At 36.9% G+C, this 72,089-nt stretch overlaps 4 protein-coding genes across 5 annotated transcripts in view; 1 reads left to right on the forward strand and 3 right to left on the reverse strand.

Moving 5' to 3' along the window:
* Positions 1–4,303: 4,303 nt before the first annotated feature.
* Smu1 (Smu1 spliceosomal factor) lies at positions 4,304–7,539 on the reverse strand. Its single transcript, XM_089695327.1, has 8 exons — positions 7,357–7,539; positions 7,196–7,262; positions 6,850–7,108; positions 5,952–6,152; positions 5,597–5,717; positions 5,207–5,411; positions 4,557–5,129; positions 4,304–4,485 (listed from the first exon to the last, which is right to left on the reverse strand). Exons 1-8 carry the CDS (start codon positions 7,380–7,382, stop codon positions 4,387–4,389), a joined length of 1,551 nt encoding a protein of 516 aa, XP_089551453.1. The 5' UTR covers positions 7,383–7,539; the 3' UTR covers positions 4,304–4,386.
* A 1,963-nt stretch (positions 7,540–9,502) lies between these two features.
* Positions 9,503–15,875, reverse strand: LOC149488166 (cyclin-dependent kinase 2-like). The gene is made up of 4 exons (XM_089695328.1): positions 15,409–15,875; positions 14,901–15,096; positions 11,136–11,408; positions 9,503–9,985 (listed from the first exon to the last, which is right to left on the reverse strand). The coding sequence occupies exons 1-4, from the start codon at positions 15,522–15,524 to the stop codon at positions 9,584–9,586; spliced, it is 987 nt and encodes a 328-aa protein (XP_089551454.1). The 5' UTR covers positions 15,525–15,875; the 3' UTR covers positions 9,503–9,583.
* Positions 15,876–26,543: 10,668 nt separating this feature from the next.
* LOC149488167 (ATP synthase mitochondrial F1 complex assembly factor 1) lies at positions 26,544–37,594 on the reverse strand. Of its 2 annotated transcripts, XM_089695330.1 has the most exons (5): positions 37,161–37,594; positions 36,698–37,019; positions 36,322–36,417; positions 34,854–35,037; positions 26,544–26,752 (listed from the first exon to the last, which is right to left on the reverse strand). In XM_089695330.1, the coding sequence occupies exons 1-4, from the start codon at positions 37,409–37,411 to the stop codon at positions 34,870–34,872; spliced, it is 837 nt and encodes a 278-aa protein (XP_089551456.1). In that variant the 5' UTR covers positions 37,412–37,594; the 3' UTR covers positions 26,544–26,752; positions 34,854–34,869. The 2 variants fall into 2 exon arrangements, with proteins under 2 accessions (XP_089551456.1, XP_089551455.1); XM_089695329.1 differs by lacking the exon at positions 26,544–26,752 and having other exon boundaries at positions 34,002–35,037; positions 37,161–37,593.
* A 4,574-nt stretch (positions 37,595–42,168) lies between these two features.
* Positions 42,169–72,089, forward strand: part of Myo95E (Myosin 95E) — a 32,780-nt gene continuing 2,859 nt past the window's right edge. The window contains exons 1-17 of the mRNA XM_089695364.1: positions 42,169–42,498; positions 42,780–42,971; positions 44,259–44,374; positions 44,979–45,049; positions 45,386–45,576; positions 46,848–46,911; positions 46,988–47,001; positions 49,251–49,335; positions 51,048–51,205; positions 51,291–51,438; positions 55,109–55,225; positions 56,387–56,721; positions 60,706–61,055; positions 64,351–64,527; positions 64,597–64,837; positions 65,797–66,573; positions 67,827–67,910. Coding sequence (XP_089551490.1) covers positions 42,855–42,971; positions 44,259–44,374; positions 44,979–45,049; positions 45,386–45,576; positions 46,848–46,911; positions 46,988–47,001; positions 49,251–49,335; positions 51,048–51,205; positions 51,291–51,438; positions 55,109–55,225; positions 56,387–56,721; positions 60,706–61,055; positions 64,351–64,527; positions 64,597–64,837; positions 65,797–66,573; positions 67,827–67,910 — 3,045 coding nt within the window. The 5' untranslated portion in view covers positions 42,169–42,498; positions 42,780–42,854. The remainder of the gene's footprint in view (positions 42,499–42,779; positions 42,972–44,258; positions 44,375–44,978; positions 45,050–45,385; positions 45,577–46,847; positions 46,912–46,987; positions 47,002–49,250; positions 49,336–51,047; positions 51,206–51,290; positions 51,439–55,108; positions 55,226–56,386; positions 56,722–60,705; positions 61,056–64,350; positions 64,528–64,596; positions 64,838–65,796; positions 66,574–67,826; positions 67,911–72,089) is intronic.

Consider the following 72,089-nt stretch of genomic DNA (forward strand, 5'->3'; position numbering starts at 1 on the left):
AATGTTTTTAATTAATGTAAGTTTTTAAATGTAATATTTAATTTTAGAATTTTACTATTAATTTGGAAATGTTATTGTAAATTGTTAAATTGTATTTTTATTTTAAATTGCATTCATTTAGGCCTAATGTATTAATAAATAATAGTGAGCTAATTAATTGATTAAAAGCAAAACAAACATCTCTGGACAATATTCCAGAGGAAAGCACACAACACCCTGTGATGGCGGGTGCTTTTACTAAAAAAAAAAAAAAAAAAAAAAAAAAAAAAAAAAAAAAAAAAAAAAAAACCTAACCTAACCTAACCTAACCTAACCTAACCTAACCTAACCTAACCTAACCTAACCTAACCTAACCATCACATCGTCGGGTGCGCGGGTGTGCGGAGTCCTTGGACACCGAACCACCGGCGGGCCCGGATGACCCTCCTTTCATCATGGAGGAGTTGAAGAGAGCCGTAAGGTCCTTCAACCCCAAGAAGGCCCCCGGGGCGGATGGCCTCACGGCCGACATCTGTCAGCACGCTGTGGATTGTAACCCGGGATGGTTCCTTGCCTTGCTCAACAGATGCCTCTCTGCCGCCTACTTCCCCGCACAGTGGAAGTGGGCGACCGTGGTTATACTGCGAAAGCCGGGCAGGGAATCATATCGGGTACCGAAAGCCTATCGACCGATCGGCCTCTTACCTGTTCTCGGCAAAATCTTCGAAAAGATGCTGGTCGGCCGACTCAGGTTTTACCTGTTGCCCAAAATAAGCCCCCACCAGTATGGCTTTATGCCACAGAGGAGCACCGAGGACGCCCTCTATAGACTAGTGAACCACATCAGAAATATGAGGGAGGAGAAGAAGATTTCTGTTGTGGTATCGCTGGACATAGAGGGAGCCTTCGACAGCGCCTGGTGGCCAGCCATAAAGGTGCGGTTGGCTGAAGTTGGGTGCCCGGGGAACGTGAGGCGGGTGATCAGCAGCTACCTGAGTGAAAGGGGAGTGAAAGTTAGATATGCGGGCGTGGAAGTGAGTAGGAGGACCAGCAAGGGGTGCGTGCAGGGATCCATAGGTGGACCAATCCTGTGGAACCTCCTGCTGGACCCTCTGCTATGGATGCTAGAGGAGATGAAAGTATTCTGTCAGGCTTTCGCCGACGACATTGTGTTGGTCTTTGAGGGTGACACGGCCCTTGAAATTGAAATGAAAGCGAACCGTGTCCTAAATGTAATAAATGAATGGGGAAAGGAAAACAAGCTAAAATTTGCACCTAATAAAACTTGTGCTCTCCTTTCAACGAGGAGGTTAAAATTTGACGTGCCACGGCTCGCTATGGGGAATGTGGAAATTAAATACTTTTCTCAAATAAAGATATTAGGCCTAACGATTGACAGCGGCCTCACTTTCAACGCCCACGTCGGGACGGTATGCCAAAAGGCAATCGCTCGATATGAACTCTTGGCTAGGGCAGCCAGAGTTGGTTGGGGACTTAGCCCAGATATTATTAGGACTATTTATGTAGCTGTTATCGAACTGACTATTATGTATGCATCGGCAGCGTGGGCACCCACCGTGGAAAAGATGGGGGTCCAAAAAAGGCTGAACACCGTACAACGGGGCTTCGCCCAAAAGATCTGCCGAGCATATCGGACCGTCTCCCTGAACTCAGCTATGCTGTTGGCTGGGATACTCCCCCTTGACCTCAGAATTCTCGAAGTCTCGAGACTTTATGGGATCAAGAAGGGGGTGTCGCACCCAGCGTTGGGAGACAGGGAGGTGGAAAGAATGGCTCCGGCGATTGAGGACCCACATCCGGCAGAGCAGGAAGGGCTGGGCTTCGGGCTGGTGGACGAGGACTCGTATTCCGACGTGGCTAATAGCCACGTACATAGGATCTACACGGACGGCAGCAAGATTGAGGGTCGAGTCGGAGCCGCCCTTTCCGTATGGGAGGGGGAGGCCGAGACGAAGGCCGTCAAGCTTGCTTTGCCGCCGTATTGCACCGTCTACCAGGCCGAACTCCTAGCGCTCCAAAGAGCAGTAATTAGAGCCTGCAAGAGTGGAGTGTCGAAGGTCGGCATCTTCAGCGACTCCAGATCGGCCCTCCAGGCAGTCACACTCGGTTCCCCCCACCCCCTTGCTGTGCAAACAAGGGCGGCCCTCCGAAAAGCTGCTTCGCAGAGGCGGGAGGTCGCTCTGTTTTGGATCAAGGCGCACGCAGGGCTAAGGGGGAACGAAAGAGTGGACCAGTTAGCCAAGGAGGCCGCTCTGGGGTCGAAGAAGAAACCCGACTACGATCTGTGTCCTGTTTCATTCGTCAAGCGTATCCTGAGACAGGATACGATCGGGGAATGGGACAGGAGATATGATGTGGGGGAGACGGCTGGAGGCACGAAGCTCTTTTTCCCAAGCGCTGCTGCTGCATACAAAATAGTACGGAAAATAGACATCACACACCACACCACACAAGCACTGACTGGACACGGTGGATTCGCCTTCTACTTGAACAGATTCAAGCTGAAGGAGAATCCATCGTGCCTGTGTCAGCCCGGAGTCGACGAGACGGTTTCTCACCTGTTGCTCGAGTGTCCGATTTTTGCAAGAGATAGATATGTTATTGAGCAAAAATTGGGCATCGCGATGACGGGTGAGAATCTGCCCGCGGCCCTGGGGGACAAAATGAGGAATGAATTTCTGGAATATTGTAAGTACATTGTTGGGGTGGTAAACAAAAGAAACTGTGATAAGCTGTGATGTTAGGGTTAAGTTTTATTGTTGTGCCGTACTGTTTCAATTGTATTTTATTGTAATATCTTAATTAATGTAAGTTTTAAATGTACTTTTAATTGTATTAATTTATTTTATTTTATTTTTTATTATTCTCATTGCAATGTTTTTAATTAATGTAAGTTTTTAAATGTAATATTTAATTTTAGTATTTTATTATTAATTTGGAAATGTTATTGTAAATTGTTAAATTGTATTTTCTATTTTAAATTGTATTCATTTAGGCCTAATGTATTAATAAATAATAGTGTGGTAATTATTTGATTAAAAGCAAAATAAACATCTCTGGACAATATTCCAGAGGAAAGCACACAACACCCTGTGATGGCGGGTGCTTTTATAAAAAAAAAAAAAAAAAAAAAAAAAAAACCTAACCTAACCTAACCTAACCTAACCTAACCTAACCTAACCTATTATTATGTTGGAAATTTATTGTAAATTGTTAATTTGTATTTTTACCTTTAATTATACTAATTTAGGCCTAAATTGTTAATAAAGAATTGTTTGGTATTTATTTGATTAAAGAAAAATAAACATCTCTGGACAATATTCCAGAGAAAAGCACACAACACCCTGTGATGGCGGGTGCTTTTAAAAAAAAAAAAAAAAAAAAAAACCTAACCTAACGTTTGCTACTTCAGTTCAGATTTAAAGATATATTAGGTAAGGTTCAGATTTAAAGATATATTAGGTAATGTGACGAATTTAAGTTATTTCATTCCGACTTTTTCTCGGAATAATATATTGCCGGTAACATAATAATATTATGTATAATAATAATTCTTAAACAAGTATTTTATACATATTTTCTTAAAAAGCTTCGATATTGTATACAATAATACAATAATTCCTTAGAATAATTCATATTCAAATTGTTGTAAAATAGTCACACTTTTGTAAGTTGGTTGAATACACTAAAATACTTATAAGGATCGTACCTACTTATAAAAGCAACAAAATGAATTTTTAAAGTGTAGGTAGTAATCTTCTGGAATCAATTTCAATAAAAATATAAAAAAATAATAATATCAAGTATTTGTGACAGCGTCCTTAACTGTCGATTTCATCGCCAGCTTTACAGACTTGTGTGTGTGAAGTGTCGGGTGTTAAGGCTGGTTTACACTTTGATTAGTGTGAGTGCAGGTGATTAGTGCGAATGCCTACTAATCACTTGCACTAAACAGTCGCTGTCCACACCTAGGCACTAAGCACCTGCACTCGCACTTATCAATTATCAAAGTGTAAACCAGCCATTACTGTTAAGTTTCGTGTTTAAAGAGTCGTGTTTATAATATCGGGTGTTAAGTGTCGTGTGTGAAGTGTCGTATGTGTGTCGTGTTTGAAGGGTTTTGTTACCAACGGGATTATATTATTTATACAGTGTGTAGAAACTGTTTATACGATTGGTTTTTCGAAAATGAATTAATAGTGAATAAAAATTCAGTCGTAAATCGTATTCCATACCGAACACATAACGTAAAGTTCAAAACTCAGGCCACGTGCTCATTAAACCATTAAGGAAAACAAAATAATTATTTTCAATATTTTATATTTTTATCTTATCTCATAATGACTTTCATAGGAGCTAGCTTAAAAATACATTTCACGGAGCCGACTACGGTTTCCAAAGCTTGAGCAGACCGTCCTCGCTGTACGTCGCCAGCAGGTTCTGGTGAGGGTGGTGCGTCATGCCGATCACCGCCTTCTCGTGGACCTGCGGACAGAAACGTGACGGGGTGAGTGTGGGGCGTGCGGGGGGCGGGGCGGGCGGCGGGCGCTACTCACGTTGATGGTGCGCTCGAGCTTGCCGCTGGCGGCGCAGAAGGCGTACAGCACGAGGTCCTCGCCCACGCAGTACACGAGGCGGCCGCGCGCGCCCAGCGCCGCGCACACGAGCGCGCCGCCCTCCTCCTCGCGCCGCCCGCTCGACAGCGAGCGCACGATCTGCCCCTGCATGTTCATGATCACCACGGTGTTGGTGCGGTTGCACACCACGAAGTGCTCCGGGTTCTTGGGCATCAGCAGCAGCGAGTTAACGGGCGGCTCGCCCGAGCCGAGCGGCTTGAGCGTCGCCGTGCACTCGGCCGAGCGCACCGCCCACACCTTCACGGTGCCGTCCGACGAGGCGCTCAGCACGGCGTGCCCGTCCGGCGTGAACGTCGCCTCGTTCACGAACGACGCGTGCCCGCGGAACTCCTTCAGAACCTTCCCCGACTTGAGCCCGTGGATGCGCACGGTGCGGTCGAACGAGGCCGACAGCAGCTGCGAGCTGTCGCGCGTGAACTGCAGGCACGTGACGCCCTTGGCGTGCGCGCGCTCCAGCTTGCGCTGCACCTGCCCCGTCGACACCTTCCACACCTGCAACACGCGGCCGGTCAGTGGGGGGCGGGGGGCCGGGGGCGGGGGGCGGGGGGATGTGGGGGACTCGGCCGCACCTTGATCTTGCCGTCGTTGGAGCCGGCGGCGAGCGTGTCGGAGTCACGCGCGAAGGCCAGACTGAGCACGGCCTCCTCCATGCTCATGTACTCGTCGTGCGCCTGGTAGCGCAGGTCCTTGCGTATCTTGCCCGTGGTAAAATTCCACACCTCCACGAGCCCGTCCACCGAACCCGTCACGAGGTACTGTCCGTCGGGGGAGAACCTAATAAGTATGAAATTTTTTTTTTATATATTTATATCGATCCCGAAGCGGGAACCAAACCCCAATATAATCCCCCCACTATAATTATTTAATAAAGAAAGCCAGAATTCAAAGTAAATCTGAACAAAATGTGAGTAACTGAAGTTAGCATAAATTTTATAATTTAATTTAATTGGAATACTAACCTTGCACATTCAACATGTGATTTTTGACCAAACTTAATTATTTTGGATACATGCGTCGGGCATTTGTCATCTTCTTCATCTCTGATGGCCGCTTTGCCTCTGAACAAATCGATCGTCGTACCTATTAAAATATTGTACATATTTATATCATGTAGTACATATTCATATAGAATCACATTCAAACAGTACATGTTCAAACGAGCGAGCGCGGAGCGAGCATTCTGGGTAGCAAGTTAGGATAATTAATATGAATGAAGATTACAATTAAATTTTTTATAACTAATCACTGGATGGACACATTTCACATATAAGTATATTAGTAATATGCGACAAAGTAAAACGGTGAGCAGGGTACCCGGCGGCAGCAGGCCCTGGTGCTGCTGCCACTTGAGCGCCTGGCCGAGCAGCGCCAGCAGGCGCGAGGACGGCACGACGGACACCTCGCCCGCCAGCGCGGCCGCCAGCGCGGCGCGGCGCCACTCCTTGCCGCCGCCGCCGCCGCGCGCGCCGCCGTACGCCTCGCGCGGGTCGAAGTACGACCGCGACAGCATGTTCTCTGCGGGGGACCCACGCGTTAGTGACGCGCCACGCGAGTCGCGACTGACTCGCGTGCATATACATATTACGTTTTAAATGATTTTGATGAAATTAAAACTTCATATAGCAACATACATTGAAGCTTTTTAATCTTACAGTTAAGTTAAAACGTAAAATATGTTTTTGTAGTCTTCTGACACGTGTGCTGGGCACACACACTCTCTTATATTTTCATACTGTTTTTCAAGATTACAAATATATTTTCCCACAAAATACAGCCTGAGGATGTGACTATTTTAGGTGAAACAAATGGTAAGACACTTCAGCTTCTTGCAATCTAGCCTTCCCGCGGCTTCACCCTCAAGGAAGAAATTCCCTATATAATTAAACCCTTCCTCGAGAACCACATTCTCCATTAGTGACCACATAATCAAATTGATGCAGATGAGTTTTTGAGTTTATTGTGAACAGATAGACAGAGGCTTTGGAGGGCTTGGTTTTTTTATTAATGTAGTGAAATCAGAGATATGATCATATTCCTTCTTCTAAACACAAATCTAGTGCTCTCATGGTGGGACTTAAGGAGTGAAGCTTACAGTGGTGGAGGGCTAACCATCCAGATGGCATGGAAGGAACTGGTTTATGTAAGTATGTTTATCATATATTTCATGTAAGTATCAAACCATAGTAGTAACTAAATAATGAGCTGAACCAACCAAGGTGCATGTATCTATCTGTCTCCTGCTGCTTCATGAGTAGACAGGGTTGTGTTTGACGCAGCAGAGTTCGCGCGGCACCCAGCTCACGCAGCTCTATGAGCTCTAGAACCACTTGTTCATACAGATCCATCAACTTCTTGTCCGGCAATTTCAATGATGCTGTAGCCTTTAGTACTGTATCCCAGTGACCGTTGTTAATATCTGCACAGAAACCATCCACACTATCCACAGTGTTCAATGATACACCGGTTTCTTCCTAAAAGGTTGAAACATATAAAATACAATTTGGAAACTATAATATTACAATTTATATGTATGCAAACTTAGCACAAAAAGATCAAACCTGAAGTGTTTGTAGTGTTTTCGTCAAATTAGATTCCTTAAGATATTGTTGAATAAGACGTATAACGCTGGAAAAAATAATTTTATTATTTATATATTTAATAAATTAATAATGGAGTAAATCTTTGTAATCTTAAATTTAAAATATAATTGTTCACATACTCTGCTGATTCTATTTCAATAGACATAATGAAGTTGTATGAAATATAAAAAACAAATTATTGGCTTATTTCAGAAATTACACTTTGCAATTGATTTAGGTTAAAATTAATAAAAGTTAAGTTTATTTGATGCAATCTTTCAACTCAGCTTGTAAATAAATTCAGATAACCCTGACAGTTGACATCTGACACATACATATTATAGAAAGACATGACATTGACAACTCTGGTCTCTGATAGAACCATACAGAATACAGATACATACAGTAAGGAAACTTCATACCATGCTTCATACACTTAGTTCATACAAAACGTCCGAAATGGCTTACGCACACAAAATAAGAATGATCAGTTGATAGGAAACAGTCAATTATTATAATGATTCTGATATTATGTATCTTTATTTAATTGTTTACTTACGAATGAAATGAAATTCCATCGGCGTTTGTTTCCGTGCGGCTGTTATAGCCTAATACGCTGCAACCACCCATAATTATAAACACTCAGTACACGTAGTTCATTCAGCACACTTTTATAATTAACTTCCAAATGTATTTATCACCAAAAAGAACAGTAGACACAAGAAAACTAATTAAATATCAGATCTGCTAATTGGTTAAGGATTAATGCTGTATTGGTTAAAATCCTACGAAAATTATTATTAGCCACTAGCGGTCCGCCCCGGCTTCGCCCGTGGTACATGTTTACGTTTTCTCTACATAAAAACCATCCTCGTACTTCAAGGAATATAATAAAAAAAGAATTATCGAAATCGGTTCAGCCGTTCTCGAGTTATGCGCTTACCAACACATTTTGCGATTCATTTTTATATATAAGACTAGCAGTCCGCCCCGGCTTCGCCCGTAGTACATATTTACGTTTTCTCTACAAGGAATACAATAAACTATATATAAAATATAATAAACTAGCTTTCCGCCTGCGGCTTCGCCCGCGTTTTCAAAGAAAAACCCGCATAGTTCCCGTTCCCGTGGGATTTCCGGGATAAAACCTAGCCTATGTTACTCGTGGATAATGTAGCTTTCGAATGGTGAAAGAATTTTTAAAATCGGTCCAGTAGTTTATGAGCCTATTCATTACAATCAAACAAACAAACAAACAAACAAACAAATAAAGTTTTCCTCTTTATAATATTAGTGTAGAAAAAGAATTAACGAAATCGGTTCAGCCGTTCTCAAGTTATGCGCTTACCAACACATTTTGGGATTCATTTTTATATATAAGATAAGATTATTTGGCGTAAAAAATGACAAAAAAAGTTATTGTGGGTTATCCATAAGAGACAGACAAATACCATCACGGACTTTTCTGTAGACCTTTTCAATGTGTGCAATTATACTTAGTACATTATTTTGATAAAACTAGTAGGGTTCAGCCTGCATTTGCAATGTAAGCGGAAAAAATGCAATTATTTACGACATCACATTAGAAACCTCAAAAATAACAGTACTTCTCCACTATTTAATGGATGTTATTATACATATAAACCTTCCTCTTGAATCACTCTATCTATTAAAAAAAACGCATAAAAATCCGTTGCGTAGTTTCAAAGATTTAAGCATACAAAGGGACATAGGGACAGAGAAAGCGACTTTGTTTTATACTATATTACACCCTGTATAGTGATAGCTGTGGTGATAGTGATAGTGATAGTTGTATACGTAGTATATTATTATTAGTCTGTGGTGATAGTGAATAGTGATAGTGATTTGCAATTTTACGCAAATACTGTACAAATTTTGTACTCGTCGGGGAACACAAATAAATCAGTAAAATAAGGAACGGGAACTATGGCGGTTTTTTCTTTGAAAACGCGGGCGGAGCCGCGGGCTGAAAGCTAGTTTAGTATAGTAAGATATTAGGATGTTTATTTCAGGCTCAAAGACTGAAAATGCTCGCATAGGTATATATAAAATGCTCATAGCCAACATGATATTAATTTATCATTGCCACAAAGACCACAATGCGTTGGTAGCATAGCGTTTTCATCAGTCAGTAGTCACAACACAAATTTCGACACGTGGATATTAAACTGTGGCAACGGCTTTTTTTCGATAGTGCATAAAAATATTTTGCATTATATAAGTTTTCGGCGAGTGACTTAATAATTACAGAATAAAACTAAGACGAAGTTAAATCGGCTTTAATATCCAGGATATACTTAATCAGAAAATAATAAATATCTATAATTAATTACAATTTGTCTAATGTTAAAATAGGGCAGAGATCGATTCGGCGGGCGTCGGGGTGAGCGGCTCGTGCGGCTCGTGCGGCTCGGGCGGCGCGCGGGCGGCCAGCGCGGGCAGGTCGGGCGGCGTGCGGCGCGCGGCCGCCAGGTACGGGTGCTGCAGCGCCGCGCGCGCCGCCAGCCGCTCGCTGGGCTCGTAGCACAGCATGGCCTCGAACAGCTCGCCGGCCAGCGGCTCGGCGCGCGCGGCGGCGGGCAGCAGCTGGCGCGCCTCGCGCCGCGGCCAGCGCGGGAAGGCGGCGCGGAAGTCGGGCAGCAGCCGCGCGCCCGGCCACACCTCGTCGCCGGGCGTGCCCAGCGCGCGGAACACGCGGAACAGCTGGTCGATCTCACTGTCCCCGGGGAAGAGAGTCCTACCGCTGGCCTGTACGAGTTGCCAATGTGAAGCTGATTAATTTCGCTCCGACAGCAAAACTTCATATTTCTCAATTTAATCTCAATCAAATATTGATTCTATTGATTTAATAATAAAATAATTAAACCATTCCAATAGGCATGACGAAAGATTTTGAAATCCTCTTCCATAATGTGTGTATACGTTTACTATACAAGAAAAACCCTATATTTCGGTAATATACTTAAATAACGAAGATAAAAGCCATTTTCCAAAAAATATTTACTAACTGTGCCAAAACAGCTCGCAGGTGTCATGGCGTAGGCGTGACGTCACATTTTGCTAAATACGTAATTATTTGTACGCATTGCGAAGAAAATTAAAAAAAATATTTATTTAATATGTGTTATAGAAACGAATTTCAAAGTTTATAAGTGGTGTGCAGTATTGCAGTGTGAATCCACATAAAAATAATGCTCAAAAATGTGTTAGTAATTATTTTAAGCGAGAAAATAATAAGAAATGATTGTATAAAGTTGGCGCGGAGAACCCCGAACCATGTATTCGTGAATTCGCAATTATATTTCTGTTCTGAGTCGATAAATCATACGTGAAACAATAGAAAATAAATAAAAATGCGTATTCTCAACATATTCATAACAACAAAAAACATCTGACGTGAGTTGTTTACTTAAGCATGACGTCACGCGTGTTTTAGTCAAAATGGCCAACTGCAGTATTTCAATGTTTTATTTTATTGATAATCTCATTAATCTTAATGTTTTTAAGATTTCTAAGTCACTATATGTAATTTATCTATTATACATTTTCCCTTAAAAACACTAATATGATCATTTACGGATACTGTCGTCATGCCTATTCAGATATGAAAAGTCTCTAAAGAGAAATCTGCAGTAGCAGATTCTACTATTATCTATACTAAAATTATAAAGCTGAAGAGTTTGTATGAACGTGCTAATCTCAGGAACTACTGGTCCGATTAAAAAAATTCTTTTGGTGTTAGCCCATTTATCGAGGAAGGCTACATATCACCTCACTAAGACCAACAAGAGCGGAGCAATGCGGATGACACTGTGAGGCACAGCTAGTTTGATAATAAAATTTAAGTTATTTCTAATAAATTTTAAAAGTATGTTATGTAGATGAATAAAGTGCTCACCATTTCAGCATAAATACAAGCGAGACTCCAAATATCGACAGCAGTGGAGTAAAACTTGGCACCGAGCAGGATCTCGGGCGCGCGGTACCACAGCGTGACGACCTCGTGCGTGTAGGCGCGCACGGGGATGCCGAAGGCGCGCGCCAGCCCGAAGTCGGCCAGCTTGATGCGGCCCTCTGCATCCACCAGCAGGTTTTGCGGCTTCAGGTCGCGGTGCAATACGCGCTTTGAGTGGCAGTAAGCGATGCCCTCAAGCAGCTGCCGCAGATAGCTCTGGTGGACAATAATAAGAGAGAAAGACTTTAACCCTTAACACGGCAAGCCCTGAAATAATGTACCCAGATATGACCTGAATTGATTTAAGTGATAGTTATTAATTAAAAAATACTATAGTAGAGAAAAAAAATGTTGTGTGGTTTTATGAAACCACGGTAAAAGTGAAACTGTTCGAACGGTTCCGAACACTGCTTTGTGTAGCGCATGTCGAGTGACGGTCGGCTGCCGAGTAGGTATACCTACTCGGCAGCCGCGATACACGCGACATGCGCTACACAGACCAAAAAGTTTGAGACGATGTAATAAAAGTTTCACTTTAAAATAAAACAAATTTTCTGTAAGTAGGTTTTTCAGGATGTCCGTTAAAACGGCCTTTGCCAAGAACCCCGTCTTCATTGCTGTCTCAAAAAACAGACAACGCTGTCATACAGCTCATACAATGATAATGAAATAAAAAAAAATTCACTTAATATAACGCAATTGAAAACAATTTCAAGTAGCATTTTATTGTTTTATTGTAACACAGTATTTTCACTATCTATTATAACAAAAAATTCTTCAATTTTAACTAAATACCTAACAAATGATAAGTGAGCCCTCTTGAGCTCAATCACACTATTTAGTTGTGTGGAATGTTAAATAACATTTATTATTTCGTGTCAAGCAACCTTTGGTTTCATTTAATACAAATAATAATGGTTTTTCAAAAATGTGAAGTGATATTTGGCCGATGATTAGGACATTTAGACGAAATGCATGTGGAGATCGAGGAACTCCCGGTTCTATTGTAGACCCAACAGATTTAACTGATCTTAGATTATATTCGTCATTTTGAACTTAATTAAAAATAATTCTACATATAATTAAGAACTCTTAAGCAAGAAAATCCCATAAAAGTGATATTTTATTTAAGTACGAATCATGGCAACGTCCGTTTCTTGGGACATGCCAATGGGTTCTTAGTTACCTGTATCTACGGCACTGTCCCAAAAAACGGACCAGCTATATTTCGAATATTTTGTAATAGAATTATTTGAATATTTCATAATCTTTAGAGCAAAAACAACAGTTTATCTCACCTGAAAGTTAAATCAATAGAAATCAAACACGGAAACTATTTCATTAAAGCTATTATTGACCAGAAACATAAACCATCACTAATTCCAGGAATCCCTAAATTCAACAGTCACCTAGCACACGAATCAAATGTTCTCTATAATTGGCATGTAGGAGAAAAATAAAGGATTGTTATCGTACTTTCTCCAACGTAGTCAATTTTCTAGATTTTTTGGAACGTTCAAGATTTACACGGCAATAAGTACATGTACTAAAAAAGTGACAGAAAAGCTTTAAGGGTTAACATGTACAAATTTACACTTAAAATTTTAAAATTGGAGACAATGTAGGGTCATTGCGCCTGTTCGCGTCCACATGCCTATTCGCGTCCATTTTGCGGATATCTTTTAGAAAATTCACGAAAATAAGTATACTTTAAGTAAAATTGTAATAAGAAAAATTTCCGATAATACCTCAATGTATAAGAGACATGCACACATATTCAAAATATGCCTGAGCACCGCCTATCCGATTTAAAAAAATATTTAATTTTGGCTATTAAACGAGAGAGCTAAAACGCGCGGGATTTTGAGAAAAAAATAGTGCGCAGCGTCGCGTTTGACGGTAAGTATCTTATTGTTAAATGTGAATTTTTGAATATGTAACTGTTTCTTTACTTTGCTAATAAAACATGGAATAGTATGGATTATAAATCAGCTAATTTATTTTACAATTAATAGCTAAAATAAGGTGGACGCGAATTACTACACCGAATTTGTACAACTTCCATTTTGCGTCCACGGTGGGCGCAAACTATACCTTTAGTGCATAACAATAGAACATATTGCGTCCACATTGTTTTTCATTACGTAGCAATGAATTGTTTGTTAAAATATGTAATTTAAAATAGATTGTAAATTTTTGACTAAGACTACAAGTTGATAATTAAAATTTTCATTCAAATTAGCAAATTTTTATGCTATTTTTTCATTTTAAAATGGGTATTCTAAGAATGAGACTAGTATCTTTGAGAATGAGAGTCAATAAGTCTGTGTTTAAGAAAATAATATGTATAAACAAAAAAGAAATTTAATTCATTAGAAACTAAAAAAAAGGTTAGGTAGGTAATCTTAATAGAACTTATTATTTACATATTTACATAACATAACTTTGTTTTTTGTTAATTTTTAGTTCTATTATTGATGAGAAGATAAATATAAATAAGTTTTTCCAGTTTTCTTACAGTGAATTATATTGATAATAATGTTGATGTTGATTTTAGGGTTCCGAACCTCAAAAGGAAAAACCGGAATCCTTGTAGGATCACTTTGATATCCGTCCGTCTGTACTATGTCCGTCTGCTGGTCTGTCTTTCTGTCAAGACCCTTTTTCTCAGTAACGCGTGGAGGTATAAAGCTGAAATTTATATTGAATACTCAAGTCTACGGTCCCTTGAAGCAGTGAAAAAATCAAACTTATAAGCCAAAGCAATCAAAAGATACAGCCGTTTATGCTGCAAATTTTCGCAAATTTCTACATTCGCAAGGGAATCAAAACCTACAGGGTACTTTACGTGAACACAGACACTTGAAGTTTGGTACGAAGCAACGTCTTATAGCACAAATAAGGAAAACATTGAAAAAATAATCATTTACAGTTAAAACATATGAAAAAAAACAGGTTAATACGGAACCCTCGGTGTGCGAGTCCCACTCGCATTTGGCCAGTTTTTATTAAATAACTATATTCGTAAATAAATAATTTATTAAAATCTAATTTTTATTTGCATTTATCTGATAAAATATCACCCAATACACTCTTAATTCCTTTTCTAAGCTGGTGGACGCGAACTGGTCCACGGGTGGACGCAAACTGGAATTTTTGGACGCGAACTGGGTAAAACGCCTAATTCTGCTATTTGTCTAGATAAATAAAAACAACATGATATTTCCAACACAATTGAAAGTAAATCTTAAAATAGACTATGTAATGAACACGTTACATAAATTTTGAGTTGAAATTTGTTCTGGAACATTTTTATTTTCTCCTTCAAACTTTCCAACTGCACTAAGTGGACGCGAACAGGCGCAATTACCCTACTTCGTGAACTGTAAGTTCTTTCAATATCAGTTTAGTTTTTTTTATGTGTAATATTTACACAATAATCGCCTGTGCACCCTTAGGCCTTAATGATTACACCCTGTAGGTACTAGTCTATCTATTTTTGTTTCACATACATATTAATATTTTTACATAGAAATTGTAACAAATTTTATATAATCAGTTAACCCATTGACCACCGTAAGGCCCGATCGGGGCGCGACACAATAGATTTTCTATTGTGTCTGTGATTCCGAGGACTGATGGATTAAGTACCTTGTTCTTATAATATACATATTTGAAATTAATATTTAAATTGAATTTCAAGAATACCTTCACAAGATCCAGTCTAAGGGGTCCTTTTGTCAGGTCCATTAACTTTTTGAGGTCCATATGCATAAATTCGAAAACAAGAAATAGTTTAGCATCTGCAAGGATAACATCCAAGAGCTGCACTACCGATGGATGCCTTAGGTCTCGAAGAACTGATATTTCGCGCAGAGCGGTAGAGGGAACCCCTTCCGGTTCACTGAAATAATATATACATTACACGTCTACAACGGTATTTTAAAAGGAATAAGTAATAAAATTATGCAGAATAATAATAATTACTATGAAAACCTGAAACTATTTCATCTAGTTTAGATAATGCTAAAACACCAATGTTTCGTCGGGCGCAATAAACCTAGGAATTTTAACAAAAAAAAAACAAAACCACAAAATCTTATAAACACATATATTCTCATTTATACCAAGAAATCCAATAAAATTCAAATTCAAATTGAATTTAAATTATTATTAATAAAAAAGGTTAGCTGTCACATTTCGCGCCAAAACATACTTTTCAAGTTTTATTTTTTTGAGTGCAATTTCCTTTCCCGATTTTCTATCCTCTGCCTTGTAAACCACTCCATATGTGCCTTCACCAATCTTTTCAACATTCATAAAATTTTCCATTTATTATTTATTTCTAAACTAGTATTACTTAAAAATATTCAGCTACAAATTTGGCAGCCATTGACAATTGACATATTAAGTTTAACCCTCTGTTTATCCACAACACAAGTGAATAGCTGTGACAGCTAAGCTGTCGTGAATAGTGAATTAGTCTCAGAGCATAGGTTTATTTTATTGCTCTGAGGTGCCACTATATTATATTGCGTACACTGCGTGTAGACAGAGATTTGAGTTTTCGCTGTCTACGATTGCGTACCTATAATTATTTAATTCCAAATTTTTTATTTGTTCTAATTTTTTAAATTGTGTTTTTTAAGCAATTTTCCTTTATCTGTGCAATAAGACCTAGATCAGTGACCGTTCAGTGACCTTTATTTAACACAGATTAAGTGATTTTAATCCATGATTTTAACAAGACTGTTCACGGGAAGTACCCTGTAGATTTCGATTCCCTTGCAAGTACTTGCGAGTTTTAGAATATATGCGGTTTTACCAACGATATAGTAGGGCAAAGATGCGTTGTGAAAGAGCAAATTGTATACCCGATACATCGGCTATCGGGATCCGATACCGATATCGGATCGGATAATGTGAAAACGCTCTAAATTGTATCCGATATCGGATCGGATAATGTGAAAACGCTCTTACCGGGGCGTGCCGGGGCATAGGATATATATTTTTTTAATGTAATTATGCTTTTCGCAATAAATCTGTTTTACAAGACATTGCTTTTTACCAAATTTCAATATTCTATGTACACGGAAAGTACCCTGTAGGATTTGATTGCCCTGTGAATGTCGAAATTTGCGAAAATTTTCAGCATAAATGGCTGTATTGTAAATTTCATTTTTTTCATAAATATTCATAACTTTCATAACTTTTAAATTCAGATTCTTATTCTACTCGATCTGGTATAAGTCAAGGATCAAATCTTGGTCCTTTGCTGTTTTTATTACTGATAAACGATTTACCGGATGTAATTGAAAAGTCGGATATCTTACTCTTTGCCGATGATGTTAAAATATTTAAGGTCATTAAATCGGATGAAGATTACTGCCGCTTGCAAACAGACGTAGATGCAGTTTATATGTGGAGTGTGGAGAACAAACTACACTTTAATATTGACAAGTGTGAATTTATGACATTTAGTCGTTCAGCCTATATACGGAACTATGTTTATAGTTTGGGACAGGATCGAATATCACGTGTGAATAAAGTACGCGACTTAGGTATCACATTCGTGCCTCATCTTTCGTTTCATGAGCATATTCACAATGTTTCTAACGCTGCATACAAACGTTTAGGATTCTTACTGCGCAACTCTGTCGGACTTTCAGATAGCGCTATTAGAGTTCTCTACTCGGCACTTGTTAGGAGTATTCTAGAGACTAATTCCATTGTCTGGAGTCCCTACGAGAAAAAATATGTCCTTATGTTGGAGCAGGTCCAAAAGAAGTTCTTAAGGTACTTGTATGCGAGAAATTTTAATTATTACCCATATCTGTATCCCACAAAATTCTTGCTGGGTAGTTTGGGTTATAACTCGCTGGAACTTCGTAGAAGTCTATCAACTGTTAAATTTGCTCTTAACGTTTTATACAATAAAATAGATTCTAATGATTTAGTAGAAATGCTCTTACGGCTTAATGTGCCTGACAATTATACACGGGCTCGTAGCCACCGACTGTTAGCTGCTTGGCGCACACGCACGCTTCAACGCCAGCAGTCTCCGGTGCCTCGCATGCTTTCACTGCTGAACTCAATCCTCAATTCTGCACCAGTATATGATTTGTTTGTGTCAGGGATGGGAATGATAGGTGAAGAATGTAAGAGGTACCTAGAACTAAGAACATAGTGATAAGTTTAGAATTAAGTTTAATATATGTATGGTTTGGCGTATGCCGTAAATAAATAAATAAATAAATAAATAAATAAATAAATAACAAAAAAACAAAAGTTTCCGTCAACTGAAATTTCAGATAGTGGAGCCAATTTATAGCCAATTTATTTATTAATGGTCAACTGACAGCTGGAAGACCAACCGTCGGACAATCTGTAGCAATGTTGGAATGGTTGCCATGTCGGTTCCAATATGGTTGGCACCAACCTCAGACATGTATCAAGATAGACTAAGCGAGTGTATGTACTTCCCGTGTCCAAACTAAGTTTATGAAACTTACTTGACGCTGGCCTACATTCAGTCCGCGCTTGCAGTTCGCCAAGGAAAGACGTGAAGCTGAATAAAGTAAAATGCCGAATTGCGCCGTTATAAACTGTAGAAACTCCACAGCTGTGAGTGGCCGAATTAGCAGAGATGTTTCCTTCCACCGGTAAGTAATTTTCTAATCAGAATATGCACTATTTATTTTAAAATCAAATAAAGAATATCTGTGGAAAACGATCGTGACAAACACGGATACCAAATCATACGAAATGATTCGGAATACATTGCGGCTTTTACTTGGCACGGTAAAGATCGCGTCGTATGATAACAAGCAATCAATAGCGTCTTCTCATTTTTCTGTTCTCATTTTTCTGTCCAATTTTGTGGTTAGTGATGTTCATTTGATGCAACAGGTCTCGATTCTAATCGATTTTATAATCGAACAGAAAAATGATAATTTGAAGGAGCAATTTTTCAGAAAAAAAGGCATAGATTTTTTTTTGTCATTTAATACGACTTGACCTAGAACTTTTAAGTATTTTAATACAAAGGTACTAAAAATAAATATAATGACATGGACGCCATTAGTTAAAGTATCATCTTGGGAGTTTTTTAAGAAAACTCCTTATTGCTTAGACTATGTTTGTTTTTTCAGTTTTCCAAGTAACCCAAACATAAAAGAAAAATGGATCGATGCAACGGGACATAAAGATTGATTGATTGACAGTTTCATTACTTTCTTTCGATGGCCTCTCTAGTACGTAGTACATGGTAACTCAATGGGCATATGTAAGAAAAAGCTAAAACACATTAGTTTACTTGTTAGAATATTAAAAAGTTTATAACTTTATTTTATCATTCCTCTGTCTATGGTAATTATCATTTTTCTGTCTTGAATCGATTTAGTAATCGATTACGATTCATTTATTTAACTACCTCTTAGACATAGATCTAGTTTGATCTGATTTCTTTCGATTTACTTCGATGGGATAGGACGATACTAGAATCGCCGCGCGTGTGGCGTCCTAATCGATTTAGCGTAAAATGAAATTACCATCACTAAAAAGCGCTCGTGACGTCATAACGCGTCAAGGTCAGTACAAAAAATATGACACGCTTGGTTTTCATACAGATCGCGGTACTTGCGTTGTCTACTTAATATACATGTCTGTGGCACCAACCGAATCGGAGCGTTATTATCACAGAACAGTAAAGTAGATAGAAGTGTGATGTGGGCGTGGCCCACGTGTCAATGATAAGTTTAGCTCACCTAACTTGCTCTCAGTTGTGCGCAGAAAAATATTCGAGTCGGTTGTCAGCTGTCAAACCTTTTTTCCATATTTATTCATTAATTAGGACGTGTTGTTCGGTTTATAGAGTGCAAAAATGATAGCAGACGAAATAATATCAGCAATGAAGGCATTTCATACCGTCGGTAAGTCTTATTTTAATTTATTTTAATTATATTTTATGTTATAACTTCGCTTGTCGTAATTTGTCAAAATTGTATACAAATATCTAGTCAAAATGAACCTTAATCCATAAGAAATTAGTACTATTATAGATTGAACAGCAAACAAGACTTTCTGGAATATTATTGCAATAAACAAACGAATTTCGCTTTAGTGATGCTTGTGGTGCATATCGACAGTATCGATACTTTAGAAAAGACAAACAATAATGTTTGTTTAGTATTTATAAAAATATTAAATTTTATTTTATTTTTCCTTAGCTTTCATTTGTCTAATTTATTTATAGATTTCCCAAAGAGGCTAATTTAAAAGAGAAATGGATAAATGCAACGTGACGAGTTAACTGGATGCCGAACAGCACTAAGCGGTCTAACAAAGGCCACCGATACATCAAACCTACAGCAGTTCCAAGATTTAAAATAATGCATATTTTCTGTTTGTATTTTGTAAATATAGATTTATACTATTCTATTCCGTTTTTTATTTAATAATAATAATATAAAAAGACGTACTTAGTAGTAATAAACATACTCCAAAATGTGACGCATTATACTATACTCATATAAAAGAAAGAAAAAAAATACACAAAAAATATTTATTTGTGAATTATCGATAACAAGGCTGACATCCCTCAGAGCATAGCATCAGATAAATATCAAGTTAATGTCATTAATGTTGAGTGACACAAATTTCAACCTTATCTCTATGTGTTGCGTTTCAAATTTATATCTATCGAAAACTAACGCCCTCTGTTGTGGAGTAGCTGAATGTTTTCGAATTTGGAATTTCTGTGCAATGAGAAACAAAACAGCTAATATACCTAGGGATGTTATACTAAAATAAACCGTAACATGGTGCGTTAGGGTACATATTGAAATGCTGAATTTATAACCTAAGTCAGTTTTTACTCAAATTAAGCTGTCCAATCAAAGGCATAGTTTACTTGTAGTGTACTGTATAACTATCGGTTTAAATGTGTGGGTTTGGCGACACTGGTTTTCATACTATAGTCTGTCCACTATAATAGCATCTACAGACGCTCCGATTTGGTTGGTGCCAACCATATTGGAACCGACATGGCAACCATTCCAACATTGCTACAGATTGTCCGACGGTTGGCCTTCCAGCTGTCAGTTGACCATCATCACTACATAGTATAAAACAAAGTCGCTTTCTCTGTCCCTATGTCCCTATGTCCCTTTGTACGCTTAAATCTTTGAAACTACGCAACGGATTTTGATGCGGTTTTTTGACGTGACAACGTCTTAAATTAGGTTGCGGCTGGGAGTCACTTATGAAAAAGTGTAACGCTCGGTAACGTTACGATGAGTCACCGAACGATAGAGAGGCCCGCTGAATGCCTTGCGTCTCTCTCCCACTCAACTATGATCGTTGTCACGTAAAATCTTCGCCCGTAAAACCGACTTTACAGGCAACCATTTTTTTAATAGATAGAGTGATTCAAGAGGAAAGTTTATATGTATAATAAAATCCATTAAATAGTGGAGAAGTACTGTTATTTTTGAGGTTTCTAATGTGATGTCGTAAATAATTACATTTTTTCCGCTTACATTGCAAACGCAGGCTGAACCCTACGAGTTTTATCAAAATAATGTACTAAGTATTGTAAACATTGAAAAGGTCTACAGAAAAGTCCGCGATGGTATATATCTATCTCTTATGGATAACCCACAATAATTTTAACGGTCGGTAGGAAGTTGGTTTGGTCGCAGTTGTATCGCCGGCGCATCCGACCACGTCAAACCAATATTAATAATAATTATGTCGGACCGACCGCTCTCTTCACTTTCCGATTTGGTCGTGGTCGGATGGTTGGCACCAACCGAATCGGAGCGTCTGTAGATGCTTTAAGAATTGCTTTTTGACAGCTCGACGGGTGATACCAGAAGTGATGTTCAAAAGATTATCGATTGTGATACCATTTCAATTATAAATTAAAAATATTATCATAAATCGAATCAGGTACGTAAATAATAATTACAACGTAAACGTACTAATAAGATATGTAATAATAAGACCACATATCTATGCATTGTATGTTAAAACTAAACTAAACTAATATTTTATTATTTATTGGTTTCTATCTTACAATTTGGTTGTCTTTACGTTTAAATTATATAACATAATAGAAGAGTTATTCTGCATCGGATATATTTTACAGAGTATTTCTATCGATTATTATAATCTATCGACCCATAATTGAATAATTCTGTGTAGACATCACTAAGTGGGCGGGACCTGTCCATGAAGAACGATAATTATTTGTATGACATTTTAACATAGACAATACAATCCTTCATAGGCGTTTAGCTGTCAAAAAGCAAATAATATAATGGACAGAGTATAATTAGACATTACAGCACTTCTATATGTTTTTACTGTTCTGTGGTTATTATGCTATAAAAGGCAACATTTGACGTCTATTAATTTTATCTTCGAAGAAGAGAGGTAACTTGCCTAAAAACATCGATAAAGTGAACGATACGGACTTGGAACATAATAATTAATAATATGTCGATCGGACTTGAAACATAGTGCAATTGAAGTAATCATTGCATTCGATTCTAGATTACAGATTTCGATTTTTCAGTAACGTCTCTAGTATTTAAAAAGAAAAACAGTTAACTGACCATTGAGATATACATATGGAGACGACACCGCCTACATCACATATGTTCCGCTCAACATAAGCCGCAGGCAACTCAGTCGCTTTAGTGCGAAGCGGTCGCGTTCATGTTTTGTTTGTTTTAAAGCAAAAAACCAAGAAACTCATCGAGTGTGTTGCGATATTGCACTTATAATTCAAGTAATGCGGCAAAGTGCAAAGAAATAACTTTTCATCGGTAATTAATTAGATAATCATTGTTAAAACTTGGTTCGAGCAAAATTTTTGGCGGGCGCCATTTTGCGTCATTTGTCATAGACTAAAAATTTAAGAAACGGCATTGGGTATGAAAGATGTTTATATATAGCATAGTTACTGTATTGTTTATTACAGGAGTTTCCAATACGGCTATTCGTCAAGTCCAAGCTGTCCAAGTCAATTTTATAATGTGTGTATCTGTTAATACTTATTATTTCATTTTATAAAAAATTATAAGCAGTTTTGATCTACATTAATATCATTATATCGATATTTTCACATGGCATACTGGTAATGAATATACAAATATAGGCATGTGTAAATAATAATATGTATTACCTGTATAAAAGTAATATGTATAATTGTATATTATACATGTAAGTATGTACCTACATAATATTAAGTGGACTGTCCACTTATGTAATGTGACTAATGATATTGAGGACAAAATAAAAAATAAGCAGTATCAAGATCGTTCAGTCCATTTTTCCTAGGGTTGCACACTCAAAATTTTGATTTGCCTATTTGCCATCAGATTCTGGTTTACCTATAATATTAGATGACGTAAATTTTTATAGTGGAAAAAAATAATTTTACACTTTTAAATATTGTACTGTGGATATTATTTGAAAAAAAGTTAAATCATGAAAGATGAAAATAAATTACCTATGTATCAATTTTATTTTTGTTACATTGATTGGTTTTGATTGAAAAGTTTTTAAATGATAAGTTTATTATGTAATAATTTTAAAGTGAAACTTTTATTACATCGTCTCAAACTTTTTGGTCTGTGTAGCGCATGTCGCGTGTATCGCGGCTGCCGAGTAGGTATATCTACTCGGCAGCCGACCGTCACGCGACATGCGCTACACAAAGCAGTGTTCGGAACCGTTCGAACAGTTTCACTTTTACCGTGGTTTCATAAAATCACACAACATTTTTTATTTATTAGATTAATTATTTTTTTTGTTACATTGATTGTTCTTAAATTGATAAGTAATAAGCAAAATATTTACAAAGTTTCGCCTCTATATCGGTGAGTCGATGACATCGCTTAATCTGACTCACAAGCCGCCCCGCTTGCAGCACCACAGATCTAGTATCTGTGTGCAGCACAGATTTTGTTCGTGGTGTCTCCCGTGTCTCCTGACTCCTCTATACGTAGTAATAATAGCTCAATGTAACTGACACATTATTTTAGCGACGTCAGTTTTTTAAATCAGAAATTGTATACTAAACAACGTCTCTCCTTACATAATACATACGGTGGCCTGGAAGAGATCGCTACCTAGCGATAATTATTTTCCTATTAGTTGTACTTTATGTGTCTCTATATCTTTTGTGTGTGCAATAAATAATTAAATAATAAATAAATATTATGTTTAGAAGGGTTTATTAGTAAAATCCATTATTAAAATTACTCGTATCGGTCATTATTATTACAAACTAGTGGTCCGCCCCGGCTTCGCCCGTGGCGATTTAGTATCCTATGTCCTTCTCCTGGCTCTAAACTACCTCCCTGCCAATTATCAGCTAAATCGGTTCAGCCGTTCTTGAGTTATAAGTGGAGTAACTAACACGACTTTCTTTTATATTTAGGGTCGATTTTTCAATGCTTGGATAAAACTTATCCGTCCAATAAAGTATTACACGATAATATTAAAATGTTACGTAAACTGTCAAATACGGGCAATTAAGAATGTGTACGGTAGAATACCTACGTTTTTAAAATGGTAGTTTTATACATTATTCGACGAATAAGTTTTATCCAAGCACTAAAAAGATATGTAATTGTAATTGAAAAAAGTTAAACAAATGTGAAGTTCTAACAAAAAGAAATAACATATTATTCTATGCCGTTGTTACTTGTTACTAAGTTACGTTTTTGAATTTTGTTGAACTGTCAAATGTTGCCTATTAAAATGGCTCTACTATAGGTTCCATATATGACAATAGCTAAAAAAAAATTTACACCTCTCACCTCGACATCCGATAACGATTTAGGAATGTTTCAGTCACTAATACATGCTAATACCTAACTTATTTCTCTATTATAAGTTAATTAAATAAAATAAAACAAGGAGGTATGGTATGTTGTTTCAACAGTTCTTATATATTAAAGATCCCATATTTCATGAGGACAAAACTAAATTCATAATTTTTTACTCCTTTCTCCATAAATGGTATGCACATATTATATAAATTTATATAAGACAAAACAATGCAGTACCTATCTATGCTAATGATTAAACCAAAGTAATATTTTCTAATTGAGTGATGAGGTCCATATGCTTGAATGAGTGTGGAGATTTAGTAAAGGAGTGTAACAGTTGCAGCTTTTCCTCATCTCTTCCATTATAGTACATCTGGAACTGATTTGCTAGACACTGAGCTTCTTTACCATTTAGCACATTCTGAGGACAGAAAGTAAATAATAAGACAATTACAACAGATGTCGTTATTATCAATGACAAGAAAAAATCTTTTAAAAAATCTTGGTTTTTATTTTCATTTTATTAATAGCTTTCAGCCCGCAGCTAACCCGCGTTTCTTAAGGATGCGTATAAAGCAAAATTACCAATCTTCGAAAACGTAAAAGTGTGAAAATTAGAGCTAACTTGGTGATTTTTTTTTGTCGAGTAAATTTTAATATTTTATGTTTTTGATTAAACAGAATCGTTGAACATATCATCTAGTTTGATATATATTTTATTTTTTAGATTTGGTCTTGAATATTACACGTATCATCTAATAGAAGATTGGTAATTTTGCTTTATACGCACCCTTAAGACGTACCCGCATGAAAATTAACATTTTGTAACATTTTGTTTTGCATTATTATTCCTAACCAAGATGTGAGTGTGAGTAAATGCATTGTAAACGTAGAAATCTAAATAACAAGACACTAGAACTGCTATTACTAATTACTACACCGAATTTGTACAACTTCCATTTTGCGTCCACGGTGGGCGCAAACTATACCTTTAGTGCATAACAATAGAACATATTGCGTCCACATTGTTTTTCATTACGTAGCAATGAATTGTTTGTTAAAATATGTAATTTAAAATAGATTGTAAATTTTTGACTAAGACTACAAGTTGATAATTAAAATTTTCATTCAAATTAGCAAATTTTTATGCTATTTTTTCATTTTAAAATGGGTATTCTAAGAATGAGACTAGTATCTTTGAGAATGAGAGTCAATAAGTCTGTGTTTAAGAAAATAATATGTATAAACAAAAAAGAAATTTAATTCATTAGAAACTAAAAAAAAGGTTAGGTAGGTAATCTTAATAGAACTTATTATTTACATATTTACATAACATAACTTTGTTTTTTGTTAATTTTTAGTTCTATTATTGATGAGAAGATAAATATAAATAAGTTTTTCCAGTTTTCTTACAGTGAATTATATTGATAATAATGTTGATGTTGATTTTAGGGTTCCGAACCTCAAAAGGAAAAACCGGAATCCTTGTAGGATCACTTTGATATCCGTCCGTCTGTACTATGTCCGTCTGCTGGTCTGTCTTTCTGTCAAGACCCTTTTTCTCAGTAACGCGTGGAGGTATAAAGCTGAAATTTATATTGAATACTCAAGTCTACGGTCCCTTGAAGCAGTGAAAAAATCAAACTTATAAGCCAAAGCAATCAAAAGATACAGCCGTTTATGCTGCAAATTTTCGCAAATTTCTACATTCGCAAGGGAATCAAAACCTACAGGGTACTTTACGTGAACACAGACACTTGAAGTTTGGTACGAAGCAACGTCTTATAGCACAAATAAGGAAAACATTGAAAAAATAATCATTTACAGTTAAAACATATGAAAAAAAACAGGTTAATACGGAACCCTCGGTGTGCGAGTCCCACTCGCATTTGGCCAGTTTTTATTAAATAACTATATTCGTAAATAAATAATTTATTAAAATCTAATTTTTATTTGCATTTATCTGATAAAATATCACCCAATACACTCTTAATTCCTTTTCTAAGCTGGTGGACGCGAACTGGTCCACGGGTGGACGCAAACTGGAATTTTTGGACGCGAACTGGGTAAAACGCCTAATTCTGCTATTTGTCTAGATAAATAAAAACAACATGATATTTCCAACACAATTGAAAGTAAATCTTAAAATAGACTATGTAATGAACACGTTACATAAATTTTGAGTTGAAATTTGTTCTGGAACATTTTTATTTTCTCCTTCAAACTTTCCAACTGCACTAAGTGGACGCGAACAGGCGCAATTACCCTACTTCGTGAACTGTAAGTTCTTTCAATATCAGTTTAGTTTTTTTTATGTGTAATATTTACACAATAATCGCCTGTGCACCCTTAGGCCTTAATGATTACACCCTGTAGGTACTAGTCTATCTATTTTTGTTTCACATACATATTAATATTTTTACATAGAAATTGTAACAAATTTTATATAATCAGTTAAGTACCTTGTTCTTATAATATACATATTTGAAATTAATATTTAAATTGAATTTCAAGAATACCTTCACAAGATCCAGTCTAAGGGGTCCTTTTGTCAGGTCCATTAACTTTTTGAGGTCCATATGCATAAATTCGAAAACAAGAAATAGTTTAGCATCTGCAAGGATAACATCCAAGAGCTGCACTACCGATGGATGCCTTAGGTCTCGAAGAACTGATATTTCGCGCAGAGCGGTAGAGGGAACCCCTTCCGGTTCACTGAAATAATATATACATTACACGTCTACAACGGTATTTTAAAAGGAATAAGTAATAAAATTATGCAGAATAATAATAATTACTATGAAAACCTGAAACTATTTCATCTAGTTTAGATAATGCTAAAACACCAATGTTTCGTCGGGCGCAATAAACCTAGGAATTTTAACAAAAAAAAAACAAAACCACAAAATCTTATAAACACATATATTCTCATTTATACCAAGAAATCCAATAAAATTCAAATTCAAATTGAATTTAAATTATTATTAATAAAAAAGGTTAGCTGTCACATTTCGCGCCAAAACATACTTTTCAAGTTTTATTTTTTTGAGTGCAATTTCCTTTCCCGATTTTCTATCCTCTGCCTTGTAAACCACTCCATATGTGCCTTCACCAATCTTTTCAACATTCATAAAATTTTCCATTTATTATTTATTTCTAAACTAGTATTACTTAAAAATATTCAGCTACAAATTTGGCAGCCATTGACAATTGACATATTAAGTTTAACCCTCTGTTTATCCACAACACAAGTGAATAGCTGTGACAGCTAAGCTGTCGTGAATAGTGAATTAGTCTCAGAGCATAGGTTTATTTTATTGCTCTGAGGTGCCACTATATTATATTGCGTACACTGCGTGTAGACAGAGATTTGAGTTTTCGCTGTCTACGATTGCGTACCTATAATTATTTAATTCCAAATTTTTTATTTGTTCTAATTTTTTAAATTGTGTTTTTTAAGCAATTTTCCTTTATCTGTGCAATAAGACCTAGATCAGTGACCGTTCAGTGACCTTTATTTAACACAGATTAAGTGATTTTAATCCATGATTTTAACAAGACTGTTCACGGGAAGTACCCTGTAGATTTCGATTCCCTTGCAAGTACTTGCGAGTTTTAGAATATATGCGGTTTTACCAACGATATAGTAGGGCAAAGATGCGTTGTGAAAGAGCAAATTGTATACCCGATACATCGGCTATCGGGATCCGATACCGATATCGGATCGGATAATGTGAAAACGCTCTAAATTGTATCCGATATCGGATCGGATAATGTGAAAACGCTCTTACCGGGGCGTGCCGGGGCATAGGATATATATTTTTTTAATGTAATTATGCTTTTCGCAATAAATCTGTTTTACAAGACATTGCTTTTTACCAAATTTCAATATTCTATGTACACGGAAAGTACCCTGTAGGATTTGATTGCCCTGTGAATGTCGAAATTTGCGAAAATTTTCAGCATAAATGGCTGTATTGTAAATTTCATTTTTTTCATAAATATTCATAACAAAAAAACAAAAGTTTCCGTCAACTGAAATTTCAGATAGTGGAGCCAATTTATAGCCAATTTATTTATTAATGGTCAACTGACAGCTGGAAGACCAACCGTCGGACAATCTGTAGCAATGTTGGAATGGTTGCCATGTCGGTTCCAATATGGTTGGCACCAACCTCAGACATGTATCAAGATAGACTAAGCGAGTGTATGTACTTCCCGTGTCCAAACTAAGTTTATGAAACTTACTTGACGCTGGCCTACATTCAGTCCGCGCTTGCAGTTCGCCAAGGAAAGACGTGAAGCTGAATAAAGTAAAATGCCGAATTGCGCCGTTATAAACTGTAGAAACTCCACAGCTGTGAGTGGCCGAATTAGCAGAGATGTTTCCTTCCACCGGTAAGTAATTTTCTAATCAGAATATGCACTATTTATTTTAAAATCAAATAAAGAATATCTGTGGAAAACGATCGTGACAAACACGGATACCAAATCATACGAAATGATTCGGAATACATTGCGGCTTTTACTTGGCACGGTAAAGATCGCGTCGTATGATAACAAGCAATCAATAGCGTCTTCTCATTTTTCTGTTCTCATTTTTCTGTCCAATTTTGTGGTTAGTGATGTTCATTTGATGCAACAGGTCTCGATTCTAATCGATTTTATAATCGAACAGAAAAATGATAATTTGAAGGAGCAATTTTTCAGAAAAAAAGGCATAGATTTTTTTTTGTCATTTAATACGACTTGACCTAGAACTTTTAAGTATTTTAATACAAAGGTACTAAAAATAAATATAATGACATGGACGCCATTAGTTAAAGTATCATCTTGGGAGTTTTTTAAGAAAACTCCTTATTGCTTAGACTATGTTTGTTTTTTCAGTTTTCCAAGTAACCCAAACATAAAAGAAAAATGGATCGATGCAACGGGACATAAAGATTGATTGATTGACAGTTTCATTACTTTCTTTCGATGGCCTCTCTAGTACGTAGTACATGGTAACTCAATGGGCATATGTAAGAAAAAGCTAAAACACATTAGTTTACTTGTTAGAATATTAAAAAGTTTATAACTTTATTTTATCATTCCTCTGTCTATGGTAATTATCATTTTTCTGTCTTGAATCGATTTAGTAATCGATTACGATTCATTTATTTAACTACCTCTTAGACATAGATCTAGTTTGATCTGATTTCTTTCGATTTACTTCGATGGGATAGGACGATACTAGAATCGCCGCGCGTGTGGCGTCCTAATCGATTTAGCGTAAAATGAAATTACCATCACTAAAAAGCGCTCGTGACGTCATAACGCGTCAAGGTCAGTACAAAAAATATGACACGCTTGGTTTTCATACAGATCGCGGTACTTGCGTTGTCTACTTAATATACATGTCTGTGGCACCAACCGAATCGGAGCGTTATTATCACAGAACAGTAAAGTAGATAGAAGTGTGATGTGGGCGTGGCCCACGTGTCAATGATAAGTTTAGCTCACCTAACTTGCTCTCAGTTGTGCGCAGAAAAATATTCGAGTCGGTTGTCAGCTGTCAAACCTTTTTTCCATATTTATTCATTAATTAGGACGTGTTGTTCGGTTTATAGAGTGCAAAAATGATAGCAGACGAAATAATATCAGCAATGAAGGCATTTCATACCGTCGGTAAGTCTTATTTTAATTTATTTTAATTATATTTTATGTTATAACTTCGCTTGTCGTAATTTGTCAAAATTGTATACAAATATCTAGTCAAAATGAACCTTAATCCATAAGAAATTAGTACTATTATAGATTGAACAGCAAACAAGACTTTCTGGAATATTATTGCAATAAACAAACGAATTTCGCTTTAGTGATGCTTGTGGTGCATATCGACAGTATCGATACTTTAGAAAAGACAAACAATAATGTTTGTTTAGTATTTATAAAAATATTAAATTTTATTTTATTTTTCCTTAGCTTTCATTTGTCTAATTTATTTATAGATTTCCCAAAGAGGCTAATTTAAAAGAGAAATGGATAAATGCAACGTGACGAGTTAACTGGATGCCGAACAGCACTAAGCGGTCTAACAAAGGCCACCGATACATCAAACCTACAGCAGTTCCAAGATTTAAAATAATGCATATTTTCTGTTTGTATTTTGTAAATATAGATTTATACTATTCTATTCCGTTTTTTATTTAATAATAATAATATAAAAAGACGTACTTAGTAGTAATAAACATACTCCAAAATGTGACGCATTATACTATACTCATATAAAAGAAAGAAAAAAAATACACAAAAAATATTTATTTGTGAATTATCGATAACAAGGCTGACATCCCTCAGAGCATAGCATCAGATAAATATCAAGTTAATGTCATTAATGTTGAGTGACACAAATTTCAACCTTATCTCTATGTGTTGCGTTTCAAATTTATATCTATCGAAAACTAACGCCCTCTGTTGTGGAGTAGCTGAATGTTTTCGAATTTGGAATTTCTGTGCAATGAGAAACAAAACAGCTAATATACCTAGGGATGTTATACTAAAATAAACCGTAACATGGTGCGTTAGGGTACATATTGAAATGCTGAATTTATAACCTAAGTCAGTTTTTACTCAAATTAAGCTGTCCAATCAAAGGCATAGTTTACTTGTAGTGTACTGTATAACTATCGGTTTAAATGTGTGGGTTTGGCGACACTGGTTTTCATACTATAGTCTGTCCACTATAATAGCATCTACAGACGCTCCGATTTGGTTGGTGCCAACCATATTGGAACCGACATGGCAACCATTCCAACATTGCTACAGATTGTCCGACGGTTGGCCTTCCAGCTGTCAGTTGACCATCATCACTACATAGTATAAAACAAAGTCGCTTTCTCTGTCCCTATGTCCCTATGTCCCTTTGTACGCTTAAATCTTTGAAACTACGCAACGGATTTTGATGCGGTTTTTTGACGTGACAACGTCTTAAATTAGGTTGCGGCTGGGAGTCACTTATGAAAAAGTGTAACGCTCGGTAACGTTACGATGAGTCACCGAACGATAGAGAGGCCCGCTGAATGCCTTGCGTCTCTCTCCCACTCAACTATGATCGTTGTCACGTAAAATCTTCGCCCGTAAAACCGACTTTACAGGCAACCATTTTTTTAATAGATAGAGTGATTCAAGAGGAAAGTTTATATGTATAATAAAATCCATTAAATAGTGGAGAAGTACTGTTATTTTTGAGGTTTCTAATGTGATGTCGTAAATAATTACATTTTTTCCGCTTACATTGCAAACGCAGGCTGAACCCTACGAGTTTTATCAAAATAATGTACTAAGTATTGTAAACATTGAAAAGGTCTACAGAAAAGTCCGCGATGGTATATATCTATCTCTTATGGATAACCCACAATAATTTTAACGGTCGGTAGGAAGTTGGTTTGGTCGCAGTTGTATCGCCGGCGCATCCGACCACGTCAAACCAATATTAATAATAATTATGTCGGACCGACCGCTCTCTTCACTTTCCGATTTGGTCGTGGTCGGATGGTTGGCACCAACCGAATCGGAGCGTCTGTAGATGCTTTAAGAATTGCTTTTTGACAGCTCGACGGGTGATACCAGAAGTGATGTTCAAAAGATTATCGATTGTGATACCATTTCAATTATAAATTAAAAATATTATCATAAATCGAATCAGGTACGTAAATAATAATTACAACGTAAACGTACTAATAAGATATGTAATAATAAGACCACATATCTATGCATTGTATGTTAAAACTAAACTAAACTAATATTTTATTATTTATTGGTTTCTATCTTACAATTTGGTTGTCTTTACGTTTAAATTATATAACATAATAGAAGAGTTATTCTGCATCGGATATATTTTACAGAGTATTTCTATCGATTATTATAATCTATCGACCCATAATTGAATAATTCTGTGTAGACATCACTAAGTGGGCGGGACCTGTCCATGAAGAACGATAATTATTTGTATGACATTTTAACATAGACAATACAATCCTTCATAGGCGTTTAGCTGTCAAAAAGCAAATAATATAATGGACAGAGTATAATTAGACATTACAGCACTTCTATATGTTTTTACTGTTCTGTGGTTATTATGCTATAAAAGGCAACATTTGACGTCTATTAATTTTATCTTCGAAGAAGAGAGGTAACTTGCCTAAAAACATCGATAAAGTGAACGATACGGACTTGGAACATAATAATTAATAATATGTCGATCGGACTTGAAACATAGTGCAATTGAAGTAATCATTGCATTCGATTCTAGATTACAGATTTCGATTTTTCAGTAACGTCTCTAGTATTTAAAAAGAAAAACAGTTAACTGACCATTGAGATATACATATGGAGACGACACCGCCTACATCACATATGTTCCGCTCAACATAAGCCGCAGGCAACTCAGTCGCTTTAGTGCGAAGCGGTCGCGTTCATGTTTTGTTTGTTTTAAAGCAAAAAACCAAGAAACTCATCGAGTGTGTTGCGATATTGCACTTATAATTCAAGTAATGCGGCAAAGTGCAAAGAAATAACTTTTCATCGGTAATTAATTAGATAATCATTGTTAAAACTTGGTTCGAGCAAAATTTTTGGCGGGCGCCATTTTGCGTCATTTGTCATAGACTAAAAATTTAAGAAACGGCATTGGGTATGAAAGATGTTTATATATAGCATAGTTACTGTATTGTTTATTACAGGAGTTTCCAATACGGCTATTCGTCAAGTCCAAGCTGTCCAAGTCAATTTTATAATGTGTGTATCTGTTAATACTTATTATTTCATTTTATAAAAAATTATAAGCAGTTTTGATCTACATTAATATCATTATATCGATATTTTCACATGGCATACTGGTAATGAATATACAAATATAGGCATGTGTAAATAATAATATGTATTACCTGTATAAAAGTAATATGTATAATTGTATATTATACATGTAAGTATGTACCTACATAATATTAAGTGGACTGTCCACTTATGTAATGTGACTAATGATATTGAGGACAAAATAAAAAATAAGCAGTATCAAGATCGTTCAGTCCATTTTTCCTAGGGTTGCACACTCAAAATTTTGATTTGCCTATTTGCCATCAGATTCTGGTTTACCTATAATATTAGATGACGTAAATTTTTATAGTGGAAAAAAATAATTTTACACTTTTAAATATTGTACTGTGGATATTATTTGAAAAAAAGTTAAATCATGAAAGATGAAAATAAATTACCTATGTATCAATTTTATTTTTGTTACATTGATTGGTTTTGATTGAAAAGTTTTTAAATGATAAGTTTATTATGTAATAATTTTAAAGTGAAACTTTTATTACATCGTCTCAAACTTTTTGGTCTGTGTAGCGCATGTCGCGTGTATCGCGGCTGCCGAGTAGGTATATCTACTCGGCAGCCGACCGTCACGCGACATGCGCTACACAAAGCAGTGTTCGGAACCGTTCGAACAGTTTCACTTTTACCGTGGTTTCATAAAATCACACAACATTTTTTATTTATTAGATTAATTATTTTTTTTGTTACATTGATTGTTCTTAAATTGATAAGTAATAAGCAAAATATTTACAAAGTTTCGCCTCTATATCGGTGAGTCGATGACATCGCTTAATCTGACTCACAAGCCGCCCCGCTTGCAGCACCACAGATCTAGTATCTGTGTGCAGCACAGATTTTGTTCGTGGTGTCTCCCGTGTCTCCTGACTCCTCTATACGTAGTAATAATAGCTCAATGTAACTGACACATTATTTTAGCGACGTCAGTTTTTTAAATCAGAAATTGTATACTAAACAACGTCTCTCCTTACATAATACATACGGTGGCCTGGAAGAGATCGCTACCTAGCGATAATTATTTTCCTATTAGTTGTACTTTATGTGTCTCTATATCTTTTGTGTGTGCAATAAATAATTAAATAATAAATAAATATTATGTTTAGAAGGGTTTATTAGTAAAATCCATTATTAAAATTACTCGTATCGGTCATTATTATTACAAACTAGTGGTCCGCCCCGGCTTCGCCCGTGGCGATTTAGTATCCTATGTCCTTCTCCTGGCTCTAAACTACCTCCCTGCCAATTATCAGCTAAATCGGTTCAGCCGTTCTTGAGTTATAAGTGGAGTAACTAACACGACTTTCTTTTATATTTAGGGTCGATTTTTCAATGCTTGGATAAAACTTATCCGTCCAATAAAGTATTACACGATAATATTAAAATGTTACGTAAACTGTCAAATACGGGCAATTAAGAATGTGTACGGTAGAATACCTACGTTTTTAAAATGGTAGTTTTATACATTATTCGACGAATAAGTTTTATCCAAGCACTAAAAAGATATGTAATTGTAATTGAAAAAAGTTAAACAAATGTGAAGTTCTAACAAAAAGAAATAACATATTATTCTATGCCGTTGTTACTTGTTACTAAGTTACGTTTTTGAATTTTGTTGAACTGTCAAATGTTGCCTATTAAAATGGCTCTACTATAGGTTCCATATGACAATAGCTAAAAAAAAATTTACACCTCTCACCTCGACATCCGATAACGATTTAGGAATGTTTCAGTCACTAATACATGCTAATACCTAACTTATTTCTCTATTATAAGTTAATTAAATAAAATAAAACAAGGAGGTATGGTATGTTGTTTCAACAGTTCTTATATATTAAAGATCCCATATTTCATGAGGACAAAACTAAATTCATAATTTTTTACTCCTTTCTCCATAAATGGTATGCACATATTATATAAATTTATATAAGACAAAACAATGCAGTACCTATCTATGCTAATGATTAAACCAAAGTAATATTTTCTAATTGAGTGATGAGGTCCATATGCTTGAATGAGTGTGGAGATTTAGTAAAGGAGTGTAACAGTTGCAGCTTTTCCTCATCTCTTCCATTATAGTACATCTGGAACTGATTTGCTAGACACTGAGCTTCTTTACCATTTAGCACATTCTGAGGACAGAAAGTAAATAATAAGACAATTACAACAGATGTCGTTATTATCAATGACAAGAAAAAATCTTTTAAAAAATCTTGGTTTTTATTTTCATTTTATTAATAGCTTTCAGCCCGCAGCTAACCCGCGTTTCTTAAGGATGCGTATAAAGCAAAATTACCAATCTTCGAAAACGTAAAAGTGTGAAAATTAGAGCTAACTTGGTGATTTTTTTTTGTCGAGTAAATTTTAATATTTTATGTTTTTGATTAAACAGAATCGTTGAACATATCATCTAGTTTGATATATATTTTATTTTTTAGATTTGGTCTTGAATATTACACGTATCATCTAATAGAAGATTGGTAATTTTGCTTTATACGCACCCTTAAGACGTACCCGCATGAAAATTAACATTTTGTAACATTTTGTTTTGCATTATTATTCCTAACCAAGATGTGAGTGTGAGTAAATGCATTGTAAACGTAGAAATCTAAATAACAAGACACTAGAACTGCTATAATGTCATAATTAGTATAGAAACCACGGTCGCCAAAACACACACATTTAAACCGATAGTTAAACAGTATACACAAGTAAACTATGCCTTTTATTGGATAGCTTCATTTCAGTGAAAACTAACTTAAAAAATTAATTCAGCATTTTAATATGTACCCAAACACACGATTTTGTTTATTTTAGATAACATCCCTAGGTACACAAGATGTTTAGTTTCAGAAAAATACAAATACGAAAAAATTCGGCTTTTCTACAAGAGGGCGTTAATTTTCAATAGATGTATCTTTGAACCAAAACACATAGAAATAAGGTTGAAATTTGTGTTAAACGTGATAATAATAACGGTCGACTGTGTCATTCATTGTTATTTTATTTCTATGGTGACATTCATATTACTTGTAATTTTTAAATTTCTATAAAAAAATATTAACCGATGAAATGTTATTACTATATTAGTATAATTAGAATTTGTGGAAGAATTTCTGCAATGGGAAAAGCTAAAACACACCATGTTTACTCACACGTCTCTAGAGCAATGAACACACTGGTGGCTTGAGAGTCACCTGAGTGGTGACACGGTCACATGTGCTTGTGACTTCTACTGTCTTGTTATTTAGATTTCTATGGTTGTAAATGAAACATTTAGGTACAAAACTTTTATATGAAACATTATTCCTCCATAACATGGGTAAGATTTAATGTGAAATAGCAATATTCTTTGACATGCAGCAAAATGAGTATGGGTCAGCTGGTAGAATGAAAATGTATATAATATATTTTACCTTATCATATTCGCCCCGCATCAAAACAATACCCTTATCTTCCAGCTCTATGTAGTGAAACATAGTCAGGCATTCTGGAGCATTCTCTTTATGTACCTGTAAGTTGAAGATAAAATATTAAACTACAATTATATTTTAGACTAGCTGTGGTTTCTCCCGCATTTCTGAAGTTAGCCAGAACAAACATACAAACAAAAATTATAAAAATTACTATCTTGGTATATGTACAGTGTATATATCCCATATGCATTAAGTAATAATTGGTTTTATATATAATTATTATATTTTATATCAAAATTTAAAACAGACACACCAATTTTATGATTGGTATAGAATATATAGATTAATACTATGATCAAGATATCACAAAACTAACCTGAAATGCTAAGAGGGGAGTGAAATGAACTGCGTGTCCATAGCTCTGACACATGATAAATTCGTAACCTTGTTCTCTTGGCAAGGGAAAGAGGAAAGTTGGGTTTTCAGTCATTCTCTCTTTGATTTCCCGATACAATGGTGAAGGAATTGTAGCAGATATAACTTCTTTATTTTTATGATACTCTTCCCAAATTAGTTTAATTTCAGAGGCATCTTTATCTTGAACAAGATTGATTTTGAAAATTTCATCCAGCTTTTTATCTTCTACTGCCAATTTATCATTAACATCTTTTTTGGGATTTAAAACTGATGAATACTGTCTGAAAAGTAAAATTGATCAATTTGAGTTGACATCACATAATATTATAGTGATTTGTACAATAATAATGCATGTTCTTATGCATTATTATTGTATGCTTAGCTTCATAATTAATGAATATATTATTATATTGAATATGTACCTAGTGTCCACTGAAGCAAATTTCTTTTTTTTCTCTTGCTCTCGACTTTTTTCTTGCTCTTCAAGTCTCTTCAAAAACTCTTCAGGAGAAGTTTTCTGCAAAGATGCAATGCGCTCAGCATACTTTTCAAAGTAAGGGTTATTTTGTAAATTTTCCATAGCCTTTTCACACTTGCTAGCCGTCGTCATTATATTTTTTGTACTCGCGATTTTATAAATATAATTTGGCAACCGCTTCAGACAGATTGCCATTACAGCGCTTGAAGGTTTTTTGAAAAAGTTACTATTTAAGAATGTTAGGCAAATTACACCAAATCAAAAATTATTATATAAACATTATAAATGATCGTCATTCATCATCCGCTGAGAAGTGAGAGCAGAGCACGGTTTTTCTCCCTCGAGTCTCGACCCTCGTGACAATTGACAAGTTGTCATCTGAGTACTGACTAGTGACGTTTGACAATGACATAAGTCTCAACCGGCTCGCCAAACTGGCCCCCGCAAAAAAAAAATTAGTTTAAAATTTTTAAGCTATTCATCATCATCATCATCATTACCAGCCTTTGTTCGTCCACTGCTGGATGAAGGCCTCTTAACCTTTTGCATAGCTTCTATCGCGGGCCTTGAGGGCGGCGACCGAATGTAAAAATTCCCAAAAATTCCGTAACGAAAAAACCTAACGCCACCCCACTCCAACCGGCACAGTGGTCAGCGATACTATGCAATTTAGCTTTACCGCAGCAGTTCTCGAGTGCCACACGTATTTTATTATGCCATATCGTTAGTTCATGGTTCTTAATTGTTTGCTATAAATAATTGTTTGATCCATGGACGTATAAAAAAAGACGGACGGTATATCGCCTAAACATTGAGTTCCGTTCCAGCCTTTTAAGACGTCCACTGCAGGACATAGGCCTCCCCCAAAGATTTCCATAACGACCGATCACCAGCGGCCTGACTCCAGCGGCTCCCCGCCACTTTGATCGTCGTCTGTCCACCTCGTTGAAGGCCGTCCCACACTGCGACGTCCTGTACGTGGTTAAACATTGAGTGAAGCCTAGTAATGGCGGCGAAATATCCATGTGTGTGTGCCATGTTGCCATGGCAACAGCTGTCCTGATGACAATGGCGGCTGTATTTTTTTCTATAAATTTTGCCGTAATAATTTTGTCATTAAAACATAAAAGAAATAACTTGCTTCCCTGTGGAATGTAATCCCTTGTGTTTTGTTATTTAAAATTATACTGTTGCGACACCATTTAACCACGCAAGACGGCATTTTAAATATTTTTTGTGAAACAGTGACGCAGTTAATCATTCGGTAGTTCACGACGTAATGGCGGCCGACTAGCTTACTTTGGTGAGAGTGTGTGCGTGTTTATTGTCTTTACACGATCGCTAGCTTACTATGGTGGCTTCACGTTGTTTGTTCGTAATACGGCGTCCCTCTTTTTTTATACGTCCATGGTTTGATCGTTTTATTATTACAAAAAAAAAGGTCGTGTTCCATCGTTACAATATTGTATTCACTGAAAAGTGTTTCATATTGGTTGAGATGGTTGCTTATCACCTCAATAGATGGCTTGCGGTGTGTCCCTTAGACGGTTACCTATCTTAAAGTATAAACAGACGTTCGAATTTGGTACGGACCGCACCGTGACCTTGGTGCGCTCTGGACTATACTCGATCATGTGTACAGTGGTCCGCCGGACATAATTATTATTATTGACGGTACGGTCGGTTCGATGGTTTTTTCTTCCGAACATGGTGCGGACCGTACCAAATTTGCGCGTGTGGATGGGCGATCGCACCGGACAGCGTTTTAGTCATAGACTATATACTTATTACAGCTTTAGTCACAGTTCTACCGCCAAACCAAACGGACGTCGGTCGATCGTTATCAATGGCGATGGCGTCGGATGACGTGGCTATTACTGAAAAAAGATTAATAATATAAATTTTAGAACTCTACAAAGATTTATGATATGACTGCATATGTCTGAATGAATCCCTGTCTTTTAAATATAATTTTGCCCATTCTTTTCTCTTCGTTTTCTTCTTTTCAATTGTTGTAACTTGTACTTGTACTTGTACCAAAAGAAGCCTTGAACTGAGGTCTACATGTGAAAAAAATACAACATTCTAACCACGAATTTATTACGAGAAATAGATTTTCAAAGAATTCGGTTTGACTTATAATGAGATTACTATGATCAATGCTCGAAATATTCACAAAAAAGGAGATTAATTTGTATTAATTTGATATTATTGAATTGTCTTATAAATCTAAGATATTTTTTTTGTTCAGTTAATTTATTACATATAAGGATTAAGTACCTACCTATTGACAACGGACCACTTTGGTCACGACACCTGGTGTTCAAAAAAAGAACTAGTTTTAGTGTGCACTTAAGTACACAAGTATATTACCGAATCTATTAAAAACAATTTTTTTTTTAAATTAATAAAAATTCTTTAAAATTTCGTACTAAAAATAAAAGTAGAGTTTATTGTGCGGTGAACGGTTGTGGTAGTAAATCTCATACGAATTTAGAAGTTAGTTTTCATGCTATACCTGAACCTGGTAGCAGTTTTGTTTAAGTTGAAAATTTTTTCGGAAAAAAAGAAAAAGTAGATCGATGTAAAGCCTGGCAGCGTGCTTTAAAATTGAAAAATATAAATCCGCATATGAGAGTGTGTTCATTACATTTTCAAAGGAATGATTTTATTGTACCAAGTAAGATGACAATGTTTAACCTCAAATATAAATGTAATTTATATAAATCTAAAACTAATTGAAAAATTTGTTTTTCAGGTGTTATTACTAAGAAGATGACTTAAAAAAAAACATGTGTTCCATCGTGTAATCTACCAAGCTCTGCTAGAGAATCAACTAAAGCTAAAAAAAAATGAAAAATGTTGTGTGGTTTTATGAAACCACGGTAAAAGTGAAACTTATCGTACGGTTCCGAACAATTCTTTATACCTACTCGGCAGCCGACCGTCACGCGACATGCGCTACACAGACCAAAAAGTTTGAGACGATGTAATAAAAGTTTCACTTTAAAATATAGAGGCACGACATCAGCGTCTAGTAAATCGGAGTTTAAAGAAGGATAGGTACTGTGAAAAAACATAATGATATTAATGAGGATTCATTAATCCATTCATGATCCAACAAATTGAAAAAAATCATTTATAGAAAACATAAATAATTAAAATTGATGACACTAATTCAATGTAAACTTATGGTTAATTCTTTTGTTGCACACAATACGTAGCCATGTTTTTTAAGCCCCGCCCACTGGTCCGTTGTCAATAATAATATATTGAAATATCGACTATAAAAGTATAAACAGACGTTCGAACTGGTGCGACCGGACCACCGTACTCGTGCGGTGCGATCGACTCGCCACACGACCGCACCGCACCTAAGGTTGCCAGTATTTCATTTAAGGGTTAACAGCATCAAAAATACGAGTTTTAGTTATTTTTTACGGGAGATAATTAAAACAGCAATGTTAAATAGAGAAAATTTATTTTTGGCATTTATATTTGCTGTTGGAAGAAACAGCTTTTAATAGCTCTTCATTTTCTAAAGCGAATGTATAAAAATCTTTGCACGATAATTTAAAATTACATTTAATTAATTTGCAGCTTCGCCTTTACAGTTTCAATATTCAATCGGTTTCGGCTATCCGTCTAGGCATTGCCGCACAAAGAAAATATTTTTTGTTTAAAAATTACGATTAAATTTACGATTTTTAAAAAAACATTTAAAATATTGGAATTTTCGCGGCCGACTGAGCTAAATAAATTCGTATAAAAAAATAGATACACTAGATAATTTATTATGTTGCTAATATGTATATGAAGTGATTAAAGGCGCAAATTATCCCTTTTTGAAATTTTCGATATTGTCGATAGAGGCGAAAGTATTGTAATTTTTACTGATTTTCGTTTTTATTTTTTTATATTATATGCAGGCGATAGTAGAAGCTCTGTTTAGTACCAAAAGAAACCTTGAACTGAGTTCTACATGTGACAAAAATACCACATTCTAGCCACGAAGTTATTATGAGATATAGATTTTCAAAGAATGTCAGGGTTGTCCCTAGTAAACAAAATTATATATAATTATCATCTATCTATTACCAAGTTTTTCTTTATGTTTTAGTCGTTGTTGCCGCGGCACGCTCGCTTCGCTCGCTCGGCTCGTGCATGGGGGGGTCACACTTCGAACCTAACCTACTGAGTCGAATTTGACAAACAATTGACAGACAATCACACATTCACAAAAATAATTTGTGTCACGAAAGTCGTAAAAATTTACGACCTTTTATGCGACGAGTTTTTAAATTCAACTCGATCACTAAGTTCATAAAGATCAAATTTGCATTTCATTCCAAGATAGTCTCGTGGGGAGTGCGGTTCAATATCGCGTTCTAAATTCAACTTTATCACTTAGGTCATAAAGATTAAATTTGTATTTCTTTACAAGAGAGTCTCGTAAGGAATGCGGTTCATTATCGCGTTTTAAATTCAACTTTATCTCTTAGTTCATAAAGATTAAATTTGTATATTTTCTTTCCATGATAGTCTCGTGGGGCCGCATCAATGATCGAGTAAACATGACTCGATTAGATACATCGACGATTATTAGAAATTGCATTTAATTAGAAATATATGTATACGTATAAAAAAATAAAAAAATATACACAAATGAAAGGTTATTCCATCTTTTTTAATAATCGACATGTTTGAATTGCTTCTGCAAGACTTGACAGTACAAAACGGCATTTTTAGCGGAGCACTCGCAGACGTCCTTTCGATGTTTTACGAATACGCAGTGTTTGTAATCGATTACGCAAGTAGTTTTTATGAAAGCATAAGATTTTTCGATTCGAATAATCTTATACCTCGGCAAAAGGGGAAACGCCTGCGAGTGTTATCCATTACTTAATGATCTAAGGGTTATACTGATAAACACGTACATGTGCCGGCATTAGTTCCAAACAAGAAGCTTCCAAATATTGCCACGTATCGAAAGTTCCGTGCAAAGAGGATAATATAATCACTACGTTTGTTCCGTGTAGCACTATTTTTGTGTATGGTAAGCTGGATCTCATCAGCTGCTTGCTATGACAATCGGTGACAATCGGTGACAATTGACGTTACAGTGACGTTTCGAAAGAGCTCATAAACCTGCCGTCTATGTTATCTGATTGAAAATGAATATTGACTGATACAACATGCGATATGAAAATATAATGCAATGATATTGGTGTTTACCTTTAAATAGAAACACTTCAATTACTAAAACATATTTTTATGAAAAGGTAAGCTTTTAGAATATTTGGGACCGCAAATAAAACACAAATTCCTTAGAATAGGTCATAGGCTCTAGTGGGGCTGTAACAAGATTTATTTAGCTATTACAAAATAAAAATAAAAAATAGACTAAATGAAATATCAATTTCAGATAATAGGACAAATAATAATTATTGATCGATTTGAGTTAATTTATACCATTTTATACCTACCTTAGTTTTATTTTATTAGTTAATACTATTAATAATTGTACGATATATCGGATTTTGCTTGATTTATTTAATTTCAGTATCACAAGTTAGAAATATGCTACGAATGATGCAAAAGCTTATTTTGTGTACACGGTGAGAAGGGGCGCGGGGCCATGGCGGAGCCCGAGGCGGCGTCCGCTGGCCTCGCTGACGCCGTGCTGCTGGCACCACTCACCGAGGACTCTTTCCTGCACAACCTGCATGTCCGCTATAAAAGGGACATCATATATGTCAGTAATGTAGCATCTTCAACTTTACATTCATTTAGTACCATCCTAATATACCAATTTAACAACTATTACAAGTGACAAATAGCCAATTATTATTGTTATAAGCCTTAAAGCACGATTTTTGTTTTTCATATTGATAATAATTAAATTTAGTTTTATCACTTGTAAATACTTCTACAGAAGAGCTTACATGTCGCTTGAAATTAGGAGTCAAATATTAATAGTTAAATACATTAGAATAATATAAAAGATAAACTTTAAAATAAAACATGCTTGCCTCAAACAACACACTCTACATGGAATGTAAAAACATTTAATCAAACCCATTTATATTAATTTGTCTAAAATAAATTAACTAAAAATCATAAATTAACACATTAACACGTTTGTGTTAAGTAAAACAGCATTACTCACGGAGTAGTGTACAACATTCAAAGGAAAAACTAATTTAAGTGGGTGAATCCTTGCGACCCAACTTCTTTATAAATGGGATACATTTTTACTATCAGTTGTGACATTTTTTTAACCTAAGAATTTTTTTGAGTAACATCTTACCTTCTAATGTGCATACAAAAAAACCTAGTCCTAATAGGATCACTTGTAACAGCCTATGTGCTCAGAAATTGCTAGACTTATATGATTACTTGAAAGTTGGCACTCATACTAAAGTCTTTCATTACTCAGAAATTAAAGGTAAAGACAGAATAAACTAGTTCATCACTTAAATATTGAATGAATAAAACATTAACCTTGTTCTGTCACAGTCAGGTAAATAAGAGCTTAAAAAGATGGTTTTGGTTTCAGCGCACCTTGCAAGTTTATCTTGCAATATCTAGTGTTGTTAAATTGAAGCATTGTTAACTTTCAATTAATATTAGGCTTTACATTTAGTTTAAAAGTATACTTAGATCGAAGTAATCAAATCTTAAATATTGTATTGGGTTGCTGTTGTATATATTTGCTTACTAGCTTCCACCCGTGGCTTCGCCCGTGTGGTGTTTTGATAAAAGGTAGCCTATGTTCTTTCTCAGGGTCTAAAGATTGTCTGTGCCAAATTTCATCAAAATCGGTTGAGAGGTTTAAGCGGGAAAGCGTAACAGACATACAGAGTTACTTTCGTATTTATAATATTAAGTAGGGATAGTTCTAAAAAGGGTTTTTAAATACCTAACAATTAAATTTCCATATAAATTAGAAATTGGTATAGTTGAATTCAATCAGATTTATTGACTAACAGTGACCAAATCAGGTAATGTGGGGTGACATGGCAATGTTGGTTGGTTGCAGACATATGTGGGTAACGCGTTGGTGTCGGTGAACCCGTGCCGGCCGCTGCCGCTGTACTCCGCCGAGCTCGTGCGCACGTACCTAGCGCGTCCGCCCTACTTGCTACCTCCGCATCTGTAAGTTTTGTCATACCCCTACCCTACTATAATTGTATTATCAGATTTTAATTAAAATAATAGCGGCCAAGTCCTTGTCGGACTCGGCCATGAAGGATCTGTAGTATGAAAGGTAAATTGCGTTTAACGATTTACGTCGTTTTAAAATGTACATCACGTGATTTTTTTTTTAGTTTTATCATGCTTTTATTTTAAAAGTTACAGTGGGAGTGGGGGGGACACATTTCAGTCACAATAAAGAAAAAAATAATATTTTCACTTCTAAGATGGGGAAGTGAACAAAATTTATGGTTTTGTATTTATTTTAACAAGTGGCTGTGACATCCGGACAGACAAACAGATAGACTGCAGAGATGACGAATCCATAAGGGTTCCGTATTTTGCCGTTTGCGTACAGAACCCCATAATTGGGTCAGAATAAATGAAAGATTGAACAAATAAATCGTGAAACCTGCTAGCTACCAACCAAACAAACATACATGCAATATTCACACAATTAAATATGTATTGTAATTCTGAGTTCATAATGATTTTTATTATCTTTATAATTTTTTTTAGGATTAATTATTAAAAATAAAATCAAAGACTGAGTTTATATCGGTAGGTACGCAATAACTGCCACGGCATACCGATGGGTCCGAGATCGCAATGAGAACCAGTGTATAGTCATAACAGGTGAGTAAACCGATGTACTTATGTAAGCGAATGTGTAGTCTGCAACCTGGACAGCTAGAAATCTCTCATAAAGTTATATAATAATTAATAGCTTTCATTAATGTCCACATTTTCATTATATGATTGAAATGAATTAAAACTTCAATAATCTCCGTCTTTGCCAGTCGACATTTACATCAGTCATCACTCATCATACCTGAAATAAAATACAAAAAAGTTATAGGTAACGGAAAGAGGTCCGCAAAAAATTAGTGTAGATAGGTCACCGACACAACATTCGAACTTGAAAACCAGCACTGTAACGCACAAACTCTCCGGGTGGGTCCCTTGGGGCAGGCGAGAGCGGGTCGGGCAAGACGGAGGCGGCGCGCGTGTGCCTGCAGTGCGCGGTGGTGGCGGGGGGTGGGGCGGGGGGCGCGGGGGGCGGCGCGGGGGGGGCCGCCGGCGGCGCGCTGGCGGCCGCGGGCACGCTGCTCGAGGCCTTCGGCAACGCCGCCACGGCGCGCAACCACAACGCCAGCCGCTTCGTGAGCTCTTCTAATGTCTATTAGAAAAACATAAAAAGTCTATTGAATAACTTAAGGGGCTGACGAGACCCAATTTAACAGTGATTGCGCTCTCGTTTACTCCCATACGATTGGACAGTGTGCGCAAACGAGAGCGCAATATCACTGTTACTGGGCGGGGTCAGTTCGTAGAAGAAAATATGTGATTTAAGGAAAAGTGTGGGTCATATGCGAAATATGACTCGTTAGAGGTTCAGGTATGAATATGTTGTTATAAATTGCAGACGCGTACGTCAAAAAAATAAAGACATAGAATCGTTTAATGATGATTTTAAGACCAATCTTTGCAATTATTTTCTATCGAACCGATTTCGTCCAATTATGTATCGAGTCCGTCCACAGTCTTCGAAATATGATGAATTGATGGGCTAGAATAAATATATTTTCTTTAAAAACTGCTCAAATAACTTCAATTCTTACAAAATTGGGTCTTGTCAGCCTCTTTTAAGATGAAAATATTCTGCCTTTACGAGTTCTCGAGGGAAAGGTATCTCGTGTGACTCGCTTTCGCTAATGCCGAAATCGTTTTTTAATTAATTTGTACCTCGCAAAAGTACAAACCTATCCTATTTAACTATAATATTATAAATGAGGAGCGATGTTTTTTAATAATATATAATGTTACGGCTAAAGGTAGGTGTGAACATAAACTTAAGATTAGCCGGTTAAACTTAGGTTTATCTTCAAGAAGCAGCTAAAGCTCGATAACATATTTGTTTGCGTCGTGATATTCCATCTTTAGCCGGTTAATGTGCACATTAACCGAAACGAAACGGCTAAAAAAGTACTCGATGGGCGCGCCGGGCCGGCGGATGGCTTGATTTTAACACTTAAACCTTTCTGTAATGGGCAAATAGAACAATAGCGAGTCGGTCGGCCTTCGCTCGCTCGGCTCGTGCGTGAGGGTTGCAGTTCAAACCTAACCTAACCTACTGAGTCGAATTTCACACTTAAACCTGTCTGTAATGGGCAAGTAAAACAATAACGAGTCAGTTCTAGCATATTTCGTGTCAAAATAGTAAACATTATTACATTGTTTCCTTTTCCATTTCCTTCTACATTTTTAGCCAAGGGCCTGCGGTTACACTTAAGTTTAGCCGGCTAAAGATAGAACAAACTAACATTAACACCTCGTCGAAGATAAACCTAAGTTTAGCCGGCTAATCTTAAGTTTATGTTCTCACCTACCTTTAGCCGTAACATATAATATACACTACGAATAAATATTTCAGGGCAAGTTATTAGACATAGAGTTCGATTTCAAAGGCGAACCCGTCGGCGGACACCTGACGCACTGTGAGTATATTAAAATTAATTCATACGCATGAAACGAAATAAAGTAATAACATATCGTATCTTTTTCAACATGCAGACCTTTTGGAAAAGGTGAGTACCGTATAACAAAAATTCAAATTCAAATTCAAATTCATTTATTAATTGCTTGAACACGTACATTAGATGTTTTGTATTACAAAGTATTGCGTAACAGTGTTCGCCATCTGAAGTCTGAACTGGCATGCAATCGTATAGTTTATAACATATATAACATATATACATTAGAAAATTAATTTGACTTAATTAAAATACATTGTAGTAGTCCCAATTCGATTAAATAGCTAATAAAATGATGTCTAAATTATTCTAATGTCATAGTTTTAAAAAGTCAGCGTTTAAAAAAAATATATAATAATAAATAATGATAATAAACCGATAATAGATATTTAGATAATAATAATTCTCATCTCTGGGTAGAGAAAAACTCATTTAAATTATAAAATGTTCCGTCAATAAGCCATTTTTTTAGTCTTTTATTAAACAATGCAATTGGTAATTCGCGTATTAATTTTGGTATGGCATTATAAATTTTAATAATCATGTGACAGCTTTTGCGATATAAAGCAGTTTTGCACATCGGTAACATGAGTTTTTCTTTACCTCATCATCATGCAATAGTAAGGATGAGGATAATTGGTCTATAGTTGTCCATTACCTGTTTCTCACCTTTTTATAAATTGGTTTTACAACCGATAGCTTCAGTTTATCTGGAAATATTCCCTCGTCAAAAGATTTATTAATTACTAGCGGTCCGCCCCGGCTTCGCCCGTGGTACATGTTTACGTTTTCTCTACATAAGAACCATCCTCGTACTTCAAGGAATATAATAAAAAAAGAATTATCGAAATCGGTTCAGCCGTTCTCGAGTTATGCACTTACCAACACATTTTGCGATTCATTTTTATATATAAGAAAAGATATGGGTCAGCACATATGTAAGTTCTTTATTGCACCATTTTAGTATATGCGTCGATATGTCATCATAACCGACGGCGTTTGTATTTTTTAGGTGACGGATAGATTTACTAACTTCGTTTTCCGAGCATGGTAATAAAAACATTGAAGAATTTATTCCTTTGAAACTTTTACTATTAAAGTGAGGTTTCAAATTCATGTTACAATTTATAAAATAGTCATTAAAAGCTCTAGAAATTTCTTCAGGATTATGTATCAGCCGATCGGCCCGATCCCCTAATTTTATTGACTCTAAATTATTTATACGAAATTTACAATTATCAGATTTATTATTTATTATATTCCACTTAGCCTTAGATTTATTCTTGGCGTTGCTTAAATAGAATGAATGAAAATTTCTTTGTGATAGAATAATCAACTTCTTCAGCATCTTTGCGTAAGATGTATATACGTAGTTTTATTGTATGTATTTTTAGTTTTGTAATAATTGTAACGAAGTTCTCTTTTTCGCACACTTGACACTCTGACCCCTCGTTTTCACCAAAGTATAATACATGTATTTTACAAATTTGATGCAATGTTTTCGTTTCTCATAGACATGTGTAAAACATGTTGTATACAAAATTTGATACATGTAGGATAACTTATATGAAACTTGTTGGTTGAAAACTTCTAGTTGCCTGATCTAAGTTGCCTACATGTTTATGATCTCTTGTTTTTGTTGTAGCAATACTTGTAGAATTCGAGACAAATTCAGTCGTACCTACTTTTATAATTTCTATTAAAAAAAAACTTGTGATATGTATGTATGTTGAAAACTTTATCCAACAAACATGGATAAAGTTTAAAACTTGTTTGTTACTAGTATTATACAGAAATTGCAATAAAATAAACAATACTTATCTAAACCACGACTGTGTTTTGTAGGTGAGAACGCTATCAATGGATCAGACAAGTTCTACCATGTCACAGACTTCAGTGTAAACGCAAATGTGTTTTATACTTGTATAAATACTTGTTGGCTACAAAGTGTGAACGAAAGAATGTTTGAGACAGTCTACATACATGTGTAAAATAAATAATTATGTTTTGAAAAGTATTCTACAAGTTTTGTATCAAACTAGTATTTAACTTGTTTCTTGGTGAAAACGAGGGGTCATACCCTTTGATAACCACTTAGGAGCTACGGTGTTATACTTGACGTGTATTCTGTACACTGGAAAGCAAAGGTTGTAAAACAATTGTAAAGTATCATGGAAAATATTAAATGCTTCATTACAAGAGTGTTCTATAACGTCATTCCAAGTAAGACTGTTTTGCAAATTCATTTATTAACAGACCGTGAGGTCTAGATCGCGAACACCGCTCACACGGCTCTGTTGCAGGAGCGCGTGGCGCACGTGGCGGAGGGCGAGCGCAACTTCCACGTGCTGTACCAGCTGCTCGCCGGCGCCGACGCGCACCTGCTCAGTGAGTGCCCCGGCGTCGAGCTCTTCGCCATTCATATTTAACGTTAACGTGGATTTTTAATAATAATTATTATTTTTAATTTTTTATTTGATTACATACAGGGTTTCCCAGAAGTGACGTCGAGCCGAAATTTTCTGACAGGTAATGCCACACCAGTTATCAGAAAAATTAAAAAAAAAATGTAGGTCATGTATTTTTGAAGTAATGGAAATTGAATTTATATTTTTTTTGGTTTTATGGCATTCAAATGCTTTATAAATATAAATTTATAAAGAATAGAAAAAATTCGATCACAAATGGTTGTTAATCATCTCAATAGATGGCGCGCGGTGTGTCCCTACAGACACATAAAACTGAAAGAATAGAATAAATTCGATTGCTCTGGCGGGTCACGAGTGGCTGAGTTGGTCAGGCATCCGCCCCGGAATGGCGCGAAAGGATGCGGGTTCGAGTCCCGCCTCGTGATCGAATTTTTTCTATTCTTTATAAATTTATATTTGTAATGGAAGTTTTTTTTAATTCCAGAAAATGTACACCATGTGACAATTTATTCATTGCTGTTGTTACAGATATTTACTTTTTGCCAATTTTTTTTTCTCTTACGTCATCCCGAATAGTTCTTTATGTAACCTGTGATCCTAAACCCTGTACCGATCACTCCAACTTGTAGGAAAATGTCATTTTGTACCGTACCAAGTTTTCAAAATTCATTTTTCACACTACTTCAACTGATCGACCTGAAAAAAAAGTACTACTCCAGTTTGACAAGTAGCTTTAAAAGTTAGCGCATTTAATAAGGATTCTAACGTGTTATAACACTTACTCCATTATATCGGCCATAATTTTTTTTTGTTAAACAAAGTCTGTTTTTAACAATTTCTTTGAATTTACAAAAAACGATTCTAGTGTACGGCTAAAAATGGTTAAAAATGGTCCGCATTTTTCTGCAAGGACGATACGCAACGAAGATTGACATCATTAATCAAATTGACTTAAAGTAATTTATTATTTTGGATTTGTGATTATCGTTTTTCGTAGAAAATGGTTAGATATTGTGCTGTTTACGGATGTATTTCATCAGAAAAACGTGATATTTTTTTACGCTAGTCACAAATGTGCCAAACATAAAGCGTTAACACACACATTTGCAGTCTCTACAGTGTGACTGTCAAAACGATAATTTTGTATGGAGTATCCGGGGTGTGACTTAAGTTAAAAAAGTGGCTGCAATCTCATTGCTTTTATAATATGAATGAGTTTTTTGCTTGTAAACACTAAAGATAGAAAAGGTAGATAGTAATAATAACTGTAATGTAAAATGTTAAAATAAATCTAAAAATATTATATTGTATTTTAGTTAGTTAAATACACATAAATATTTGTATGCCAGTTTGCTGGCGAATTGTGCGGACTTTATTGTAATATATTGTAAAACCTTGTAATTAACCACAATTCCTGCAAATAAATTATTTCATTTAATTTCAACAGCAATGAAAAAACATGGTGTACATTTTCTGGAATCAAAAAAAATTCCTTTACTTCAAAAATACATGACCTACATTTTTTTTAATTTTTTGTTCCGTCAGAAAATTTCGGCTCGACGTCGATTTCTGGGACACCCTGTATAAGTAAATAATTATAGTGCACGGAAAATTGGATTTTTATATAGCGAGACCTTCGTAGACGATAACGATAACGCACGACGTTCGCAGAGCGGCTGAAGCTGCAGCGGTCGTGGGAGACGTACCGCGTGCTGGTGGGGCGCGCGGAGGGCGAGGGCGCGCCCGCGTCGCCGCGCCGCGCGCCGCCGCCCGCGCCGCCCGGCCCGCACGACCCGCGCGCCGACCGCGACCACTTCGCCTTCACCAAGGTGCGCCGCGCCGCTAGCAGCCCCGCGCCCCGCCCCGCCCCGCCCCGCCCCTCACCGCCCCACTCACGCGCCGCGCCCGTTGCAGGCGGCGATGAACGCGCTGGGCTTCAGCGCGGCCGAGTGCGGCGCCGTGCTGCGCGTGCTGGCCTTCCTGCTGAAGCTGGGCAACGTGCAGTTCGAGCCGCACCACCACATCGACGGCTCCATCGGCACGCGCCTGGTGCACGAGTACGGTGCGTGCGCTCATTTAATAAACCTGACTCGCTCGTTGGAAACGTTCTCTGTTCTGGGTTCGAACGCGGGTGAAACCGGCACGGCTGGTATTCAATATCATTAAGCGTACAAAACGCTTGGATCACGATGTGATATAAATACGCGATATAAATTATATTATAGTTGAGCCAATTTAATAGGCAACATTTGACGTCTATCAATTTTATCTTCATAGGGTGGTAACCTGCTTAAAAACATCGATTAAAGCGAATTAATCGATACAGACTTGAAACAATTGTCAATCGAACTTGAAACACATGTCAATAATTTATGATGATTTTTATTCCCAAGTAACCACACAAGTCACCAATGCATTCGATTCTAGATGTCAGATTTCGATTTTTAGAGTAACGTCTCTGGTATTTATAAAGAAAAAAGGTTTATTGACACAAAATTGTAGCGACGTCAGTTCTTTAAATAAGAAAATGTTTATTATGTTTAGAATGGTTTATCAGTAAAATCAAATCTTAAAATTAGTTGCATCGGTCATTATTATTATAAATATGTAATCGTAATTGAAAAAAGTTAAGCAAATGTGCAGTTCTAACAAAACGAAATATCATGTTATTCTATGTCGTCGTTACTAGGTTACGTTGTTGAATTTTGTTGAACTGTCAAATGTTGCCTATTAAAATGGCTCTACTATAATGAAATACACCGTACTACTTAAGAGTACTTTATAGAAACCACCCTGGTTGACGTATAATATTAAACAAATGATGAAAAGACGAGACGAAGCTCAAGCCAGGGCTAAAATTTGTAAGACAGATAGTGCGAAAAACTACTATATCGATTTAAAAAAATATGTTGCATCTGCACTTCATCGAGAAAAAACAGCTTACTTTGAAACATACATTAATTCTAACATACAAAATCCACGCGCCTTATGGACCCATATAAAAGATAATGTACAGATTAAACTAAAAGATGACTTCATACTTCCAGCGCATATCAGTGACGCCAATACTATAAATAGTTTGGAAAATCCAAAAGTGCACGCCTCATAATTTTTTTAATAATTATTTATTAATAATTATTTTTGTTTATTTAATAACAATTAAACCACATCGAATCAGACCCTGAAAAATGAAAGGGTTCTATTCCTGAGCATACTCAAGCGTAAGAGAAAAAAAAAGACTCGATTAGTAAAGTATTTCGGTCGCTATCGTGTTAACAAGAAAATCCTCCGCACATACAGACACACGGACGTCCAAGACAGAACTTTTTTAAACTGTTTTTTAACTAGTTTAAATAACAAAAATGACATCAAAAATATCATGAATGTTAAAAATAGTGTTTTTTCTTAATATGTGTGTGTATGTGTTATCTTACAAGTGCAATGTATGATACATAAAGACATTTTAAGTTTGAAAAATCAGATGTTTTGCGCGAAGTGACAGTAGTACCCACCTCAATGCTTCGCTTATGAGGCGTGCAATAAACATTTCCTAAATGTTCCTATCAATAACGCCGTACCAACACCTTACTTAGCTCACTTCAACGAACATCGCTTTATAAGCAATGCCTCTTTCGAACTGAAGCCTGTGAGCGAAGATACTGTACTTAAGGCATTAAAGAGTCTCAAGTCTCAAGCAATAGGTATTGATGACTTATCTCTAGATATGATTAACCTCACAATATCACAGACACTACCTATCTTGACGCACATTATTAATGTATCTTTAAAAAGTGGTACATTTCCGGCGATGTGGCAGAGTGCATTGGTGCGACCACTTCCAAAGAAAAGTAATCCTGCTTCTGTTAAAGATTTACGGCCAATCAGCATCTTGCCATGTTGCTCCAAAATCCTTGAAAAGATTGTTCACAAACAGTTAATGGATTATCTTGAGTCCAATAACATACTGCCCGACCTTCAATCTGGTTTCAGAAAGTGAAGAGGTACTGTAACGGCATTGACAGATGTGCTGGATAATATTTTATGCGAACAAGATTGTGGTAAAGGAACGCTTTTGGTCCTTTTAGACTTTTCACGTGCTTTTGACACCATAGATACTAACCTACTTTTATCAAAATTGGTCTATTACGGCTTTTGCCAAGATTCTGTTGCTTGGTTTAAGAGTTATCTTAGTGAACGTAGGCAGACTGTAGTGGTCTCTAATAGTGACGGAACTACTTCTCTTTCTCATTGTAGTCCAGTGAAAAAAGGAGTACCTCAGGGTTCTATTTTGGGACCTATTTTGTTTGTCTTGTACACTGCAGATATAATATCGACAATTAAGCACTGCCACTACCATATTTACGCTGATGATGTCCAATTATATACCTCTTTTAAACCTGATAAAACTGACGAATTCATACAAAAATTAAACGACGAATCTGGACAGCATTTCAAAATGGTCAATAAATAACGCATTAGTGCTTAACGCCGATAAAACCAAATTTATGATACTGGGTACTCCTCAAATTATTAAAAAAATTGAGCAACAAACGTCGCTGTTGCATGTAAACAGAGTCCCGTTGGAACGTGGGCGTGAGGCTCGGAATCTAGGTGTAATTTTCGATGAAGCACTTAGATTCGAAAAGTTCATAAATACGACAATCGCAAACTGCTTCTACCGATTAAAACTATTGTATCGCATAAGAAATTACCTAGATCCTCGTCTACGTCTCAGACTATGTGAGTCTTTAGTTTTGTCAAAACTCAACTATGCGGATGTAATGTACGGTCCCCGTCTCCTATCTCGTACTAAAAACGCCATTCAACGAGTGCAAAACGCTTGCGCAAGGTTTTGTTGGGATATTCCCGCTCGAACGCACATCTCGCCTTATTTAAAAAAAGCAAACATCCTTAACATGGACCATCGTAGGCGTTTACATCTTGCATCTCTTCTCTTCGATGTGATCAGTACCAAAGCCCCAGCGTATCTCTATAATAAACTGGCATGGATGGGATGTAATAATGGCATAACTACTAGGGCGTCTCTCGTCAAACTGGCAGTGCCTAAACACCATACTTCGATTTTTAAAGGTAGTTTTAAATATAGTGCGACTAAGTGCTGGAATAATTTACCACCTCCATTACGAAACTCGAGGACCTTATCAAGTTTTAAACATGGCTTTAAAAAACAGCTTCTTACCGATTTTCGTAACCAGCCTTAGTCGCATAGGATATTACAGGGTACGATTGCTTTCATTGTTTATTGTGCTATATTGTATTTCACATCTATATAATATGTAAAAAATTATGTTATTATGTTTTGTTTATGTTACTATTATTATTAATTTGTACTTGTGTTGTGTATTCTTTTAATTATTATATATTTATATTATTATCTATATTTAAGACTACATAAGAAATTACAATATTATGTATACATATTTTATAACTCGAGTCTATTGACTGGCACTCCAATAAGGGGCTACTGAAAATCAGCGCTTCACAACAAGTGCAGCACATGCTGAGTAGCGACCCTTTTTAGCGCCACACTGATTAAGAATAAGTAACTATTTTTATTTTTTATTTTATTTGTTGCTTTTGTTTAGTTTGTATTTTTTTTTCTTTTATTATGTGTGTGGTGTTAAATAAACTTTTCTTTCTTTCTTTCTTTCTTTCAAAAATGGGTGACATGTATTATTTTGTAAAATAATAAAAAGAAAACTTGTGTGCAGAGATGCGCGAGGCGTGCGCGTTGGTGGGGGTGGAGGCGGACGTGCTGGCCCTCGCGCTGGGCGCCGCGCCGCTCGCCGAGCCGCTCGCCGAGCCGCGCGCCGAGCCCACGCCGCATGGTACGGGTCGGTCCGGTCCAACGTCGCCGCTAAATATACACTGCACACCGCACACGATAATCACAACACATTTCTTCTCTTTCTCTTCGTTCTTTACTGTCGGAGATTAAGGTTCTCTCGCTCCCTCTGATTTATACCGCTCTAGTCATTCGAACGCTTTGCGATCGTCGGTCATTAAGTTTTTTAGTCGCTCGTTTTATAATGGGGAATATTCATGTTTTTCTTTTTTGTCTTAAATTAATAGTTTACTATTTTATAACGTAGAAAAAAAAACATTAATGGGCTTCAAAATACTCTATATATTTTTAAAAATGAAATAAACTTTTAAAAGATTTAAGCAGTTCATACGCCGCCATTTTGCGCGCGCTTTGCGTGATTGCACATGACACGTCCAGTGGGTGTTTACCTTACTGTGGACTTTTCAGTTACTTCGTAATAAACTTTAAAACCATGAAAGAAGTCAAAAAATTATCTTATAAGTATTGTATAGTACCGGAGTGCACAAATACTACTCGAAAAACACCCGACAAAGTGTTTTTTTGTATTTCAAGAAAATACGAAAACAGTAGGTGATGAGAAGGGATAATATATCTCCTAAATCGTGTTTATATTGTTGTGAAGATCATTTTAACGTAAGTGTACTTTATATACAGCTTATTGTGAATTAGTAAAAAGTTAGTTTTGCATTAGTTATTGAACATTAGAAAGTTCGGGTTAAAATTAACTTTTGACAAAACCAGCTTCAGTCATCGTCCTAGATTCACTACAAATCTTAACTAAACTTCACTACAATCAGCACAAGAATACAGGTTTAAATTATTTATTTTTTTCACAAAAACTTGTAAAACAGTATGAGTTTCGACGCCGATGAATACAATGTCGTGTCAGATGACGTCACATTTCGTTCGACCAACGGTGACGCGTTTTGGAAGTTTGAATTTCGCTCCCTTATTTTACACTTTTTAAATATTATTTTAGAGGTTTAAATAACAAGTAAATAAAAAAAAAATCCTTTCTATTATAATATTACGATAATAAGTATTCGAGAAAAAAATATTTTAGGCCATTTCAAATTTTATGCATATTCCTTATTTCGCGTCGTCCCTTTTGAAACTACCTATACTTAAAACGATTTTAAAAAGCTACGTAACCCTCGGGCAGACGAGTGCGGCGCGGAGGAGGAGTGCGGGTCGGAGCACGGCGCGGAGGGCGGCGCGGAGGGCGGCGCGGGCGCCGAGTGGGCCGGCGCGCTGCGCGACCGCCTGCTGTGCGCGCTGTACTCGCGCCTGTTCAACTGGCTCGTGGGCGCCGTGAACGCGGCGCTGGCGGGGCGCGGCGCGGGCCGGCGCGCGCTCGGCATCCTGGACGTGTACGGGCTGGAGGCGCTGGCGCACAACGGGCTGGAGCGCCTGCTCATCAACTACGCGGCCGAGCGCGTGCAGGCCGCCGTCACCGCGCTCACGCTGCGCCGCGAGCAGGAGGAGTACGCGCGCGAGGTGCGACCCGTCGCCGTCGCTTTCCGATTTCGGATCATATCGGGGACAGGGCGAGGATTTTAGATTTACTGCATCGAGAGCTTTTCCCGCCGCTTCTTTGAGTCGATTTAGAAACTATACTGCGGCCGCTCTCGCGTTCGATCTCGCGATTATATGAGTGTATTTGAGACCGACTTTAAAAATATGTACCGGTCGATTCAGGAAAGCTGGCATGTTCACGGTATTCACACTTATGCAATTTTACTATACAGTATGTTCAAAAATAAATGCGATTCTAGTGTAGACTTGAATTGTGAAATGGGTGCGTTGTAGATAATATGAAAGCTCTCATAACTTACATGTAAAATAACAATTTAAAAGTAACTCAATCGATGAACTTAATTATTTATTCTCATACCTAATCAATTTTATTGTAATATAAGTAGTATTGATAATCATTCAATTATCAAATAATAATTAAATTTAATGTCATATGCAAAATAACGATACAAAAAATACAAATAACACATGCGCTCACTCCCAATACAATATGGTCTAAGATCCGAATATGAGTCGAAATGCAACGGCGTGATAATAGAATGAGACCAATTTTATAATAAATTTAGTGTATTAAAAAATATATTAAAAATGGGTTCACTGGGAAAATCCTGGACAGGATATTTTTTATTAATTATTAAAAAATCTTTTATTTTCATTTTTTATTAATTAGAGCAGGCTCCAAGGAGATGTTCGTTTTGCAAAAATAGCGGACCTAAATCTGACTTCTGATATATATTGTATAGATCCCAGACATCCTATAGACAGATGTTGCCAACCAGTTTTGTGGTCCCCCCTCCCCCCACCCCGGTAATTAAATATGGCATACAAAGAAAAAAATAAAAATTTCCAAAACATGCCGTGTGGAGTATCAAATGAAAGAGCTTATTGAGTAGATCACGAATATATAGCATACTATAACATTTCTTACACGTTCTCGATTTTTTAGAAAATTTACGAAAATGCTCCATTTTTGAGTTAACTTTAAAGTTTAAACCACTATAGATTGAAAACTCATGAATATATTTTTTAAATTATTATTTTAAATAATTAACAATAGTCCATTGTTTACGATTCATTAGTTCGTAATATAAGTGAGCTATATGTATGTGTTGGATTTGATGACCCCACAAAATGTTTTAAATTGCAAGGCGCAACTTTCACTGAAGTTACCGATTTGAAATCTAATCACACAGAGGCTGATTCAAGAATTTTCTGCCATATTTTTCATTCTGTCAAACACAACGACTGTGCAGAGATAATTATTCTTAGCCCTGACACCGATATTTTTGTATTAGGCCTTTATTTCTGGTATAAACTTGAAAATATACTCGCCATCTTTGAATGCTCCCCCCACTCCCCCACTCCACTATTTTACTGTACGAACTATTGAATCGTAAACAATGGACTATCGTTAATTATTTAAAATAATAATTTAAAAAATATATTCATGAGTTTTCAATCTATAGTGGTTTAAAGTTAACTCAAAAATGGAGCATTTTCGTAAATTTTCTAAAAAATCGAGAAAGTGTAAGAAATGTTATAGTATGCTATATATTCGTGATCTACTCAATAAGCTCTTTCATTTGATACCCCACACGGCATGTTTTGGAAATTTTTATTTTTTTCTTTGTATGCCATATTTAATTACGGGGTGGGGGGAGGGGGACAAAAAAACTGGTTGGCAACATCTGTCTATAGGATGTCTGGGATCTATACAATATATATCAGAAGTCAGATTTAGGTCCGCTATTTTTGCAAACGAAACTCCACTGAGAGTCCGGTCTAAATTGCAGTTTCGAGGAAATAAAACAATTTTGTAATAAAACAGCGCTGACATAATTTTTTTTTTAACATCCTATCAAGTGAAAGTAACTGGTACCGACATACCTGTTTATACCTGCCAACCTAGCCGTTTGTCCCGGTAAATATTAGAAAACGACTATGACTGCACATTCTGTAGGTTTCATACTTTAACTCTATTATAATTTTTTTTTATTGTGTTGATACTGCCATTAATTAAAAAGAAATGTTTTTTTTTTAATTCATTAAAAATATCCTGTCCAAGACTTTCCCAGTCAACCCATTTTTAATACATTTTTTAATACACTAAATTTATTATAAAATTGGTCTCATTCTATTATCACGCCGTTGCATTTCGACTTATATTCGGATCTTAGACCAATACAAGTGAAACCCTAGCACGTAAGAGATAAGGCTACATTACAATAAAAGCTGTAATGTTCAGCTATGTATGAACATTTTAACTTACTGCGTTTACATTTTGTTTACAAAACTTATTAAAATTGTTACATAATTTAACCTAGGTAAAGTAAAAAATAGTTTGGAAAATCCAAAAGTGCACGCCTCATAATTTTTTTTAATAATTATTTATTAATTATTATTTTTTTTTGTTTATTTAATAACAATTAAACCGCATCGAATCAGATCCTGAAAAATGAAAGGGTTCTATTCCTGAGCATACTCAAGCGTAAGAGAAAAAAAAAGACTCGATTAGTAAAGTATTTCGGTCGCTATCGTGTTAACAAGAAAATCCTCCGCACATACAGACACACGGACGTCCAAGACAGAACTTTTTTAAACTGTTTTTTAACTAGTTTAAATAACAAAAATGACATCAAAAATATCATGAATGTTAAGAATAGTGTTTTTTCTTAATATGTGTGTGTATGTATTATCTTACAAGTGCAATGTATGATACATAAAGACATTTTAAGTTTGAAAAATCAGATGTTTTGCGCGAAGTGACACTAGTACCCACCTCAACGCTTCGCTTATGAGGCGTGCAAAAATTCTAATCCGCGTACCCGAAGTAGTTATCTCGTCGAATATAGTTAGTAGTATACCCATAGAAATCTAAATAACAAGACACATAGAAGTGCTATAATGTCATAATTCGTATGAAAACCGCTGTCGCCAAAATCAACACATTTAAACCGATAGCTAAACAATACACACAAGTAAACTATGCCTTTTATTGGACAACTTGATTTTAGTGAAAACTAACTTAAATATATATAAAAATTAAGCTTTTTAATATGTATCCTAACGCACGATTTTACGGTTTATTTTAGAATAACATCCCTAAGTATATGAGACGTTTTGTTTCTTTTTGCTCCAATAAGGTTGAAACTGTGTCATTCATTGTTATTTCGATTACTATGGTGACACTCGTAATACTTGTAAATATTCTATAATTTTAAGGAAAAACGGCATTATTTCTAAAAAAATATATTTACCGATGAAATATTATTCCTTTATTAGTATAATTACAACTTGTGGAAGAATTTCCGCAATGAGAAATGCTGAAACACACCATGTTTACACACATACGTCTCCATAGCAACTGAACTGTGACGAACACACTGGTGATGTGAAAGTCACCTGAGTGGCGACAAGGTCACGCGCGCTTACGACTTCTAGTGTCTTGTTATTTAGATTTCTATGAGTAAACCTAACGTCTTTGTTTAAATTACATCACCCTGTATTTATAAACAATTGCAAAATAAAAACAATAATAATAATTGTCCCCTTCACTCTCATAAGCTAATCTGCGCGCGAGAGAGACGGGCAGACTTTTCATGATGCGTATGCAGTATGACGTCACGCCGCGCGCGTCTTCACAGACACTACACATGTGCAATTTGTGAATGTGTTTACGTTCCAGCTCTTCTTAATCGGCCAGTATAGGAGGAGGTTCTCTTTTGGATTGTATTTTTTTGTGTTAGTTTAAGACGACTTTCGCCCGGGTGATTCGACGGTCGACCGATTTCGATGATTCTTTTTTATTCAAAAACTGGATCAGTTTTGACGATTCGTTTTCGTTATAAATAATTATTCGGACGCACCGATCGGTCGGCGCGAAGGGCGGGCGTGTCCCGGTCCCTTCGCGCCCCGAGCGCTCCGCTGCAGCCGTGGGTCTCGCAGGGGCTCGCGTGGACGCCGCTGCCGTACGCGGAGCACGAGAGCGCGGCCGAGCTGCTGGACGCGGGCGCGGACAGCGTGCTGGGCGCGCTGCGCGAGGCCGCGCTGCGGGCGGCGCCCGACGTCGCGTTCCTGGCGCGCCTGGCGCGGCGCCGCCACCCGCGCCTGCTGGTGCTGCCGCCCGACCGCTTCCAGGTGCTGCACTTCGGCGGGCCCGTGGTGTACAGCGCGCGCGGCATCGTGGCCAAGAACCGCGACGCGCTGTGCCGGCGCTGCGCCGCCGCGCTGGGCGCCGCGCGCGAGCCGCTGCTGGCCGCGCTGTTCGCCGCGCCGCCGCACCCGCCGCACCCGCCGCACGCCTCCGCCGGGTTCGACCTCCTGCCCTGTACTATGTAGAGATATAGACTCGCTTGCTCGCACGTATTTAGAGTCCGTAATACGCGTGTATATGACGTCGTTTGAACACGTCGACGTAGACCCGGCCAGACTCCTCCCCCCCCCCCTTGTATGCGAACGTATTTTATGAACCGTCCCTTAGCAACCACTTCCTCCCGTAAATTCCATTCACTTCAATTCAAACTCCCGTTCCCACCTTTCACCATCACGCCGCGCGCGTCTTCACAGACACTACACATGTGCAATGTGGAAATGTGTTGAAGTTCCAGCTCTTCTTAATCGGCCAATATATCGGAGAATCGACTTTCTGCATTAAATGTGCAAACTTATTCGATGAAACACTCCATGCAGACTGTTGTCACTCACTGTAGGCTAAATTCACTGACTGCGCTTTATTGAAAATTAAAAGATTATATATGATTAAACACACGATATTAATATAGATTAACAAGAGCTAGAACGTCAACAGTAGATAGGTTGAATCGTTTTTCGAGTGTAGGCGCTACCAACGATATAATATAAACGGCGTAGATGCGTTACATGTAAGAATATGATGTAAGTAATAGTTCGCAAAATCATGGCCCCAACAAGCCCCGGTAACTCGCACACATAGAAAACGTAGTACAATAATGTCATCGTATAGTACCTATTTGAAGACCGATAAAGAGACAGCACGCTAGTTTGTATACGAAAAAAATAAACATACATATCTATTTGACAGACATTTTATTGTCTCTGTCGCATTCGTCAGTTGTATAGGTCTACCCAAGAAGCTTATATGTATCTAATACACTGGAGATTTCAGTATGAACATTAACTTGTAACAAGAAAATATGACCTTGAATGACGCCTGTATGTTTTTTTATCCCTTTTACACCTAACTACCTAGGATTTTCCTGACTTATAGAAATTTTTCTAGCTTAAAGAAATTTTCCCGACGTATAGAAATTTTCCTGACGTATAGAAATTTTCCTGTTTTAAATTTTCCTTTCTTATGGAAATTTTCCTGGCGCATAGAACATTTCCTGGATTATAAACATTTTTGCGGCAAAGAGAAATTTTCCTCACGTATAGAAATTTTCCTGGCGTATAGAAATTTTCCTGACGCATAGAAATTTTCCTGGCGTATATAAATTTTCCTGGCTTAAAAACATTTTCCTGACTTATACAAATTTTCCTTATCTTTATAAATTTTCCTAACATACAAATTTTCCTGACTTATGGAAGTTTTCCTTGTTTATAGAAATTTTCCTGGCGTATAGAAATTTTCCGGACTTATGGAAATTTTCCAGCTTATAGAAATTTTCCCGACTTGTGGAAATTTTCCTGACTTACAGAAATTTTCCTGACGTATAGAAATTTTCCTGGCGTATAGAAATTTTCCTGGCTTAAAAACGTTTTCCTGACTTATACAAATTTTCCTTATCTTTATAAATTTTCCTAACATATAGAAATTTTCCTGACTTATGGAAGTTTTCCTTGTTTATAGAAATTTTCCTGGCGTATACAAAATTTTCCGGACTTATGGAAATTTTCCAGCTTATAGAAATTGTCCCGACTTGTGGAAATTTTCCTGACGTATAGAAATTTCCCTGGCTTATAGAAATTTTCCTGACGTATAGAAATTTTCCTGTCTTAAATTTTCCTTTCTTATGGAAATTTTCCCGGCGCATAGAACATTTCCTGGATTATAAACATTTTTGCGGCAAAGAGAAATTTTCCTCACGTATAGAATTTTCCTGGCGTATAGAAATTTTTTCCTGACGTATAGAAATTTTCAGGCCTTTGTAAATTTTCCTGTCTTTAATTTTCCTTTCTTATGGAAATTTTCCTGGCGTATAGAAATTTTCCTAGCTTATCAACATTTTCCTGACCTATACAAATTTTCCTTATCTATATAAATTTTTCTGTCGTATAGAAATTTTCCTAACGTATAGAAATTTTCCTAACGTATAGAAATTTTCCTTTTTTATAGAAATCTGTTTGGTGAAATTTTCCTTTCTTATGGATATTTTCCAGCTTATAGAAATTTTCCCGACTTATGGAAATTTTCCTGACTTATAGAAATTTTTCCTGACTTATCGCAATTTTTCTGTCAATCGAAATTTCCCTAACTATTGTTAAAATCATTTTTCTAATCTTCCTAAAATTGGAAATTTTTACGACTGATTAAAGTAAACCACCCACCTATTCCCACCCACATCCCGTACGCTATGCTCTCTATCCACAGGCCGCGCGTGCGCAGAATGGCCCAGTATCTGCATAGCTAGCGAACGTATAAACTAGCCCGGTCGTTGGGCGCTTTCACCAGGGCCCTGGAATAATGGAATTATTATTAATTTCATGAACAATATCATCATCATCATTTTTATTAAATAAAAAAAAATAAAATAACATTTATTTGCCATTGAAAACAATATTCATATATTTTTCTTTACCCGCGGATTCTCCTGATGTTAAATTCGCATTAGTATGAATCAAGAAGCTTATATCTAATACACTGGAGATTTCAGTATGAACATTAACTTGTAACAAGAAAATATGACGTTGAATGACGCCTGTATGTTTTTTTATCCCTTTCACACCTAGGTAGTTAGTTAGGGTCCAGTGTATTAGTCCGTCACTATTAGATATAAGCTTCTTGGTATGAGTCGTTTCACCGCTGTCAAAAGTTACCCATGGCCATGTCACATTAATACGAATAAATACACTTTCGCATTTATAATATTATTAGAGGTCCGCCCCGGCTTCGCTCGTGGTACATATTTCGCAATAAAAGGTAGCCTATGTCCTTTCTCGGGTATCAAAATATCTCCATACCAAATTTCATGCAAATTGGTTCAGTAGTTAAGGCGTAATTGAGTAACAGACAGACAGACAGAGTTACTTTCGCATTTATAATATTAGTATGGATTACCTTTAGAAAAGTAATATATTATACATGTAATAAGTACACATAATATTACGTGTTCCCTAGGGTTGCACACTAAAAATTTTGATTTCCCTAATTGCCATTAGATTCTGGTTTACCTATAGCATTTTTTGTCGCTTTCGGATAATGACAATAGTGATACAGTAATACTTATAGGTGATAAGTGGTCCCATGACTTTTAGAAATCTTTGTCGATCTCATCACACAAGTAGGCATTTTTCGTTTTTGCCACTCGGTGAGCGCGCATAACGCATCTACGCCCTATCACCTATTATATCTGGGGGCGCCGCCGGCCGCAATGAGAGCGTGTGCGTGTGCAGCGGCGGGTCCCCGCGGCGGCCCAGCGCGCTGGCGTGCCGGCAGCGCGCGCTCGTGGGCGCGCTCGTGCGGCGCCTGCCGCCCGCGCCGCGCCTCGTGCGCTGTCTGCGCGCCGACGCCGCGCTGCGCCCCTACCGCTTCGACGCGCACCTGCTGCGCCACCAGATCCGCTCGCAGGGGTGAGTGCCGCCCCGCCCCGCCCCCACACACCCCGCACACCCGCGGCTACAGCGCGCACTTCTGTGCAGGATCATGGACATGGCGCTGCTGCGGCGCGCGGGCTGGTGCGAGTCGCTGTGCGCGCGCGGCGTGCTGGCGCGCTACGGCGTGCTGGGCGGGCCGGGGGTCGGCGGGCCTGGGGCCGGCGGGCCGGCGGGCTCGCGCGACGAGCCCGTGCGCGCGGCGCGAGCGCTGCTGCGCGCGCTGCCCATCCCGAGCGCCGAGTTCACGTACGGCCGCACACGCGTCTTCATCCGCAGCCCGCGTACGGTCAGTGCTTCTCTGTTGTTCGTACCGAATATTATGTGATGACATGCTTCCTTCAAAGTCGATCGCGATCTCACATTTATACTGTTACTGAGGCAAAGTAGGCGATCGTTTTACGATAACTGCTTTATTTATACAATCTATTAATTTATTTTTTTATATATCAAATTATTTAAACATTTTTACATGTATGTACTATAAAAGTAAATTATAAGATTATGTAAGAATTTTTATAAAAGTCAAATAAAAAAAAATTGGGGGGTTTTCAATTCGACCGAATCTTTTAAAACTCCCATTTTGCTTCATAATTCTTCTGTGTCGATGTCGATTACGATTTTCCCACATTTTCGACGCGTTTTATTCACGTTTTTGTTTCAATCTTTACGTCCATATTTTTAACCGACTTCAAAAAATAGGAGGGGGTCAATTCGGCCGGTATATTTTTTTTAATGTATGTACACCGATTACGCCGAGGTTTCTGAACCGATTTGCGTGATTCTTTTTTTTTGTTTGATGTGGATTGGTTTCGAATTGGTCCCATAAAAATTTGATTCGGGTAGGCCCATTTGAAAATCTAGCAAGTAACTTTGATTCACTTTCCGGTTACCTGAAATTTTGTATACGTATGTAAATTGGGTAGCGATGAAAAATTATCATGACACAGAGCTGATTTGATGATGGAATCGGAAGGTGGCCATAGGAAATTAATTGACTAAACTTTGTCGAGTTTAGGCTCGTTTGATTCGTGTTGAAAAATACACTGAATATTATTAAATAAAAATAACTACGTTAAAAATTTTCCGTTTTTGAAGTCGTTTTTTTTTAACGTAGTTATTTTTATATTTTTTGTAAATCATTTTTTTCCGTGCTCTGTCATATGTTTTTCGGACGAACATAACATTCTCACCGATCCGGAAACATGATACATGATCGAGAAATGAAACGCGGGAGGCCTGCGGCAGGTGTGGGAGCTGGAGGCGCTGCGGAACGCGCGAGTGGAGCAGCTCGTGACCGCCGCGCAGCGCGCCTGGCGCGCGCACCGCCGCCGCCGCCGCGCCGCCGCGCAGCGCGTCATCGCGCGGGCCTGGCGCGCCCGCCGCGCGCGCGCCGCCGGCCCGCCGGCCCGCCAGCCCGCCGGCGAGCCGGGCCGGCGCGCGCGCGCCGCCGCCGTGCTGTGGCGCGCGTGGGCCACGTGGGCGCGGCGCCGCTACCTGCGCGGGCTGTGGGCGCGGCTGCCGGCGCGGCACCGCTCGCCCGCGTGCGCCGCGTGGCCGCCGGCCGAGCCCGCGCGGCTGCTGGCGCGCACGGACGCGCTGCTGCGGCGCCTGCACCACCGCTGGCGCTGCCTGCTGTACCGGCGCGCGTTCGACCAGACGGCGCGCAACCGCATGCGCGAGAAGGTCACGGCGAGCGTGCTGTTCCGCGAGCGCAAGGCGCTGTACGCGCGCAGCGTGGCGCACCCGTTCGTGGGCGACTACGTGCGGCTGCGCGCGTCGGGCGCGTGGCGGCGCGGGCTGGGCGCGGGCGCGGCGGACCGCTACGTGGTGTTCGCGGACGTGGTGGGCAAGGTGGCGCGCGGCGGCGGCGCGTCGCGCGTGCTGGCCGTGGTGTCCACGGGCGCGCTGCTGCTGCTGGAGGCGCGCTCGCTGCGGCTGAAGCGCCGCGTGCCCGCGCACACGGTGTACCGCCTGTCGCTGTCGCCCTACGCCGACGACCTGCTCGTCGTGCACGTGCGCGCGGTCAGTGACCTTTTTTATTTAATCGTTTTTAGGGTTGCTTCCGGAAAGGGTGAAACGGGACCCCGTCTGTCTGTCCGTCGCCGGGTTGTATGTTTTCAAAGAATATTAATTAGAATGATGAATCCGAACGAAAGTAATTCTCGAGCTCATATCGCACTATATACATATGTATTTAGGCCCGAAAAAGTGACATTCTTGTTTTATTGAAAATATCTAAGGAGCTTCTCTTTTTAAATACACGAGTAGAACACCCAGAGTTTTATTTCAAAAACACTATTTTAAAAAAAATATTTAAAATATTGGAATTTTCGCGGCCAACTGAGCTGAATTAATTCGTATATAATATATATATATATATATATATAGTAAATATGGTAAATAAGTACAAAATTACAATACTTTCGCCTCTATCGACAATATCGAAAATTTTAAAAAGGGGCAATTTGCGCCTGTAATCACTTCATATATTAGCAACATAATAAATTATCTAGTGTATCTATTTTTTTTAATACGAATTTATTTAGCTCAGTCGGCCGCGAAAATTCCAATATTTTAAATGTTTTTTTTTTTAAATAGTGTTTTTGAAATTGGATTCTGGGTGTTCTTCTCGTGCATTTAAAAAGAGAAGCAAGATAGATATTTCCAATAAAACAAGAATGTCACTTTTTCAGACCTAAAACATATAGTGCATCGGTCCGTAATGTCGTATAGGAGCTACCAACGTTGACAACAGAGAATTTTAGTATAGTTGGTTCTTTGATATACTGTTTCTCTTCCTATTTCGGTTAGAGTCCGGGCTGTCTGGCTGGCCGCAGTGGTTGCGTTTATTAGTGCGCATCTTATCTGCACAGGAAAATATCCGTAATTTAAAGTCATTTATTAACGCGTAATTTTTAATCTTTTGCCTTTAGATAGAACCATCAGACATAAATTTTTTATTACAAGACGTTTTTTTCGTTGTTAAATAGGTGCCAGACGCAATTTTTTATTTCAAAATCATTAAAATGTCATCGAAATAAGTGAAATTCCATCAACATGAGTCCCCGTGACTTTAAATTACGGATATTTTCCTGTGCGCACTAATAAACGCAACCACTACCGCCAGCCAGACAGCCCGGACTCTAAACGAAATAGCAAGAGAAACAGTTGTATAGAAAACCCAACTATACTAAAATGACTTTTTTTAAAACGTTAATAGCTCCCGTACCATAAGAATGAACCGAGAGCGAGTATCGCAATGTGTGCGGTTGCAGTGCGGCGCGGCGGAGAGCTCGACGGAGGACCTGTCGCAGTGCTCGGCGCGCGAGCCGCTGGACGCGCCCGGCTGCCTGTTCGGGGTGAGCGATATCTTTCTTTTATTTATTTTAGAAACAGAAGGTCATATACATTAAGAAATACACAATCACATAACAAAATATATAAACAGACCTATAGTTTATTTTTTTTTATCTAGTTGTAGTAATTACAATACAACATTACTATTATGTATGACAAAAATCATAAACATAATAAACTTAATTATATAAATTTATAAAGAATATAAATTTATATTTATAAAGCATTTGAATGCCATTAAACCAAAATTATCAAATTCAACAAAAAAGGTCGTGTTCAATCGTTACAATATTGCATTCACTGAAAAGTGTTTCATATTGGTTGAGGTGGTTGTTAATCATCTCAATAGTTGGCGCGCGGTGTGTCCCTTAGACACATAAAACTGAAAGAATAGAATAAATTCGATCGCTCTGGCAGGTCACGAGTGGCTGAATTGGTCAGGTATCCGCCCCGGTTTGGCGCAAAAGGATGCGGGTTCGAGTCCCGCCTCGTGAGACAAGCACAACAAGCTCGTATTATTTTATTAGCCTGTGTATCTCTGTGTGTAGGTATGTATTAAAAACATGCGTCATTTACCATTGCGCAAGTGCCAATCTGTGATCGTGATCGAAATTTAACTTTTTTTGCTTGCCTAAAGACGCAACAGACAGGTAAAATCTACTTAGATTGGATAACATTATGTTCCTACTAGATTTCCGCCCGCGGCTTCGCCCGCGTTTTCAAAGGAAAACTCACATATAGAAATTTTCCTGACGTATATAAATTTTCCGGACTTATGGAAATTTTCCTGTCTTTAATTTTCCTTTCTTATGGTAATTTTCCTGGCGTATATAAATTTTCCTGACTTATAAACATTTTCCTGACTTATACAAATTTTCCTTATCTTTATAAGAGTATGGCCGCCAAAAATTGTACATTCAAGAAAAAAAAAATGTCCTTGTCATTTTATATAGCACCAGATTTTTTTATATAGTAATTATGGTAGTTTTTAAATAGTTTCAGCTTCACTATGTTATATTTATCATTATATTAATAATTTAAATTAATTTTGAGTGCCTTTAACAAGCTCAATATTTTTTTTTTTGAAATGCTTATTTTCCTTTCCATACTAAAATCATGTGTCCCACTTAGTCATCTCACACTTTGAAGTCACAAAATTATGCAAAAATCTATTGATACCTGTAAAATTTTGGTATTTTTAAATTATTCTGTAAACTTGTGGATAGTTTTAACAAGTTCTAATAAAAATAACATAAAAGAAATTAATATAAAACTCACTTAAAACTATGTCTCACTTTTTTTCACGAATGATACTTCACGCACGGTTACCATAAAATAACACCCTAAATAACTAGATATCCAAGCCACAAAAATATTTTTAAGTAGGGGCAACACCGATTTACATGTTGGCCTACCTTTAGAAAAAAAAATCGCCATTTTGTTACTGTAAAAGTTGATCGAAAGGTAGTCGGCATTTTTGTCCCAGAACATTTTAATAATTTTGAGTGAGAATTATGCAAGGTAAGAATACAAATTTACTATATTATTTAAATTATGTGTGTAGCTTTAGTGTTCTAGTAACAAATCAAACTATGCGGCGTCTTATTACTACAATACTTTGGCGAATAAAGGCTTTTTAGGTTATGTCCAACCATATTTTTATTCACGAATGATACCATGTGTTACTATTGTGTTACGTAACATCCGTGAGCGGCTCTTATGGGTAGTACTCACTAGAGAATCTAAAGTTAAAAATTTACTTTTTTACATAAAGAGAACCCACTTCAAAAGCTATCATGTTTCGGAAGTAAGTAACTTTTTTACTATAATAATTCGTATTCGTAATTAATATCATAAGTTGTGAATGATTCTTGCATTTGTAAGTATTATAGAAATACAAAATTTGAGAAATAAAACTTTTTCTTTAATATTTAAATTTGTTTTATTGAGTTTTAAAGTAATTTAATCAAATAATTTAATTAACAATATAAAACAGAAATGTAAAAAAAATCTCCTGCATTATTAGTTGTAATGTACACTAGGCTTAACAAAATCACGTATGTTACTATCAGTCACGTATGTTACGGTGTGTTACGATTTCACGACTGTTATTGTACAATATTTGGCGGCCATACTCATAAATTTTCCTAACATATAGAAATTTTCCTGACTTATAGAAATTTTTCTAGCTTAAAGAATTTTTCCTGACGTATAGAAATTTTCCGGACTTATGGGAAGTTTCCTGTCTTAAATTTTCCTTTCTTATGGTAATTTTCCTGGCGTATATAAATTTTCCTGGCTTATAAACATTTTCCTGACTTATACAAATTTTCTTTCTTTTCGAATGATTTATTTAGTTAAATGTTATAATAAACTATTAAGAACATCCAAAAATAAAGTGTCTACGTAAATATTTAGCAGTGCAATATAATATGAAATTATAATAAAATTCTCGTGTCACTGTTTTCGTCGCCATACTCCTCCGAAACGGCTGGACCGATTCTCATGAAATTTTCTGTGCATATCGGGTATGTCTTAGAATCGGCCAACATCTATTTTTCATATGTACCATGTTTTTGCACGCCTCATAAGCGAAGCGTTGAGGTGGGTACTACTGTCACTTCGCGCAAAACATCTGATTTTTCAAACTTAAAATGTCTTTATGTATCATACATTGCACTTGTAAGATAATACATACACACACATATTAAGAAAAAACACTATTTTTAACGTTCATGATATTTTTGATGTCATTTTTAGGGTTCCGTAGCCAAAATGGCAAAAACGGAACCCTTATAGTTTCGTCATGTCCGTCTGTCCGTCTGTCCGTCTGTCCGTCTGTCACAGCCGATTTACTCGGAAACTATAAGTACTACAGTGATGAAATTTGATGGGAATATGTGTTGTATGAACCGCTACAAAAATATGACACTAAATAGTAAAAAAAAGAATTGGGGGTGGGGCCCCCCATACATGTAACTGAGGGATGAAATTTTTTTTTTCGATGTACATACCCGTGTGGGGTATCAATGGAAAGGTCTTTTAAAATGATATAAAGTTTTCTAAAAAACATTTTTCTTAAAGTGAACGGTTTTTGAGATATCAGCTCTCAAAGTCGTAAAAAGTATGTCCCCCCCCCTCTATTTTTATAACTACGGGGTATAAAATTCTAAAAAAAATAGAGGTGATGCATGCTAATTAACTCTTTCAACGATTTTTGGTTTGATCAAAGTATCTCTTATAGTTTTTGAGATAGGTTGATTTAACTGTAATTTATTATATTTGCTGCTACGGAACCCTTTGTGCGCGAGCCCGACTCGCACTTGGCCGGTTTTATTGTTATTTAAACTAGTTAAAAAACAGTTTAAAAAAGTTCTGTCTTGGACGTCCGTGTGTCTGTATGTGCGGATCCTTTTTCTTGTTAACACGATAGCGACAGAAATACTTTACTAATCGAGTCTTTTTTTAGGGTTCCGTAGCCAAAATGGCAAAAACGGAACCCTTATAGTTTCGTCATGTCCGTCTGTCCGTCTGTCCGTCTGTCCGTCTGTCACAGCCGATTTACTCGGAAACTATAAGTACTACAGTGATGAAATTTGATGGGAATATGTGTTGTATGAACCGCTACAAAAATATGACACTAAATAGTAAAAAAAAGAATTGGGGGTGGGGCCCCCCATACATGTAACTGAGGGATGAAATTTTTTTTTTCGATGTACATACCCGTGTGGGGTATCAATGGAAAGGTCTTTTAAAATGATATAAAGTTTTCTAAAAAACATTTTTCTTAAAGTGAACGGTTTTTGAGATATCAGCTCTCAAAGTCGTAAAAAGTATGTCCCCCCCCCTCTATTTTTATAACTACGGGGTATAAAATTCTAAAAAAAATAGAGGTGATGCATGCTAATTAACTCTTTCAACGATTTTTGGTTTGATCAAAGTATCTCTTATAGTTTTTGAGATAGGTTGATTTAACTGTAATTTATTATATTTGCTGCTACGGAACCCTTTGTGCGCGAGCCCGACTCGCACTTGGCCGGTTTTATTGTTATTTAAACTAGTTAAAAAACAGTTTAAAAAAGTTCTGTCTTGGACGTCCGTGTGTCTGTATGTGCGGATCCTTTTTCTTGTTAACACGATAGCGACAGAAATACTTTACTAATCGAGTCTTTTTTTAGGGT

The sequence above is a fragment of the Colias philodice genome, chromosome 5 (assembly GCF_061535455.1).
Source record: "Colias philodice isolate Cphi_HAF_F1 chromosome 5, ilColPhil1 Martin Lab GWU primary, whole genome shotgun sequence".
Lineage (NCBI taxonomy): Eukaryota > Metazoa > Arthropoda > Insecta > Lepidoptera > Pieridae > Colias > Colias philodice.

Excerpts from the sequence above, each read along its gene's own strand:
- Smu1 (XM_089695327.1), bottom strand. The coding sequence starts at position 7,382 with ATGTCTATTGAAATAGAATCAGCAGA. Across the intron at positions 7,109-7,195 it reads AAACACTACAAACACTTCAG|GAAGAAACCGGTGTATCATT; the intron begins GTTTGATCTTTT and ends TCAACCTTTTAG. Across the intron at positions 4,486-4,556 it reads AGCTCGAGCGCACCATCAAC|GTCCACGAGAAGGCGGTGAT; the intron begins GTGAGTAGCGCC and ends TTCTGTCCGCAG.
- LOC149488166 (XM_089695328.1), bottom strand. The coding sequence starts at position 15,524 with ATGGAAAATTTTATGAATGTTGAAAAGATTGGTGAAGGCACATATGGA. Across the intron at positions 11,409-14,900 it reads TTAGACTGGATCTTGTGAAG|AGCTATCTGCGGCAGCTGCT; the intron begins GTATTCTTGAAA and ends ATTGTCCACCAG. Across the intron at positions 9,986-11,135 it reads CTTGTATTTATGCTGAAATG|GCCAGCGGTAGGACTCTCTT; the intron begins GTGAGCACTTTA and ends CAACTCGTACAG.
- LOC149488167 (XM_089695330.1), bottom strand. The coding sequence starts at position 37,411 with ATGGCAATCTGTCTGAAGCGGTTGCCAAATTATATTTATAAAATCGCG. Across the intron at positions 36,418-36,697 it reads CTCCCCTCTTAGCATTTCAG|GTACATAAAGAGAATGCTCC; the intron begins GTTAGTTTTGTG and ends TTCAACTTACAG. Across the intron at positions 35,038-36,321 it reads TGCGGGGCGAATATGATAAG|AATGTGCTAAATGGTAAAGA; the intron begins GTAAAATATATT and ends TTCTGTCCTCAG.